General features: G+C 35.5%; 3 protein-coding genes and 1 pseudogene across 4 annotated transcripts; 1 reads left to right on the forward strand and 3 right to left on the reverse strand.

Moving 5' to 3' along the window:
* Positions 1-17,091: 17,091 nt before the first annotated feature.
* Positions 17,092-19,068, forward strand: LOC148563751 (uncharacterized). The gene is made up of 3 exons (XM_088486567.1): positions 17,092-17,157; positions 17,263-17,429; positions 18,957-19,068. Exons 1-3 carry the CDS (start codon positions 17,092-17,094, stop codon positions 19,066-19,068), a joined length of 345 nt encoding a protein of 114 aa, XP_088342693.1.
* A 5,219-nt stretch (positions 19,069-24,287) lies between these two features.
* Positions 24,288-26,983, reverse strand: LOC107640475 (uncharacterized). Its single transcript, XM_088486929.1, has 3 exons — positions 26,827-26,983; positions 26,019-26,386; positions 24,288-24,473 (listed from the first exon to the last, which is right to left on the reverse strand). The coding sequence occupies exons 1-3, from the start codon at positions 26,981-26,983 to the stop codon at positions 24,288-24,290; spliced, it is 711 nt and encodes a 236-aa protein (XP_088343055.1).
* Positions 26,984-32,766: 5,783 nt separating this feature from the next.
* On the reverse strand, positions 32,767-45,294 carry LOC107643467 (paired amphipathic helix protein Sin3-like 4). 2 transcript variants are annotated; one of them, XM_016347120.3, is made up of 24 exons: positions 44,953-45,294; positions 44,557-44,848; positions 43,951-44,109; positions 43,640-43,826; positions 43,443-43,541; positions 43,147-43,311; positions 42,326-42,650; positions 41,722-41,858; positions 40,101-40,176; positions 39,993-40,025; positions 39,572-39,843; positions 39,313-39,467; positions 38,363-38,490; positions 38,000-38,254; positions 36,324-37,025; positions 36,117-36,190; positions 35,059-35,688; positions 34,753-34,853; positions 34,530-34,668; positions 34,296-34,448; positions 34,033-34,196; positions 33,833-33,938; positions 33,579-33,723; positions 32,767-33,337 (listed from the first exon to the last, which is right to left on the reverse strand). In XM_016347120.3, exons 2-23 carry the CDS (start codon positions 44,628-44,630, stop codon positions 33,601-33,603), a joined length of 4,257 nt encoding a protein of 1,418 aa, XP_016202606.1. In that variant the 5' UTR covers positions 44,631-44,848; positions 44,953-45,294; the 3' UTR covers positions 32,767-33,337; positions 33,579-33,600. The 2 variants fall into 2 exon arrangements, with proteins under 2 accessions (XP_016202606.1, XP_016202609.1); XM_016347123.3 differs by having other exon boundaries at positions 42,374-42,650; positions 44,953-45,266.
* Positions 45,295-54,047: 8,753 nt separating this feature from the next.
* LOC107620780 (uncharacterized) lies at positions 54,048-56,393 on the reverse strand (annotated as a pseudogene).
* Positions 56,394-72,089: the final 15,696 nt, after the last annotated feature.

Genomic DNA, 72,089 nt, shown 5'->3' on the forward strand with positions numbered 1-72,089 from the left:
AATTAGTTCCCGATTTTGAATTCTAATTATTTTTCTAAGGTTTTCTACTGTTTTTAATTATTCTCGCACAGTACTGGATAGACTTAAACCGGTTCGGCCGATTATTCTGCCGTTTTACGGTCTGACGTGATTTTTCACAGAAATTATATTTTCTAACTCAGAAAAATCCTCTGAGTTCAACTATCATATTTAAATCTTAAAAAACACGGTTTTACTAGATTTTACAAAAAACAAAAGTTCTTGAAAGAGACAGGTTTGAATTATGAGTATAAACAATTTAAAAACAAGTGAAATTAGGTTATGTAAAATCAACGTTCAATAAAGATATTCGTTATTATTGTTATTTTAATATCCATTCTTTTGTGTAAAAAAATTGTATTTTTGGAGTTATTTCTCCAAACGTTACAACTTTAAAATAAGTACTTCTATAACTACAAATACAAAATAACTTATTTATAAGTTGCTATTAATAAAAATTCTTATATTTTAAGATTTTTTTTAAAAGAACTTATTTAAGAAGTTTACCCAAACTGGTAATTCCTCTAAGTCTAGGCACCCATTAAATAAAAATGGACTAAATATAATAATAAAATGAAGGTCAAAGGAAGTCCAAAACTAAAGTGACCTAGAGCTTGTTTAAGAAGTAACAAAAGCTGTTTTGTTTTTTTGTTTTGTTTTTTTTGTTTTGTTTTTTTTTTTTTTTACTTTTGAATTATAAAAAATCACATTACCTGTGTTTGATACCATTTTTTATAAAGGATTTTAACTTTTCGAGAAGTTAATCCAGAGCTTTTGAAAAAATAGAAAAATATGACTTCTCTCCTTTTTAGAAGTTATTTTATCACTTTCATTAAAAAAAAATTTTGACTTTAAAATAAAAGAGACTATTGTGCTACCTTCATTCTTGGCAATGTGAAAAATATTTTTTGTTTATGCTGGAAATACTAGAACCTTCACCACCATTTTCACGCAATGTTTCATCTACTAGAAGTAGTAGCCCTCCACCACCATTTTTACGCAATATTTCATCTGCTAGAAGTATTGACCCTCCACCACCATTCTCACACAATGTTTTATTTGAACCACCTGCTGCATATGTTCTTTCTAGTTTTTTTTAATCATTCTACCACTCTATTTTTATTATTAAATTTGTATTTAAATTTATTTTATAGTCGTTACAATAAGTTCTTGACCCCAAAAAAAGAGGAAGGAGTTCTAGTAAGAGTAACAAAAATAAAAAATAACAAAATATACATGACACACATTTCACAATTGTTTTCTATTTTTACCTATCATATCCTACACAATAAAATAGCATACACTAATTACACAATAATTTTTTTTGGCATTGCCATAAAGATTAGCGTGAATTAGAATTATATTAAATATTTTCACCACATACAAAAATACCCTTATTCCCTTGTAATAATTATAGGGTCATTCCCTTATTTTATCGTATCTTTCTACTTTTTTATGTATCTCTTCATATACGAAATGTTTGTTTGATTTCTTTTTTTATATTTTTTCTCAACAAATTCATGAAAGTGGCAAGTTCGGAAGAAAATTTAAAGATGATTAGAACGATCGAAATACTATTATATTCATGAAAATATGTAAAAAAGAGATGGTGGCTGAAAATAGACCTGGAACACATTTTAATAAAGTTGGTTGGACAAATTTAAAAACAAAATTTTTAAAAGAGACTGGTTAAAATTATAAGTATAAAAACTTTAAAAACAAGTGGGAGACTATGAAAAGAGAGTGTAGACTATGGACTAAACTAAAAAAAAGGAGATCGGTCTTGGTTGGGATCCTATTAAGAAGACCGTACAAACAAGTGATGATTGGTGAAATGCTAAGATTCAGGTATGTTACATTTTTTTAAACTATTTCAGAAATATCAATTTTACTGATAGATTTTTAATTGCTATTTTATCATCTCATAGGAAGATCCTTGATGTGGCAAAATTTAGAAAGAAAGGTCAAAAACATCTTGATAAAATGGAGTTCTTTTTTGAAAATGTTGTAGCTATTGATGTAGGTGTATGGACACCCTCTCAAGATATAAATGATAATTATAACGATAGAGATAATGACAAAGATAATGATGATGAGAAAGAAGGTTTAGAGAATGAGTTAAATGATAAATCAACACCTCCTAATATAATGAGACAAAAGAGAAGAAAGATTGAGAGGGGAGATAAAAGATTGGGAGTCTCTCAATTTTTAACTCAACTAGAATGTATAATTAATATGTTTGAAGAAGAAAAGACCAACGAAATAGCTCATAAAAATAACGTACCAAGTATATCAGCTTGTTTAGTTATTCTCAAACAATTGCCTAGGCTAGAAGTGGAGAGTGATATATTCTTTATAGCTACAAGACTAATGACAAAAATAGTTAAATAGAGAGATTTTTATGAGACTAGAAGACTCTGTCTTACAAGTTGGTTGGTTAAAGACTCATAATTTAGCAGATATGTCAAGTTCTTGAAATTTTTTAGCTAGAATATCTCTCTTTAATAAGTGTGTATTGTTCAAAACATAGTTTCCATGATTATGTTTTTGTATTGCTTTCTATGGTTGTTTGCCATTTTATATTTAAGATGTAAACTAATGTTTATTTAAAGATTGTGATTTTTTTACAGATGTGGTTAGTGTTTATTATTTGATATTAGTTTAAAATGTTTGTATAATCTAATATCTAACATCTCAATTGAAAGTTTGATATCAAATACAATATGTCAGATGAAAAATTTGAAAACAAACAAAAGGTCGTAGTCAAACGTAAGAAGAAGACGATGACTTTAATAATACTCGCAACTTGTGTTGATTATTTTCTAAAGTACATTGTGAAAAATTGATGAGCTGATAATTTATACACTTTTTGGCATTATTTTTACTTAGTTTTTAGTATGATTTAGTTGGTTTTTAGTATATTTTTATTAGTTTTTAACTAAAAATTATATTTCTAGACTTTACTATGAGTTTGTGTATTTTTCTTTGATTTCAGGTATTTTCTGGCTGAAATTGAGGGCGCTGAGCAAAAATCTGATTCAGGCTGAAAAAGGACTGCTGATGCTGTTGGATTCTGACCTCCATGCACTCAAAGTGGATTTTCTGGATCTACAGAACTTCAAATGGCGCGCTTTCAATTGCGTTGGAAAGTAGACATCCAGGGCTTTCCAGAAATATATAATAGTCCATACTTTGCTCAAGGATAGACAATGTAAACTGGCGTTCAACGCCAGTTCTATGTTGCAGTCTGGCGTCCAGCGCCAGAAACAAGTTACAAGTTGGAGTTCAACGCCAGAAACAGATTACAACCTGGCGTTGAACGCCCAAAACAGCCCAAGCACGTGAGAAGCTTTAGTCTCAGCCCCAGCACACACCAAGTGGGTCCCAGAAGTGGATTTCTGCACTATCTATCATAGTTTACTCATTTTCTGTATACCTAGGTTACTAGTTTAGTATTTAAACAACTTTTAGAGATTTATTTTGTATCTCATGACATTTTTAGATCTGAACTTTGTACTCTTTGACGGCATGAGTCTCTAAACTCCATTGTTGGGGGTGAGGAGCTCTGCAACGTCTTGATGAATTAATGCAATTATCTCTGTTTTCCATTCAAACACGCTTGTTCCTATCTAAGATGTTCATTCGCGCTTCACTATGAAGAAGGTGATGATCCGTGACACTAATCACCTCCATTCTACATCAGATTGAATGAGTATCTCTTAGATTTCTTAATCAGAATCTTCGTGGTATAAGCTAGAATTGATGGCGGCATTCATGAGAATCCGGAAAGTCTAAACCTTGTCTGTGGTATTCCGAGTAGGATTCAAGGATTGAATGGCTGTGACGAGCTTCAAACTCGCGATTGTTGGGCGTAGTGCAGACGCAAAAGAATCAAGGGATTCTATTTCGACATGATCGAGAACCAATAGATGATTAGCCGTGCTGTGACAGAGCATTTGGACCATTTTCACTGAGAGGACGGGAAGTAACCATTGACAACGGTGACACCTTACATACAGCTTGCCATGGAAGGAGCCTTGCGTGTGTGAAGAAGAAGACAAGGAGAAAGCAGAGATTCAGAAGAAAAAGCATCTCCAAAACTCCAACATATTCTCCATTATTGCATACCAAGTATTTATTTTATGTTCCCTTGTTCATTTGCAAGTCAACTGATAATTATAATTGGCCTTCTAACTGAGATTTATAAGATAACCAGAGATTGCTTCAAACCAACAATCTCCGTGGGATTCGACCCTTACTCACGTAAGGTATTACTTGGACGACCCAGTGCACTTGCTGGTTAGTGGTACGAATTGTGAAAAGTGTGATTCACAATTCGTGCACCAAGTTTTTGGCGCCGTTGCCGGGGATTGTTCGTGTTTGAATAACTGACGGTTTATTTTGTTGCTTAGATTAGGAAAAATTTTTCTTTTTGGTTTAGAGTCTCTTATTATTGTTTTTAGTTAAAAATTTTAGAATCCTTATTTTCTCTTTCAAAAAAAGAATAAAAAATATTTCTTTCATTCTTAGTTATTTAAAAAAAAAATACTTTTTCAAAACAAGTGTTACATTTACTGCCCAATTGGCTAGAGCGTTGGTCTAAGTTCGTGGCAATTTGGTATACTCTTTCCAAAATCTTCTTTTTTAAAAAAAATAATAATTTCTCTATTAAATTTTGTGCCAAACTTTAAGTTTGGTGTTTTCTTGTTGATTTCCTTTTGGTTTTTGAAAATTTTAGTTTGGTTTTCTAAAAATTTTAAGTTTGGTGTTCTTTCTTCATGTTCTTGTGTTCTTGTGAGTCTTCAAAGTGTTCTTGAGTTTTCCTTGTGTCTTGATCTTAAAATTTTTAAGTTTGGTGTTCCTTGGTGTTTTCCCTCCAAAATTTTCAAAAACAAGGAGCATTAGATCTAAAAATTTTAAATCTTGTGCTATCTTATTGTTTTTCTCTCTCTTCTTTAAATTCAAAAATATCTTTCCTCTCTATTTTAAAGCAAATTTTCGAAATTTACCTTTAAAATTCATATTTTTATTTCAAAATTTAAAACCTTTTTCAAAAATCATCATATCCTTTTCAAAACTTCCTAACCACTTTCTCTCTCCTCATTTTTTCGAAAATTTTCAACCATTTTTATTTATTTTATTTTAATTTATTTCATTTTTGAAATAAATAAATAAATAAATAAAAATAATTTTTTTTATCATCTCCCTTTCTCCATCATGGATCTAAGTGGAAATGAACAGTCCAGAAGAACTCTGGGGTCATATGCTAACCCCTCTACTGCTTCATATGGGAGTAGTATCTGCATACCCTCCATTGGAGTCAGTAGCTTTGAGTTGAATCCTCAGCTCATTATCATGGTGCAGCAAAGTTGCCAGTATTCCGGTCTTCCACAGGAAGAACCTATAGAGTTTCTGGCACAGTTTTTACAGATTGCTGACACAGTACATGATAAGGAAGTAGATCAGGATGTCTACAGATTATTACTGTTCCCATTTGCTGGAAAAGACCAAGCTAAGAGGTGGTTAAATAACCAACCTAAGGCCAGCATAAGGACATGGAAACAGCTGACAGAAAAATTCTTGAATCAATACTTTCCCCCAAAACGGATGACACAGCTAAGGCTGGACATCCAAGGCTTTAAACAAGGAGATAATGAATCTCTTTATGATGCCTGGGAGAGATACAGAGAGATGCTACGAAAATGCCCCTCTGAAATGTTTTCAGAGTGGGTTCAGTTAGACATCTTCTATTATGGGCTTGCAGAAAGAGCTCAGATGTCTCTAGATTACTCAGCTGGTGGATCTATCCACATGAGAAAGACAATTGAAGAAGCTCAAGAGCTCATTGATACAGTTGCCAGAAATCAGCATTTGTACCTAAGCAGTGACCCTTCCATGAAAGAAGAGGTTAAAACAGTAACTGCTGAACTCAGTCCTGTAAAACAAGCTGCTGAATTCAATCAGCAATTGGACTTTCTAACAAAGCAGTTAGCCGAATTCAAGGATAGACTACAAGAGACAAGGATGGCTAATATAAATATGGAAGAACAATTGAAGCAAACAAAGCAGCAGCTGTCAAAACAAATAATAGAAGAATGCCAAGCAGTTCAATTAAGAAGTGGGAAGACGTTAAATACCCCACCTCAAGGCAGCAAGAAGCCAAGAAATGAGCAAACCACCCAAAATCCACCTGAGGACAGTAAGAGCCCAGGGAAAAATAATTCTGGCGCTAAAACGCCAGAATTTGGGTGGAAGGCTGGCGCTGAACACCCAAACCATGCTCAGGACTGGCGTTCAATGCCAGAAAGAAGCAAGGATCTGGCGTTGAACGCCCAAAAGAAGCACAGTTCTGGTGTTCAGACGCCAGGAACAGATGAGGAGCTGGCGTCTAACGTCACTCCAGCTTCTAACTCTGGCACTCAATTGCCAGTAAGGGATCAGACACACACAAGTGCTGATGACAACCCATCTAAAAAGGCTTCTTCAACCACTTCTGTAGGAAATAAACTTACATCAACTAAGGTTGAGGAATATAAAGCCAAGATACCTTATCCTCAAAAACTCCGCAAAGAGGAGCAGGATAAGCAGTTTGCCCGCTTTGCAGACTATCTCAGGACTCTTGAAATAAAGATTCCGTTTGCAGAGGCACTTGAGCAAATACCCTCTTATGCCAAGTTCATGAAAGATATATTGAGTCATAAGAAGGATTGGAGAGAAACTGAAAGAGTTCTCCTCACTGAAGAATGCAGTGCAGTCATTCTGAAAAGCTTCCTAGAAAAGCTTAAAGATCCCGGGAGCTTTATGATACCATGCATATTAGAGGGTAACTGCACCAAGACAGCTCTATGTGATCTTGGGGCAAGCATCAACCTAATCCCTGCATCCACTATCAGAAAGCTTGGCTTGACTGAAGAGGTCAAACCAACCCGGATCTGTCTTCAACTTGCTGATGGCTCCATTAAATACCCATCAGGCATAATTGAGGACTTGATTGTCAAGGTTGGGCCATTTGCCTTCCCTACTGACTTTGTAGTGCTGGAAATGGAGGAGCACAAGAGTGCAACTCTTATTCTAGGAAGACCATTCCTAGCAACTGGACGAACCCTCATTGACGTCCAAAAAGGGGAGATAACCCTGAGAGTCAATGAGGATGAGTTTAAGTTGAATGTTGTCAAAGCTATGCAACATCCAGACACATCAGACGAATGCCTGGGCGTTGATATTATTGACTCCCTGGTGGAAGAGGTCCATATGACTGAGAGTCTCGAATCAGAGCTAGAGGACATTTTTAAAGATGTTCAGCCTGATCTGGAGAAACTAGAGGAAATAAAAGAACCTCTGAAAACTCCTCAGGAAGAGGAGAAACCTCCTAAAACCGAGCTCAAACCACTACCACCATCCCTGAAATATGCATTTCTGGGAGAAGGTGACACTTTTCCTGTAATCATAAGCTCTGCTTTAGGGCTACAGGAAGAGAAAGCACTAATTCAGGTGCTAAGGACACACAAGACAGCTCTTGGGTGGTCCATAAGTGATCTTAAGGGCATTAGCCCAGCCAGATGCATGCACAAGATCCTATTGGAGGATGATGCTAAGCCAGTGGTTCAACGACAGAGGCGGCTAAATCCCGCCATGAAGGAGGTGGTGCAGAAAGAGGTCACTAAGTTACTAGAGGCTGGGATTATCTATCCTATTTCTGATAGCCCCTGGGTGAGCCCTGTCCATGTTGTCCCTAAGAAGGGAGGAATGACAGTGGTTCATAATGAAAAGAATGAACTAGTTCCTACAAGAACAGTTACAGGATGGCGTATGTGTATTGACTACAGAAGGCTCAATACAGCCACCAGGAATGATCACTTCCCTTTACCATTCATAGACCAGATGCTAGAGAGACTAGCAGGTCATGAATACTACTGCTTTTTGGATGGCTATTCAGGTTACAACCAAATTGCAGTAGATCCTCAGGACCAAGAGAAAATAGCATTCACATGTCCTTCTGGAGTGTTTGCCTACAGAAGGATGCCTTTTGGTCTGTGTAATGTACCTGCAACCTTTCAGAGGTGCATGCTCTCTATTTTCTCTGATATGGTACAGAAGTTTCTGGAAGTCTTCATGGATGACTTTTCAGTATTTGGAGACTCATTCAGTTCCTGCCTTAACCATTTAGCACTTGTTCTGAAAAGATGCCAAGAGACCAACCTAGTTTTAAACTGGGAAAAATGTCACTTTATGGTGACTGAAGAGATTGTCCTTGGGCATAAAATTTCAAACAAGGGAATAGAGGTGGATCAAGCTAAAGTTGAAGTAATTGAAAAATTACCACCACCTGCCAATGTTAAGGCAATCAGAAGCTTTCTGGGGCATGCAGGATTCTATAGGAGGTTTATAAAGGATTTTTCAAAAATTGCAAAACCTCTGAGCAATCTGCTAGCTGCTGACACGCCATTTGTGTTTGACACAAAGTGTCTGCAGGCGTTTGAGACCCTGAAAGCTAAGCTGGTCACAGCACCAGTTATTTCTGCACCAGACTGGACATTACCATTCGAACTAATGTGTGATGCCAGTGACCATACCATTGGTGCAGTATTGGGACAGAGGCATAACAAGCTTCTGCATGTCATTTATTATGCTAGCAGTGTTTTAAATGATGCCCAGAAAAATTACACAAATACAGAAAAAGAATTACTTGCAGTGGTTTATGCCATTGACAAGTTTAGATCCTACTTAGTAGGATCAAAAGTGATTGTGTACACTGACCATGCTGCTCTTAAATATCTACTCACAAAGCAGGATTTAAAGCCCAGGCTCATAAGATGGGTGTTGCTTCTGCAAGAGTTTGATATAGAAATAAGAGACAGAAAAGGGACAGAGAATCAAGTAGCTGATCACCTGTCCCGGATAGAACCAGTAGCAGGAGCATCCCTCCCTCCTACTGAGATCTCTAAAACCTTTCCGGATGAGCAATTGTTTGCTATTCATGAAGCTCTGTGGTTTGCAGACATTGCAAACTATAAGACACAAGGTTCTCCTTCTGTAACCATGGAGAGGAAGCATGAAAAGGTTCTCTCACTGGCCACTGCAGAGTTAACCAAAGCCCCCACAGTCAAACTCTAAGTTTGGTGTTGGGAGGCCACAACCAAACTCTAAGTTTGGTGTTGAACCCCCACATTCAACTTCTAAGTTTGGTGTTGGGAGATCCCAACCTTGCTCTGATTATCTGTGAGGCTCCATGAGAGCTCACTGTCAAGCTATTGACATTAAAGAAGCGCTTGTTGGGAGGCAACCCAATGTTATTTAATTATATCTATTTATTTTCCATGGCTATTTTATGTTTTTTTTAGGTTGATGATCATGTGAAGTCACAAAAACAAATGGAAAATAAAAAACAGAATGAAAAACAGCATGAAAAACAGCACACCCTGGAGGAAGATCATTCTGGCGTTTAAACGCCAGAAACAAGCATCTGTCTGGCGTTTAACGCCAGAAACAAGCACCAAGCTGGCGTTTAATGCCAAAAACAAGCATCAGTCTGGCGTTAAACGCCAGAAACAGGCTACATTTAGGCGTTTAACGCCAGAAACAGGCAGCAGTCTGGCGTTAAACGCCAGGATTGCACAGTAAGGGCATTTTATACGCCTAATTGGAGCAGGGATGCTAAATCCTTGACCCCACTGGATCTGTGGACCCCACAGGATCCCCACTTACCTTACCATTCAAATTCAAACCATTCCCCTCCCAAACCCACCCATTCACACACTTCCATCTCCTCCATCTTCTCCACTTCTTTCTTCTTTTGCTCGAGGACGAGCAAACCTTTTAAGTTTGGTGTGGTAAAAGCATTGCTTTTGGTTTTCCATCATTCAGAGGTAGAGCAATTGACTGCAGGTCAAAGAGCTATGAGGAAAGAGCAACAAAGGCAAGGAAGAAACATAGAGGAGCTCAAGAGCACCATTGGTCCTTCAAGAAGACGAAGACGCCACCCTCATTAAGGTGGACCCATTCCTTAATCTCCTTGTTCTTATTTTCCTGTTTTTCATTTACTATGCTTCATGTTTAATTATGTTTGTGTCTTCACTATATGATCACTACTATCTAAGTGTCTATGTCTTAAAGATATGATTGTCCTATGAATCCATCACCTTTCTTAAATGAAAATTGTTTTCTGAAAAAGAAAAAGAAGTACATGAATTTCGAATTTTAAAATAGTTTAATTATTTTGATGTGGTGGCAATACTTTTTGTTTTCTGAATGAATGCTTGAACAGTGCATATGTCTTTTGAATTTGTTGTTTATGAATGTTAAAATTGTTGGCTCTTAAAAGAATGATGAAAAAGGAGAAATGTTATTTGATAATCTGAAAAATCATAAAAATGATTCTTGAAGCAAGAAAAAGCAGTGAAGAACAAAGCTTGCAGAAAAAAAATAGCGGAAAAAAAAAGAGAAAAAGCAAGCAGAAAAAGCCAAAAGCTCTTAAAACCAAAAGGCAAGAGCAAAAAGCCAGTAGCCCTTAAAACCAAAAGGCAAGGGTAAATAAAAAGGATCCCAAGGCTTTGAGCATCAGTGGATAGGAGGGCCTAAAGGAATAAAATCCTGGCCTAAGTGGCTAAACCAAGCTGTCCCTAACCATGTGCTTGTGGCGTGAAGGTGTCAAGTGAAAACTTGAGACTGAGCGGTTAAAGTCAAGGTCCAAAGCAAAAGAAGAGTGTGCTTAAGAACCCTGGACACCTCTAATTGGGGACTCTAGCAAAGCTGAGTCACAATCTGAAAAGGTTCACCCAGTTATATGTCTGTGGCATGTATGTATCCGGTGGTAATACTGGAAAACAGAGTGCTTAGGGCCACAGCCAAGACTCATAAAGTAGCTGTGTTCAAGAATCAACATACTGAACTAGGAGAATCAATAACACTATCTAAATTCTGAGTTCCTATAGATGCCAATCATTTTGAACTTCAAAGGATAAAGTGAGATGCCAAAACTGTTCAGAGGCAAAAAGCTAATAGCCCCGCTCATCTAATTAACACTGATCTTCATAGATGTCTTTGGAATTCATTGTATATTCTCTTCTTTTTATCCTACTTTGTTTTTAGTTGCTTGGGGACAAGCAACAATTTAAGTTTGGTGTTGTGATGAGCGGATAATTTATACGCTTTTTGGCATTGTTTTTACTTAGTTTTTAGTATGATTTAGTTGGTTTTTAGTATATTTTTATTAGTTTTTAACTAAAAATTATATTTCTGGACTTTACTATGAGTTTGTGTGTTTTTCTGTGATTTCAGGTATTTTCTGGCTGAAATTGAGAGAGCTGAGCAAAAATCTGATTCAGGCTGAAAAAGGACTGCTGATGCTGTTGGATTCTGACCTCCCTGCACTCAAAGTGGATTTTCTGGAGCTACAGAACTCCAAATGGCGCGCTCTCAATTGCGTTGGAAAGTAGACATTCAGGGCTTTCCAGAAATATATAATAGTCCATACTTTGCCCAAGGATAGACGATGTAAACTGGCGTTTAACGCCAGTTCCATGTTGCAGTCTGGCGTCCAGCGCCAGAAACAAGTTACAAGTTGGAGTTCAACGCCAGAAACAGGTTACAACATGGCGTTGAACGCCCAAAACAGCCCAAGCACGTGAGAAGCTTTAGTCTCAGCCCCAACACACACCAAGTGGGTCCCAGAAGTGGATTTCTGCACTATCTATCATAGTTTACTCATTTTCTGTAAACCTAGGTTACTAGTTTAGTATTTAAACAACTTTTAGAGATTTATTTTGTATCTCATGACATTTTTAGATCTGAACTTTGTACTCTTTGACGGCATGAGTCTCTAAACTCCATTGTTGGGGGTGAGGAGCTCTGCAGCGTCTTGATGAATTAATGCAATTATCTCTGTTTTCCATTCAAACACGCTTGTTCCTATCTAAGATGTTCATTCGCGCTTCACTATGAAGAAGGTGATGATCCGTGACACTCATCACCTTCCTCAATCCATGAACGTGTGCCTGACAACCACCTCCGTTCTACATCAGATTGAATGAGTATCTCTTAGATTTCTTAATCAGAATCTTTGTGGTATAAGCTAGAATTGATGGCGGCATTCATGAGAATCCGGAAAGTCTAAACCTTGTCTGTGGAATTCCGAGTAGGATTCAAGGATTGAATGGCTGTGATGAGCTTCAAACTCGCGATTGTTGGGCGTAGTGACAGACGCAAAAGAATCAAGGGATTCTATTCCGACATGATCGAGAACCAACAGATGATTAGCCGTGCTGTGACAGAGCATTTGGACCATTTTCACTGAGAGGACGGGAAGTAACCATTGACAACGGTGACACCTTACATACAGCTTGCCATGGAAGGAGCCTTGCGTGTGTGAAGAAGAAGACAGGGAGAAAGCAGAGATTCAGAAGACAAAGCATCTCCAAAACTCCAACATATTCTCCATTATTGCATACCAAGTATTTATTTTATGTTCCCTTGTTCATTTGCAAGTCAACTGATAATTATAATTGGCCTCCTAACTAAGATTTACAAGATAACCAGAGATTACTTCAAAACAACAATTTCTGTGGGATTCGACCCTTACTCACGTAAGGTATTACTTGGACGACCCAGTGTACTTGCTGGTTAGTGGTATGAATTGTGAAAAGTGTGATTCACAATTCGTGCACCAAAAATCCACGAAGAACTTCAAAGTTGACAAGAAGTAGTTGGGTAAACGAACTTTTAAATGGGCATCGTTGCTACCAGCAATTTAAGATGAAAAAGCATGTGTTCCTTCATCTCTGTGATGTTTTATAAAATACTTACAATCTGAAGACAACAAAAGGTATTGCAATTCATGAACAAATAGGTATATTTTTATATATCATTGGACAACCAAGTTCAATACGTAATGCAGAAGAGAGATTTCAACATTCAGGAGAAACCATTTCTAGACAATTTCATTATGTATTGGCGCTTGTATGGCTTTACACAAAACATCTCTAGGGTCTGACCCATATAGGAATCCCCTAATCAAACGCCCAACTAGCCTAGTCTTTTAACCTTATCTCTCGAAAAACAAAAGTGAGAGTCTAAAAGAAACACTAAACCGGAGAGATGCCAAAAGAAGATGCTGATGTCACTACCTAATCGCTCTCAAAAGTCAAGTCTACGATCTCTATATCCATCTCAAGATCCTCATCGTCCTTAGAAATCAAATCCACAATCTCTATCTCTTCGATGTCTTCATCGTCAGAAATAATGATAACCTCTGATGTACTATGGGGACTATCATCACTGCTGTTGCCTGCGGAAGCTGTATCACCGGGAGAAATCTGCTCAACAGCTGAGGGCTGACCAGACGCCACGATGGAAGTCCCGGTAGGTTCTACGGCGAAAGGCCAGAGGAGTGAGTAGAAAGCAACTCTATCGACATATCCAAACCTATTGGAGGAGACTCAGGGATGTAGCCATCGACGACAGGGACAGGCTCAGGCACTGCCTGACCATCCTGCTGTGTTGGAATAGGACCTCCATGCACGTGATCAAAAGGATAGTGGAAAAAATCGGGATGTAACCACAACAATGAAAAAGCATACGGTGCATTAGGATCAAAGATGGGTGAAGCTAGCGAGTGCTGAAAAGGATTATCTCTAACTAAGTACTTATGGACTCGAGGCTTTGCGGCCACCAAATAGAAGCTGTGAAAGACAGGATCGTTGTACACATAAGGCTGCTCGATCTCATAAAAAATGACACCTGTCTCCATCTGAAGGGGGTAGGAAGATAGGGGTACGAACTAGGGAGTTTTTAGTAGGGTGGGCGTGAAATAAGTTAATTTGTTTTTTATATAACGGTCACGATTCTCAAACTAACCAGACCACAACGAAACAACATAGAGCAACTAACAAACAAAAGCAAACAATAACGTAATATACAACTACAAGAACAAATTCGAAACACACAAGAGATATGCACAAACAAGTATGATGCATGTCTAGCCCTGGTGCAAGTAATGAGCTCATCCGTCGGTTTTTGACCCGTTCCCGACATTACATCCTTACAGAAATTGTCTCTCGTTGCCATTGCTTCGGGGTATAGTGCCTGGTACATTCTTGAGTTATAGTGCCCGCACGCTCTTGGGCTATAGTGCCAGTACCATTCTTCGGCAATCCGCCGGATAAATCGATGATAAGAAGAGTCATTGGTATAGCAATTCAAACCTCAATCATCTCATCACATAATCAAATACCTTTCAAGATATAATAAGTCTTTATCCAGAATACCATAATTTCTCTAAAATAATAAACTAAAACAGAGTGGGTCATGAGATTTAACTTTAGAATCACTTTTCCAAATATTTCATAGTTATGCTTAAATTCTATAAATACTTTTAAAAATATACATAAATTTGTCCACAAAAACAAAATACATAAATATGCTTAAACTTTGAAAAATAGCATATTCTGCAAGTTACTTTAATTAAATTGATGTACTTTAAAATCACTTTAAATAACTCTAAACTTCTATAAAAGAGACCCAGTCTTCACTGGTTACTTTGTAAATTATTCAAAATATTATACAAATTTTCAAATACCCGAAACTTATTAAAATAAGTATATTAGGTACGGTTCTTCCGTTTTCAAAATAAAACCTTTTTCGTTCAATTAGAGTCATATTTTTTCCCAAAATCGTCTTCCACTTAAAACCCTTTTATTTCAAACCAATTATTTTTCTTCAAAAACCAAACTCAATTAATTTCAATAAAATTTATATATTTATAAATAAATAATTTTATTCATTAAATCTTTCTCAAAAGTCAAGCCTCTGCTCCTTTTTACTCGAAATCTCCGTTCAAAAGATTCATTTAGTTGTAATTAATTCCCAATCAAAATCTGACCATCAGAATCCAGTTATATACTATTATATAACTCAAATCTCTGCCAATTATACAACAACATCATCTCAGTGCCTTATTTCTCAATATGGCCAAAACACAACAACAAATCCAGCAGCAATTCAGCTAAAACTTTACAGCCAACAAACACAGATTTGAGCAACAGATATCAACAGACAGCAATCCAACCACATATATCAATTAGTTCATAATTTTAATCGATTAAAGAGTCAAACCCTACCTCTGTGAAGCACAGAACATACACAAGATACCGGAGGTTCTTGGAAAAGCAAAAACAGAGCAAAAACGTCGAAAACTCGGTGGTTCCTCCCCTCCCTTGGTTCGGCCAAACTGGTTCCTGGAAGAGGCAGCTCCACTTCACGATTCCACTAAACAAAACACACGTCACCGTGTAGAGGATGAAGATACGGTCACTTCTATCATCAGAATTTTTGTGGGGGTTACGGATATCAAGAAATCAAGCTTGGAAAGTCTGAAAATCAACAAAAATCTTCCATTCTCCCATGCATGGCTTCGGCTGTTCTTGAAGGAGAGAGAGAGAGAATTTTGGGCTTTTATATCACTTGATTAGTGACTAAGTGTCACTTAATCAAAGGGGAGGAGGCATGCGTCACGACACGTGGTGCATTAAGTGTTGTGTATCACGATTTTAAATCGCTGAGCCAGCGAGGTTAATTTTTAAATATCTTGAAAAGTAATTAAGGTAATTAGACATGGTAAAAACTCAAATAATTATCTCAAGTGGTGGTATTTAATTAGAATAAAGATTGGATAAATTATTAATGTAAATGACATTAGTAAATTCAAGTTTTTTAAATCTTCCAGGCCCAATATCAAGTGACCGTCCTTGGTCAAATAAAATTAAATAATAACATAATTTTAATATTACATTATTATTAATTTTATTTAAAGATCGCAGAAAAGCTTATCATAGACGTTGCGCGAACAAAACGTAAAACTTGCATATGCGACTCTAACGAAAAAAATAGGATGTTACATTTCACTACCAAATAATAAAATAGTTCTAAATATGCTAATTGACATGTGGTTTAATAGCTAAATAATTTTTCGGTTTGGTGACTTACAAAGGTTTCTCTTAACAGAAAGATCCCAAGACCAATGAACTTGAAGTTTTATCGTTTGATTTTAATCTCTGTGAAGCTATTGCTACTTGGGAACAGGTAAGCAACTTACTATGTGTGTTCATGATCCTCTAAGTAATAATGAGTTAATGACACAACTTCCTTTTTGTAGGTTTTATTCTTGCATTCTAAAAGAAATTTATAGTGTTCTACTTTACATTTTGTTGATGTATGATGTGAACTGATTATACAGGTTCAGAATAGTACTATTATACTGACCAAGGAATTTATTGCTTCTTTACCAAATGGATGGGAAGACCATGCGTGGCGTATGATCAATAAAGGAATACTCCTGTAAGTAAACAATTGATTGCTATTTTACTAACTGTGCAATCTTGGTAACATATATTAATGAAGAACATTGACGGTTTAACTCAATCATTAAAAGTGAATTATAGTGTTACACTTTACACGTTGTGTTGTATAATAATATAAATTTGTGGAGTTTTTTTTTTTTTTAATTACTTCTATTTCAAAGTAAGCATAAATAACAACTTGATTTTTATGTTTTGTCCTCTTCTTCGATTTTTCATTATTATCTAATAGTAACAATCAAAATTGAGGATAGCTTTTTAAAATTTCTGAAGACATTGTAAAGCGATATTGCAAATTGAGCCGTGCAAAAAAGTGGTCATAACATAGAATTAAGTTGTGGAATGAGTTCTATGATCCATGCATGAGTAGACAAGCAATAATTGATAATGTTTCAGTTGGTATAGACAGAGATTAATAGGCATCTTTTGTTCAATATCAGTTTCTACTTTTTACAATGGTTTTAAATTTAATATTAATACGTGATCACTTTTCTAATCTTCATTTTTCTTTTTTGATAGGAGATGTGTAGGAGAAACATAAGAGTTAGCAACCAGCAAACAATTTCCCATATTGTTGGCTCAAAATCCATCTAAAAAAAGACATGAAATAATATGAAGCATAATTCAAGTTTTTGTTTTTACTAAATTATCATATGCTTCTTAACTTTATTTTATATTCTTTACATAGTTTTTAGAAACGGGACAAAAAATTAGCCGTGGAGAAATGTACATAGAAACTCATAAGAAGAAAGATGGATCGTTTGTGACTGATAAAGTAAGAGATATAGGGGTAAGTTGAACTTATTAGTCTATTTTAGTAAAAAGTGTAACTTCAGATTCCGACAAACCTTAATGTTATTTTGTTATATTTTCGTTGTTTAAATCTCAATTGTAGAAACAAATTGAACTAGTTATGACCCAAAATGAGAAAGATAAATATGGACCATCCACAAATGATGTTATTGGCAAAGTGTTTGGAGAAGAGCATTCTGGTAGGGTGCGATGCATAGGAATAGGAGCAACACATACTAATACTTTCAGAAATGCCAATCGTCCTAGCCAGTTAGCTAATTCTTCTACTTCAATGTCTTCTACAAATTACTCCCAAGCTGATTTTAAACATTTGGAGTCTAAATTTGATGGGACATTGATTGCACTGAAGACTTATTTCCTTTCTAAAGAAGGAAGAATTCCTGTTGAACTTACTAGTATATTTGACTAAGGAGCTCAGGTAAATTGCCTTTTCTTGTCGAGTTTATGTTACATTAATCATTTTGAAAATTATGATAAATGATAATTGTTAGGGATAAGTACTTTTTTCGTCCCCAAGGTCTGGGGTCGAAATCAAAATCGTCCCTGACTTTTTTTTCTTATTAAAATCATCCTCAACGTTCAAACATGCTTTAAAATCATCCTTTCTCAAATTTTTGGACCAAAATACCCTCATCATCATCATTCTCCTCTTCACCTTCCTCACCCCACCACCTCCACTGCCACCAACATTACCACCACAACCACCATCAACACCAACACCACCACCACCACCACCACCACCAACACAAATACCACCACCAATACCAACCAACACCAACACCAAGAACACCAAACAACAACAACAACACCATACCACCACAACCACCATCAACACCACCACCACCACCACCACCACCACCACCATCAAGCCCCTCACCGTAACTCCCCACCCCTCACCCCTCACCCCCTCACCCCACTCCCTCACCGTAACCCCCCACCCCCTTCCTCATGCCCCTCTCTTCATGGTCATCATCATCATCATCAACAGATTTCATCAACAACAACAAATTTTATCAAAATCCAGAAATTCAAATTTCAGCAACAACAAATTTCATCAAAAATCCAGTTCACAGAAGAAGAAGAAAAAGAAGAAGAAGAAGCGGTGATGCGGTGCGGTGTGGTGCGGCAGGACGGCAGGGCGGTGGTACGGCGGTATGGAGAAGAAGAAGAAGAAGAAGAAGAAGATGGTCGTGCGGTGGTGCGGTGCGGTGCGGTGCAGCAGACAGCAGGGCGGCGGTGCGGTGTGGTGCGGCAGGACGTCAAAGCAGCAGAAAAGGGCGGCGGTCCCCCTTCTCTCCCCCCCTCCTCCCCCTTTTTCTCGCGGCCTCCCCTTTTCTTTCTCTCCCCAGTCCCCACCCCCTTTTCTTCTTTTTTTTTATTTTATATTTATTTTATTTTATATTTTTTTAATAATGAAGGGTAATTTGGTAAAAAAAATAAAATTGAAGTAAAAAAGGACGATTTTATAACGTTTTGTAACGTTGAGGATGATTTTAATAAGAAAAAAAGGTCGGGGACGATTTTGATTTCGACCCCAGACCTTGGGGACGAAAAAAGTACTTATCCCTAATTGTTATATTGAGCTACTGTTCTAACATTGTTAGTCTCGTATATTCTAACCTCACACCCCACTCTTTTCAATTTATTGTTCAAGTTTTTGACACTTGAAAAGGTTAATGTCTTTTTTTTTTAATTTTTTTTCCTTTAAATTGTTATTATAGTGCCATAGATGTTGGCAATTTTTATGTTGACATTTTTGTTTTTAACTTATTTTAGGCTAATGATGTTAAGAATGAAACTATTACACCAACAACAGGAAGAACATCATCAGGTGGAAGCAATAAAAATCGTGAAAATATTGTTTAGTGTTGCTTTAAAGATTGATTAGTTGTTTATTGTTAAACATTTTTTAGGATATTATATTGCATTTTTTTACTAAACAAAAACTTATTCAAGTAGTGAACTTATTAGTGGTAGTTGTGAATTTATTCAATTTTAGCTTGTTTAATTTTTAGGATTAGATATATAAAGACAGTGGTGATTAAGATATTATGCATTTTATTATAATCCACTCTCAGAGTCTACCTCCGCTACAAAACCACCCTCTTCCTTTTCCTAGCCTTTGAGCAACCAGGTGGGGGAGAAAGCGGCCGTTGCACTGGCTCTCTTAGTTACGCTGCGCCCCGGTATGACCACGTCCGCTTTTTTCTGCCCACAACCCTTCCTCCTTTTTTCCCCATGGAAACTGGGGATCAAAAAGAACCAAATGCCAGTAAGCCCTCCACTCCAGTAGAACGACGTTGCTTTAGCTTTCGGGCGTCAAAGCGTAAATCTGTAGGTTTGGGCCAAAGAATCCCATTTGCTTTGGTTGCTAGTGAGTGAGGGAATCGAGGATGGGCTTATGACCTCGAAGCTCTGGCTTACTTCGCTTCGGGGCTATGATGAGGTGAAGGCACGTATTCGGATCTGACCCTAATGTCCAACTATAGGTCTTACCAAAAGTCCTGGAGCTCCGCTCGTTGCTTTGAAGCCTACTCTTGCTGGATTTCAAGCCGGAGTGCTTATCGATTTACAAAATCGTGAGAAAGAGGATGAAAGGAACGCTTATTGGTTTCGTTTCGTAGCCCCTCCTGCCGCAGTGCGCACTAAGTCAACCGACCTCAGGGGGACCCTCCTTAATGGAGCTCTATAGCCTTAGGGACGAGCTCCATGAGAGGGGAGTACAATCCCATGCTTTTCAAAGACACTTAGTCTAGTTTGCCAATCACTGTTCTTCCCTTTTCATTAGAATGATCAACATACCGGCTTGACCACTGAAAACACAGGTTCGAAGAAAGGAAGAAATTATTATTTATTTTAATGGTTATGAATTAGATTCATATTTTAAAAAATTGTACTTATATTAAATTTTGTCTTCTAATTAATATTTTATAAAATAAAAAACTATATATATGCATAATATAAATATTTTTGCAATTTTATATGTGCAGTACATTTTAAATTGCGGTGGTTTACTACACCAACAAAAGAAAAATTACCGCAATTTATTTTTTAAAATAGCGTCGATTTAAAAAAAACCTATAATGTATTGCAGGACACCTAACTGTGTTGGTTTACTAAACTGCTATAATGCAATTTGTGGGGGTTAAAAACCGACGCAAATCTAAAAAGAAACCTCGCAAATTACTGTGTTTTTTTGTAGTTTGTGCATATTTGTTTTGGTTTGCTAATTGCTAATTGCTAATTGCTAATTGTAATACTTGCCATACATGCTCTCTAATTGTATTTGTTTTGTTTTTATTATTATTTTTGATTGATCCTATCGATCTGAATACTGAACTGAGCAATTGTAATATTTAGGAGAAGAGATGATGATGTATTAGAAATTATTGAGACTAGAGGTAGTTACAGAGTTGAGATTTTAGCAAATTAACTATGTTGGGATTAGTTAAGACCCTAGGCTTGAATTTCTGTAAAGTTGGACATTAGAATTGCCTAGTGAGTTCATGTTTCTTTTTATAGTCTTTATTTGGAACTATTACTCTACCAAGAACCTTCGAGTTCTCACCCGTCATGGATTTTCTATTTTTTAGATGCAGGGCGTGATGCACCTCGTGAGTGTACAGAATTCTGTTAGTGAAGCGAAGAATACCTTTTGAGATTTATTTTGATTTTTGAATTCTCTCTGCCTTTGATATTTTATTGTATATTCTATATATTCCTCTTAGAGATTTATATTTAGAGAGACAGTATGTCTATTTTTGTATACTTTCTGGTTTTGTAATATTCTAGCCGACCTGTTGTTCGCGGGTAGACTAGTAATTATTATGTATCTTATTCCGAACTTATGTATATGTGTGAGTGTGTGTGCGTGTGTTTTGTTCTTGTATATCGACGCTTCTTGCATTAACGTGGTTTGATTGTGGATAACAGCTATTGATTTTGTTTATCTTTCCTTCACTGCTTCTTAGTTATATTGTTATTCCTCTAGTATTATGTATGTATCTTTTTTTAAGTGTCATAATGCCTCGCCACTATTGATTTCCTTCAACTATTATTATTGTTACTTGCTAACGGCTCTTGTCATGGAATTTAATTCGATTAATTCTAATTAGAAAATTATGTTTTTGGGTGTTTTCACGATTTTAAAGTAATTGTTTGAGAATAAATAATTACGTTTTAATTAAGATTATAATTGGAAAATAAAATAATTTTTTATTTTTTATTTTTGAAAAAAGTTTTAAACTTAAAAGGGGGGTTAAAGTTAGTTTGGAAATTTGGTTAAACAAAATGAGTTTTTTAATTGTGTTAATTTGTGAAGTTGGTTGGGGAATTAACTTGTTTGAATTGAATTAACAATGAAGAGTATAAATGAATAATTAAAGTTTTAAAAGCTAATTAATTATCAACTCAAGGGTTGGGAATAGGAAGTGTGAAATGAGATTTGAATGAAGCTAATATAAGAGTTGAAGGAGAGAGATAATTAAGGAAGATGTAATTAAGTTGTAAAAGAATTGTGAGATAAGAGCAAATGAACTTCAGCTATAATCTAACTTGAACTTGAGAATCTTGAAAGTTTGGTTTGTTAGCTCCTTAAAGTGACTAATTAAAGAAAAATATAATGAGATTGAATGAGAAAAAGATTGAGGTGGATTATCGGTGATGTGTTTGAGTTAGCTTGAGGTAGATTATAAATGATTATGTGTATGGGTTAGTTTATTTGCAGCATTAACCTCGAGCATAGGGTATTGTGTTAGACACCCCATATCCCACAAGCCATATGTAACGGCCCAAGTCTAACCTGGTGAATATTAAAGTATGCAGAATGGAAGGTAGAGTTGAGTTGATGGTTATGACAAAAATTATGTTGTTATGAGATCATTAATAAGGAATGAGTCTTGACTTGAGGCTTATGACAAAAGTAAGAATTTATGAGATTTATGATGAAAGTTATGATTGAGATTTATGCTAGCGATTATGATTAATGATGAATTTGATGATGATTATTGGTTGGCAAGACAGAGGTTTTATCCCGCTTACATGATTATGAAATATTTTTATGATTAATACGATGGTTTTGGGTGATGAGGATTACGATGAATTTGATTATGATGGTTTTGATTGATGATGATTATTGATTGGCAAGGACGTAGATTTGTCCTGCTTGCATTATTGATATTATGGGGATGGTGGTTCGTTCCGCCCACAATGAGGATAGTAGCTTTGTCCCGCTCACGGATAAACAAGTTGTGGTTGAGGATTCCCTCTCTTGTTTTATGATAGACAAGTGGGGTTGAGGATCCCCTCACTTATTACATCAGGAGATTGGATAAAAGGTTGAAGATTCTCTTCGATTCAATTTTTGATTGTGGTGTGAATGAGTTAGGTTAAGGATTTTCTATTGTTGCACTACAATCTCTCTCTGATTGTGAAGTGTAGTGGACACTATATCCCAGATAGTGTGGCCTCCAGTGAAAAGGTGACAGGGCACTCTCCCTCTGAGACTAGCTTATGATAAGCTTGGGATGTTCCTCCTAGGGATGTATGACAGAGAGATGATCTCCGGGTTAGCTACCGGATGTGTCGGGTCTCGTAGTATAAACGACACATGAGCTCACGACCAGTAGAACAGGCATGCATCATATGCATTTGTTTGATTTATTTGGGTGTGTATTTTATTGTTGTGTTGTGTTTATGTGATTTCTCTAACTATATGCTATTTGTTATGTGCTTTACATGTGTTTGCTTTTGTGTATGTGAATTGTTTGATTTGATTGTATTTGTTGGTGTACGGAGGTGATGGAGGTTGAAGCGGATTGATTTCAGATTGCCCTTAGACTCTGGTTTATGTGTTGGATGGATAAGAATAAATAATGGTAGTTTGTTAGGTAAAAGTCCTTAGGCATAACTTTGATTCCTAAAGAAAAGACCTAAAGATTTACTTTTATTTTTTCCAAAGCATATATAACTAAGAGACTTTTGGATATATAATGTTATACAACTAAGTGAAAATGATTTCAAAACAAATAAATAAAGAACGCAAGCTTTCATAAAGATAAACTTTTCTGAGATGTGTGTTGATCAGATGCATTTATTTTTATTAAATTTGTGGCATTCCCTTTTCCTACGGAGGACCTTCGGGTTAGGTTCTTACCCCCTACAATCTTATATTTTTTAGAAAATAGACGAGAAAGCCTTTGAAAAGTTTAATGAGCATTGGACGTGTAATAGTTTATTTTGAGGATTAATTTGTATCTAGTTATTATTTTTACTCACCTTTATTATTGGTTATGCTTTTATAAAGAGGGATAGGAATTTGTAATCATGATATATGTTTGTATATTATTTGTATAGACTATGGTTGTAAATAAAGAATGCTATTAATGATGTAAATGTATATATATGTGATTTGTTTTTAGAAGGAAATAAAATGTACAAAAAAAATTATACAGGCTTTAAAAGAAAAGTTTCTAAGGATTTCATGTAAAAGCTCCTACTAGCTATATATAGAAGTAGTCATAATATTCTCACTATCAGAGTGGCACAGTTGGAAGCGTGACATTCTAGTGGTGAAGGTATTACACTATCGATTAAGTTCTAGTGTTGTTTTTTAAATTTTAGTAAGAGCATTGGATTGTATTAGACATATGAACATATTGTAAAAACAATTATATGAATAAAATTAGATTGGCTGGTTTGTTGAACATTGAATTGTTGAACATTTTACTTTTATATAAAATGTTGTCATGGGTTTAATGAATGATATATTGGCTTCTGCCAAAGAATTTGAACTACATCGCTAATTAAGTCTTGTTACTAATAAATAAAATCAATGGAGCAGGACTTGAGAAATAAAACGCATCATCATCATCATAAATTCTTATCGCCAACACTTCATAAATTTTTATTACACCAACATTGCTAAATACATAATCATCAGTGGAGTAGGACTTGAGAAATAAAATCTTATTGCTAACAAATTCTTATCATACTTAGTTTTCCCCTTATATCTTCTATCCTAACCTCGACAAGAATTTAAAAGAGAAATTACATAAAGTAGTGAAATAAAATTTGTTTTTGACACTAATTGCTTAAAATATGAAAGTTTTAGTTCCTAAGATTAATCAAGAAATGGGTTGCATTAACAGTATCATAGAGTATTAGGCCAATTCTACCACCAAACCAACTCCCCATTTGGCTTCCCATTAGAAAACCAAGTCTGCCAAGCCTTTGTTCCCCAAAGAAGCCACCAACATATGAACCAAACAAAGAGCCACCTTCCCTAATTGCACCCTGATAGAGAGAGAATCACGATGGTTCGGAGATTTAGCAAAACAATTTCTACGTTGATAGCATAGTCCAAACCAACAAATAATCCTCTCAATCAAAGTTTAATTTTCAAATCAATGATTAACCAAGATTGAGAGTAATTCAACCTCGGGTCGTCTTCCCTTGGGATGCAATTGAAAGTGTTACGCTCTTGGTTGTGAGGACAAAAGGGATTTTTGGAATCAAAGAATAAAAAGATTAAAAGAACTAAGCAATAAAAGAACTAAGAAATGATCAAAATTGAAATCAATGCAATTAAGAAGGAAACAAGATCAAAACTAGTGAAAATGCTAAGATATGCATAAAAGAGCCTTGACTTGGGAATGAGGATCCAAGGAATCCTATCATCGCCATAACCACAACTATGGCAACTATGATGAGTCAATCTCGCTTAGTTAACCCCTAACATCGAGGAATAAGTCAAGCAAGCATAATTGACCTTAATCCATAAGTCCTAACTAACTTACCAAACTAGTTGATAAAAAGCTAGCGTCAATGGAAACAAGAGTCAACTAACTACCCAAGAATTACCACTAAATGTTGGACATTATGACTCTAGTATCCTAGGAACTCAAATCCCAAGCCAAGGTGTGAAAATCTACTCAAAACTCATAATTAGCATTTTCACAAACACCTTGAGGGCATAAAACCAAAACATGGAAAATTGCAAGGACAAGTAAGAGCTATAACCAAAATATTCACAATATCAACAATTAACATTCAATCAAACATAAAGGAAGCATAAAACATTAAATTCATCTATCAAAATTCCAAAAAACCAAAATTGCATATATAAACAAAGTATCTTGAACCATAAGAAAATAAAAGCAAAAGTGGTGGAATTAAAGAGAAGATTAAGGGTACTTACAATAAAGATTAACAAAATCCAAAATCAAAGCTTTCTATAAAATGCTACAATGGAGATGGAAATGAAACCCTAAGAGAGAAATTCTATACTACTCCTACTCCTACTCCTATGGAAGCTTCCTAATACTAATGAAAACTAAAACTAAACCTAATAAAACCTAATGCTTGCATATGTCTTCAATCCCCCTTGATATAGCACTTCTCATTCAGCATTGAGCCGTCAAAAACTGGGCCAAAGGCCCCCAAAATCGCGGATCACGTGTTTCATTAATGAAACCACGTGCAGGGACCTGTGCGTACGCACACTTTACTGCTTGTTCACCTATGCGCACGCACACTTGTTTATGTGTGCTTTTCCTTATTTTCTTCATGTGTTCTCCCTTGTACATGCTTTCTTCCACTTTTGCCTAGCCAAACTTGCCTAAATGACCTGAAATCACTCACAAAACATATCACGGCATCGAATGGCATGAAAGTGGAATTAAAATAACAAATTCAGGCACAAAAATGTATGTTTTCACATTTATGTCCAAATTAGGGAGAAATCACAAAAGTATGCTATTTTAGTGCCTAAGTGTGAGTTTATGTGATGAAATCCATCCAAATCAAACTAAAATATATCGGAAAATATGGACTCATCACGCCCTCTGCATCACTCCCACCATAATACACTACCTCATAGAAGTCCCATCCAACAGATATCATGGGACCTATTACGCACTGAGCCTTCTGCAAAGCCAACTTCGCTGCCTTTGCGCCTTCTTTTTCAGCATGCTTCTCTGCTAATGACTGTGCCATGCCCTGTGACTTTGTATCGGTTAGTGCAAATTTTATTTGCTTCGTCTTTGCTTTCTCAATATGTGCAGCTCTTAAGCTGTGAAAATACAGCTTCGTACTTTCCTTCACACTGCATGCTAGACTTTCATATCCCATGTCAAAGCAATTCCACATTGTAAAATTTTCACTCTTGGATGTTGCATTATTAGGAACAAGCTTCCCGCATTTCTCATCTTGAAAATATAATGAAATTAAAAACTATTATTTGAGATTGTTATAAATTAGAATGTTTCCATGTTGGAAAAACACTCCACGTCATCAATAATTTTTATACCTCATTTTAATAATTATTAAAATATGCATCTCTCTTAAGAAAAACTTAGAAAGAAATGAAAACAACCACATGCTAATTCATTGAGCCCTAAACATGTTATTCAGAATGTAAATCAAGCTTAGGAACAATCATAAAAACATAGAACAAATAATGTAAACATAGAAACCATACAAAACAATACAAAAACAAGTACAAGGCACGAGAAGAGAAGACCACCCATAAATCACGAAAATGCCTAAACCCATAAACGAGAAGAAAACTTCAAACACACAAGAGAAGAGAAGACAAGAGAGAGCATCAAAGAGGAGAAGAAGATACAGATGTGAATATGCAACTTACCTGTCCAATCTCTAGCTACCAAATATAATACTAAGTCCCAGTCTCCCAGTCTTGGTCTCAGTACCTCAAAACAAATGCTACCTAAGCGACTGGAGGCATGTATTAAAAGTCTATTAGGTCGTGTGTTTGTTGATAAGGTGTTTCCAATAGGAACCATTGACAATGCATTGAAGGCTATCTGGGGGAGGCTAGATGGATTTAGATCAATGAAGTTAGGATCAAACTAATTCCAACTCTTCTTTGAGAACGAGTTAGATGTCCTTAGAATTGAAAATGGATCTCCATGGCTCTATAAGGATTATGTTTTACATGTTCAAAAGTGGACATATGCTAACTCTCAAGACTACGAGGGAATTAGTTTTTTCCCATTTCTGGGGGATTCCAGAAAAATTCAAGACTGCTGAAGTTGGTTGTAAATTGAGTGAGAAAATTGGTGAGATTATTGATAATATCTTTTTCTCCATCAGAGAAAAAGAATCCAGAATCCTTAAATCTAGAGTTTTGATTAATAGTGAGAAAAATGTGAAAGACTCGATTCGGATGGCTGCTCTAGGAGGTAAGGTGCTGGAAATTTGATTGGGATATGAGCGTATTAAGATCTTCTGCACCTATTGTGCTCACCTTGGACATCATTCAAAGAATTATCAAATCTTCATGTCAAACTCTGCTTCAGGTGATATTAAAGTGGAAAGCATTGGCGACTGGGTCAAGACTGATTAGATAGGGAAAAGAATTGACAATGACGGTAGTGATAATGCCAGCAATTTTAGCAACCAATAATCTAAGCCTTCACAACCAAGGAAAAAACCTGCCTCTTCTTAGTTGTTTGAAAGCTTCTCTAAGCTGAATTTGAAGGATGAAAGGAACGAAGCCCCAACAAGGAGTGTAGAGTCCCCCAGCCGAATTTCAAAGTTAGCTTGGTAGTCAATGAAAAAATCTTGTTCTCCTATTATGTTAGAAGATATCATAGGCTTTATGAATAAAATCCAAGAAGATAATCAAATGACAGCAAAAAGTTAGCAGCAAAAAACTACATCTAAAACAGATGGCAAGATAGAGTCATAATTCGCTTAACCAATTAGGTGGGACAAAGCGAAGAGTCTCTAATAAAGAAAATGAGCTTGTGTACAAGATGCAAGTTGAACAAGAGCTAATTGCTGAAAAGAGGGTGGAGGATGCTAGCCGGTAAATGGCACCCAAAGACCCATTAAAGCATAGTTGTCAGAACCGAACCGGTGATCGAACCGGTTAGGTCACTGGGTCACTGGGTCACTGGTTCAACCGTTGGGTTACTGGTTGAACCGGTTGACCCGGTCTTATGTAAATAAAAAATAAAAAATAGTCAAAAGTTTAAAATTAAAATTTAAAATACATATTTTTACTAACATTTTAAAATATCAAATTATTTTAAAACAATATGGAATATGAACAATAAATATTTTATTATTTTTACTCTATCATAAATATTTTTATTTTGTTTTTATATTAAAATAACTATTATTTTTAAATTTTAATAATTTATTAATTAGTTTATATCTTTTATACTATTATATACTACAAGTATTTATTAAAAAATAATATTAATAGATATTAAATAATTATAAAAAAATAAGTGAGTTTATAATTATTGTTAAATAAAAATATAATTAATTTAAGAATGAGTGAGTTTATAATTAAAATTAAAATAAATTAAATAAAAGTAAACTTTTTGATGGAAGATATTTATATCTATTATAATTTGCATTAATTTAAATAGAAAACATAGTGGTCTGGTGGTTGGCGAGCCTTTTGGTTTCCTTGAGGGTAGGGGTTTGAACCTTACCTCAAGCATTTTGGAAATATTTTCTCCTAAACGGTTCGGTCGGACCGCCTCACCGAGTTTGACCGGTTCGCATCGGTTCAAACTAAGTTTGACCGGTTTGTACCGGTTCAATTTCTTACACGGTTCAAATACCGGACCGGACCGGTATAAGGTTCGGTTCACTGGTTTTCCAGTCGAACCGGCCGGTCCAGTCCGATTTTTACAACTATGCATTAGAGTGTTATCATGGAATTGACAGATTTTAAAGAGACCCCTTCACAACGTTAAAGGGATTGTTGAATCTCACTCTTTCGAGTTGGTTTTTCTTTACGAAACAAAAAACCAATCTCAACACATGGAAATGAAATTCAAGGCTTGTGGCTACTCTAATTGGCAAATTGTTGATCCTTTAAGTAATGCGGGTGGACTTGCGTTGGCATGCAAGGATGGTTTTGTTGTTCAGATTATCAGTTATTCTGAGTTCTATATTGCTGCCTTGAAAAAAGATGTTCCTTTCAACATTGAATGGAACTTTGTAGGTATTCATTTAAACTGCAATGATAGTATTCAGCTATCCTGGTTCCAAGAAATCTCTTTGGTGCTCTCCCAACTCCAAAGTAAATCAGTTATTGTTGGTGATTTCAGTTTTATTGTTGATCAAGGTAAGAAATTTGGTGGTAATTCTAGTTCTCATTTTTCTATTGTTACCTTTAATTACTTTATTGGAGATAACACATTGATTGATTTGGGAATGGTAGGTAGACCATTACTTGGAATAGCAAGCGTAGGAAAGGTGAACTAATTCAGAAAAGACTTAACAAAGTGCTTATTGATGAACCTTGGTTCCAATTATACTCTCAACCTACGGTCTTTGGACTATCAGGTTCTGATCACACCCCCTCCTTTTGGACACTAACTACCAATCAAAAATATCAAAGAGGAGATTAAAGTTTCAATCCTACTGGTGTGATGAAGAACAAATTAGTAACTTCATCTGCAAGGCCCAAAACTCAGATATAGAAGGTTCAGTGATGTTTAGATTATTTCAGAATATTAAACTGGTTAGACACCGATTGGTTCTCTAACAAAAGAATAGCTCTACTAATTCTAAAAAAGAGATTGTAGAAGTTACTGCTCTCCTAGAATAAAAATAGGCGTCTGGCATCATATATAGGAGGCACTGGATTACTTGAGCTTGAACAGCAACTTGAAAAAGTATTTTTGTACGAAAAACTTTACTGGAAAGACAAATCTAGAACCAAACGGCTGAAAGAAGGAGACCAAAATACTAACTTCTTCCATTAAAAATTTAAATCTAGAACCAGAAGAAATAAGATATGGCATATGCAGAGAGATAAAGCAACAACTAATGCTAATATTGTTAGGGTGACTGTGGGCTACTTTAAGAGTCGTCTTCCAATTAGGTGGATCATGAGCCTTTTGTCACAGACTTTGAGCCTAAGGTTACAGCTAACATGAACCGTAGGCTTAGAAGATCTGTTTCTATGGATAAAGTGGACTTTTAGTATCCACCGTCAGAGTACACGGGGAGAGGACGGTATAATGGTTGAACTTTTCAAATTCTACCGGGATATAGTGGGAGAAGACGTGTTCCAGACTGTAAGAAGTTTTTTATTAGAGGTGGAATTTTAAATAACTTTAACCACACCAATATCTGCCTAGTGCCAAAGGTACCAGATGCGAGCAATATGACTTAAGTAAGGCCTTTCAATTTGTCCTCTATTGTCTATAAAATCATTTCAAAGGTGCTAGTCCACAAACTCCAAGGGTGTATGGTCAAGATGATAACCCCTGCTCAGACTGCATTCCCAAAAGATAAGCGTGTTTCTGATAGCATTCTTATAGCACACGAATGTATGCACTACCTTAGCCACAAAAGCAGGCTTGGAATACGAAATGACGCTGAAACTTGATGTGAGTAAAGCCTACGACAGAGTGGAATGAAATTTTCTATGGTATATTATGAGGTAGTTGAGCTTTAAATCGACATTCATTCATTGGATTCCCCAATTGATGATAGCTGTTTCTTATTTTATTGTTATGAAAGGTCAACTCTATGATTTTTTAGACCAAATAGAGGCATCTGTCAAGGCGATCGTCTTTTGTGCAGACGGACTTTTCTTCTTGCTACACAAAACAGAGCAAAACAGTCTCATTTAAAAAATTCAGACAAACAGAAGATGTCCAATCATAAATTACTTGCCAGTTACTAATGGTTTTTATTTTGTTCGATAAAGTCTCAAAAGATAGTTGTGCCTCTTTTCTAGAATTATTAGATTCTTATGAGAGCTTCAGTTTTTCAGTAATAACACTGCAGGGTAGATTAAAACTTCTCTAGTAGCCCAACTGAATATTTCTCACATAGGTGCACAGAATAAATGGTTGGGCTTGCTTGTTGTTGTCAACCGCTTTAAAAAAGCCACCTTCGTCTCAATCCAAGATAAGGTTCTCAAAAAGACACGAGGATGAAAAAAGCGCTCGTCAGTTAATGGAGGAACATAGATATTACTACGAGCAGTTAGTGAAGCCATACCAATCTATACTTTGTGTTGTTTTAAACTTCCAAACAGTTTGCCAAACGAAATTCATTGTATACTAACCTAGTTTTAATGAGGGCAGCAAACTTCCAAAAGGTGAATGGTATGGATTAGCTAGGATGAGATAACTAGGTCTAACAAAGAAGGCGGGCTTCAAAAATGTCAGGGCTTAAAACATGACTTTTTTGGGTAAACAGTTCTGAAAAATGGCAACTTAACCTAACTTTCTTGTTTCTTAAATACTTAAAAGCGCATACTGCAGATTTAATTCTGTCCTCACAATAGGAATAAGAACTTTACCTTCTCAAAATTGGCAAAGTATTTTTACAAAAAAGGCGAATTGTAGAGAAAGACATTGGTTGGAAGGCAAGTTTTAACAATATCTAAACCTTCGTTGAACCATGACTCCCTCTTTCCTACTCCTTCAACGTTCCACCATTTGCGGCATTGCTATCAGATGGCAACCATTTGTTGTGGGTAAATGACATGTTTTTGTCAAACAAATAGTAACACTAAGCATTAATTCCAGACCTTTTTTCGTTTGAAAATTGTTTAGCAAATCCTCTCTATAATCCCAGAAAAAGGCAAAGACACAAGATGGTTGATGAACAGAGTAGAAACATATAACGTTGCATCAGCGTACAAGATTGCTACCATGCTTGCGTTAAATTCTGCCTAAACTTCATGCAATAGACACCAATTTCAAGCTAACCATAAAAGCTAAAAATGCCTCGCAAGTTTCTGCTTTTTGCATGAAAAATCTTGCACGATAAGCTTCATGTTCTGCTTCTTATCCTCCAATGATTTCCATCTACTCTGACAATTTACCCAATCTGTAATTCAACACCAGAATGCCAATCTACTCTTAATGGAGGAACTCGGTGTTACAAACTGGACAGGAAATAAACTCTCATAAAGCTCAGCTGGTTTTGATAGTAGCTTAGAATATGTAGAAAGAAAAGTGTCGGCGAACTTTTAAACATGTTAAGGAGTCTCCAGAAGAAATATTACCAACATCGTTTAAGTCAAACCAATTTTGCGTTACGTATAATACCCTAAAATCTTTTTCACTATTTACTTATCTATGTTATTTTGTTCTTATAATTTTGCCTGTTCGTAAGTATTTGAAAACCCTCCTTTTTTATTTCTCTTTTCTTGACTTTTAGACATATTGTGTTCGTTTTTCTGTTAATAAAATACCACCACTGTCTTTTGAAATAAAATTCTACATCGTAAGTCCCAATCAAGTTTATGTAAAATCGGTTTGTATTGTAGGTGGTTCTTTCATATATCTGGCTGTAACTGAATTTTTGCCACATGATTTATGACATTGCTAAAATAACTTGCACGTTAATATTGTTTACAAATATAATCTAATATCCTTTTGAATTTTACTTTTAGAATTTGTGTTTAACTCTTTAATGTCACATTCGATGCACAACAAATAACTGGTTTGCGTAAGAAAAATTGAAGGAAAGAGAAAGCGTCCTATCCTCAGCAGTGTCGCAAATAATAAGACTTTCAGAGTTGACTATAAGCATTCAAAGCACATATAAAGTAGGACCTGTGAGTTGCATCAGATTTCTGAAGAGTGGCTGTTAGACTGGCTTTGTTTACAAACACGGGATACCGAGGCAGGAATACTAAGACAAAATGATGTTTGACAAATAAGACATAGACATAGACATTACATCTAAAGACACTGAATTCGCAGCCTTAGTTACCCAAAAGCCTATGAAGATATAAATCGTTTCTTTCCACAATCAACAACCTCTACAAAGTTGTAGCAGCAAAATGGTTAAGAACAAAAAGGAAACCACTAAAAAAATGCAATTGAAATTATAAAAAAAAAACTATGGATGAATGGAATAAAAATGTGTTCTTACTACATCACAAATTATCGCTATTTACATTATTGAGTCATCGGCCATCAAATTACAGTATACTACAATCTCCCTCTTTCTCTTCCTCCTCTTCCTCCTCCTCCTTTCCACTACGCTCCAACCTGAGCCTTCCATTCTATAAGGTTTTATTGGGTTGCTCGTATAGTGAGTGTGAGAACACGAGAAAAATAATTTCAGTAAATCATATTTTGCTTTTCTCATCATGTTGTAATGTCATGTACGGCGGCTTTGCCGGCAACGATCGAAAGCTGCTAGTTAAAAGGACAACCGAAGAGAAACTATTAATTAGATCATGTTACTTCATACATCAACTAAAATTTTTACTTTTACGGAACAAAACTAACATTTTGAATTAAGATATGATATAGCTCTAAGAGAAAGATATCAACTAGGAGGTTTTTTCTCATGGACGTGAGCATTATGCATCTATCTGGAAACGAATAAGGTGTCGGTCTAGCACAACACATTTAGTAATATGAAATCACAAACCTTATCCAGCTGAAAATGGATGTCAGCATGTAAGGGAAAACAATTTGTGGAACCGTTGTACTCTTCTTGAACTAATGGTTAAAGACTTCGCCCTATTCTTTCTCTTCCGGAACAAAAAATCTTCCGTATCTAAAACATATGACACCTGACAACATGCAATGGATACCAAGGGAATGTATGAGTGGAACTTTGGAAACACAACCCAACAGAATGTGCAAAATAAGAACAATATTCAGAAGTAGAACTATTATTACCTTGGATGAACTGCAAGATATCTTACACTCAAGACCATTAATAACTTGTAGTCCTTCCACAGCCTCACTTGAAATGTCATCAGCACAGGCATATCTACGTTTGTTCCTACGGAAATGAATCAAGTAAAATAAATAAGTTTTGTTTAAAAATATATTACTTCAAGAATGGCACCAAACAATTCTTTGGGCTTGTCAAATACCTTCTCAAGAAAATTCCAGACTTTTCCTTTTTTTCAGAGACAACAGAAAAAAATTCGTTGTACAAATAGCCTGAAAAGTTGGGGTCCATTGACACGGCAGTTACTTCAGGCTTATCATGTCCATAGTCCATCAGTTGAAGAGACAATTTCTTAGGTCCAGGTGACTGCAATCCAATACATAAGATTACAGAACAGAAAATATTTTGAATTTAGTTCAGCAGCAAATCCAAGTAGAAAAAGAAAGAAAAAACAAAAATCATTACATATTCAATTCGGTATATGTTCTCTTCATGAAGAAGAACACGGGCATTTTCATGATAAACTGCGTCAACAAATCTTCCTGGTTTTCTTGATTTCTCATATGCATATAATTGGAGAAGCTTGTTATCCATCTCATCAGTGGCAACATTTTGAAGCTGAAATAAAAAGGAGAAATTTTCAGGGACAGAAAGTTAGAATAAAACAAAATAGATGAGAGAGCAATTCATGAGCTTGACCTGTTTAACAAGCTTATAAATCAGCTTGTCTAAAGTGAATAAGAGATATGACTGAGTTCCAATAATGGCTCGACAATCATCCTCGAATTTTGTATTATCAGATGAACCATCCAGCAAATTGTAGAGCGCATTCATGAACCTGTCGCATAAAAGAGTCCCTCAGTCTGCAAATATACTCGTATTTTAATTTTTAACTGAGTGCAAAATTTACAAAGCATATCACCTGTTGTATTGATCAGTAGAACCCGTATTATTTGAAGCCCCCCATTTCCTTTCAGCAGATGATGAGTTAATCTTTGCTGATTGTATCCTCTCATACAATGTCTGTCAGAAAAGCAACACGAAACTTGCTAAGTTGCTATATCAATATTTAATTACAGGCAGTTGTTTATACTATTAGAAACCATCATGACATCAACATAGGTTTAGAAACCTTGAGGGGAAAATGGGAAGTAGACATCTTCATATCTGAAGTCATGACAAAAAATGAATGAAAAATAACTATTTCCATAAAAAGACAATTTCGTACCTGATGAAGTCTAAACAGGACGTAAAAGGAATCATTTCCATAAAAAATTCGAGAAGTCCTTTCTTTCCCATGTAACGCTGGGGGAACATGCTTCGCCAGCGGCTTTACAGTTAATAGGAAGCGCTCTGAAAATGGCAAGGAGGTTCCATCTCCTTCAACATCATGGGCATCAGCCATTCCTTCAGCTTCACCTTCACTCTCAGCTTTGTTATCATTTTCCCCATCCTCGTGCTCTTCTCGAGATTCCTCACCATCAGCAGACTCGCTTCCAGAAACATCAACATTCTCAGAAGCATTCTCACTGTCCTCAGATGACCTGTGTGGACTTTCCTCACCTTCATCGTCAGCATCAACATCATTCTCTCCTCTAACTTCACCTAAAGCTTGTTCTCCATTTCTGTTTTGGTATTGCTGACTCGAACCGCCATCCTTCCCCTTATGGACTGCATCCAAACCAGTATCTCCATAAACAGCAAAGTTATCCTCTTCAAAGTCTCCATTTGGGGACAACTCGCCCTCTTCTCTTTCACTTTTTAACTGCCGAACTGATTCTTCTGGGTACCTGTGAACTTCGGTCCCTTCTGTGATGGTCCCATTTGTGGATGTACCTGGTCTGGTAGAATCACCACCCTAAGTCATGAAAATAAATAAATAAGAAAGTATTAATTACAAAACTTCAAACAATCGTTATCATGAATAATCCCAGAACACAAGTGCAAGAAAATGGTATCCCTAACACTATCTTCAGGAAAGCAAACAACTGCAATGTACAGAACGATCAAACATCAAACATACATATTCAAGAAATAACTTGCATAATAATTATATGCTATAAGTGAACAAGAAAGTGCCACATTATTAAGAAAGTTATGATGTTTCACCCGCATTATATGCTATAAGTATTTCATCATGTTTCAGTAGGTTGGCATCAACTGTACTTATCAGATACTGTAAATTATTATACTGATAGCAAATTTAAGTTGATCCGTAACATGAAGCTAGCAAAAACAAATTTTAAGTCGAGAGTAAGACAAGAAGCACAAAGGGTTGAGCCATACCTCTGATGAAGGTAAATCAACTCCACCTTCGCCAGATATATTACCAGGTCTAGACGGATTAGTGGCAATGATTCCTTCAAGGAAAAGGCTGTATCTTAGTTCCATTCATTATCAGAATGTGAAAGTGTAACATCAAATGACATTATCAAAAATAAAAGATGAAGTAAGAATTGAGAAAAATCACCATCCCAGAAGAAAGATACTAACCTGATGCATTATCCATGCTTGTTCTTCCATTACTTAGCTCCACTCCTAATGCTGGGGAAACATTAGCATTCACCAACCGCTCACTGGAGTGGTCTTGCTTATTGACTCCTGACATTTCATCAGGTGTGAATGAATTAGTATTAATTTTACCATGCTGTGTATTAGTGCCTGAAGTTTCAGTTTTATGCAGAGTGCGGTCTGGATCAAGACATTTATCATCTTTGGCACCACTGTCACCATTTGATTGCCATACTTTGCTAGAATTTGATTGATCTAATGGCATGCACTCATCCCCATTTCTAGAAGTGTTAATATGCTTAGGATTCACTACAATAGCACCAGCACCAGCACCAGCACTACCCTCACTCTCGGCAACACTTGCAGTGCCACTTTTGGCAGAATTATTCTTATCCTTGACAACATCTTCTGTATCCTCGGCACCCAGAGGCCGAGAAGGAACACACAGCATGGGTTCTAAAAATGTTGTCCAAACCTTCATAACTTTATCCAATTGTTCAGTTGTACACATTTCTCCACAAGAATATTTTACAAGCTGATACAGATCTTCATGAATATCAGAATCAGTGTACTCAAACTCAAGGTTTGGAAGAACAGGACGTCTATTTCCAGCAGCAATCGCAAGAAGAACATCATCTTCTTTGCGTTTCTTCTCACTGATTTCTTTGATTTCGGCCAGTAATGCTGTAAAAAGATTAGAAAAAGGAATGAGTCAGAAGAACAAAATGAATTCCTGCATCACGATAAGCTCATCAATGATTTACATTTTAGTTCTGCGAGGTGGTAGGCAAACATTGTTTTGTATTAGATGGGATGTTATTTATCAATGAGTCAAAAATTAATCCAGATGACTATGACTACACACATATTGTTATTGTGCATGACTTTATTCCCAACCTTAGAAAAACTACAAATAAATGTGAAAGGAGGGAGAAGCATAGAGTGCAGAAAACTTGTAGACAAGATAATGGAGAACTATGACACTTTTATTTATTAAATGCATGTAAAAATAATAAAAATGGAATTTGTCGATATGGTGAATTGTTTATAACTTAACCAAAAGGTCTTGTGTTTAAGGACTTGTTTGAGTGAGCTTCTAAAAAAAAATCTCTTTTCAAGTGATCTTTTTTTAAAAGATCTTTTAAAAAAATAAAAGTAATTTTATGTTTCACTATTTCATGTAAAAATATCTTTTTATCTAATAATTATGTTCTGGATACGACAATATTAAAAATATATATATACCTATTAAAAGAAATGTAAATTGTAGCTTCTAAAAAAAAATTATTTTTCTAGTACTTTTATTTTTACTATTAAAATTTTTCAAAACACACTAAAAAAAAAAATCTTTTCCTAACAACTTAATGGCACCCAAACAAGCTCCAAGTCTTTGATGCAGCCAAAAAAAAAAAAATGTTTTTATAGACTATATTTAATGAAGGGTATTTAGGGGGGAAAAGAGTTGGACACCAACCTTTCTCATATTCCCTTATATATAGTATAGAAGTATAGATATAGAGGTATAGAAGATATAAAGCGATGATACCTCACAGTATCAAAATAGTTGCAGCATAAAAAAGAATCTTCTAATTTATTTTGAACATTAAAAGCCTCATTGCCCTGTATTACTAGAAGTAAATGAACTGAAAAGTTGTTACCTTTAGTACTCAAGCTTTTTGTATCCTGTTGTTTAAAGTAGAAGCTACGGTGATCAAGAGATTTATGATAATTTTTGGCATATATTTCAGCCCAGACTTTATTAAAATCAGCACGACACCTTGCCCATTCATCTTGTTTCTGCTTCAAGCGGGTTAATATCACTGGCAAAGCCAGAGATGCATTTTTCCGTAACACATCCATCACATCTAGCCCATGGTCACCATATAATCGTTCAATGCACCTAAGATTTAAGGCTGAAAGTAATGCAAGAAAGTCCCCATCAGAATATGGAAAACATCAAATTACCTCATATTGCATCCGTGCCATATGAAAATATATTGATGAACAGAAAAGCCCTTAACCTGTTAAGTGCTCCTCAATACGAATTGGACTGTCTCCTTTGATTATATTATTATTGACCTTTTCTAACAGCTCTTCCACTCGCTTAGTAGTTGCATTTACAGACTCTAGCAACATATCAAGTTCAAATCTGCAAACATAGATTAAAATGATATCAATAAGTGATAGATAACTTAACGAAAACATTTTAAAAAAGAGGTAAAATGATATGGCAAACATGCTTATCATTGTGCAATTCAGAATCACGAATCACCCAATATGCTTCAATACCCCAAAAGAAAAAAGGGAAAAAAAACCCTCCAAACGCCAATTTTTAGGAAAGAAACAGAGGCAGCCGGGTGCATTTAGAACTTCTTAGTTATAACCAATATCTTGTTAAAACTAGATTGTTTGAACAAAATGCAAAAACAGGTAGAAGGGTGCATTTAGCACTGCTAAGTTCTAACCTCTTAGAACCAATATCTTCTTAAAACTATAAATTGTTTGAACAAAAATGCAAAAAAAAAAAAAAAAATCCACTAGCAGGATTCTACAATGTCTTCACATGGCAAACATAAGTGACCTTAAAAAGTTTTTTCATTCTTTCCTCAAACAGAGACATCAGTTTTTGCAGCTCCCTTTCATCTGCATCTTTTTTCTTTGTTGTCTTGGCTTATATGAGAGAAACTACACTGCTACTTTCTTAAGATTTTATGCATTTTGTAAGACTTCTATTTGTGACGATTGTGTTTTTGAAAACTTTGGAGATGAGTGATGATTATATGTTATTGGTCTTATGAAAGTTTATGGTATGGCATTAATTTTGCATGTATCCTTGAATCCTGGAATTCAATTCAATACAGTTTATGATTCACAATTCAATGATTAACCTTAGCAATTCAAGTTCTGAATTACAATTTGATAACCTTGATGCAAATACAACCAATCAAATAAGCATCACTGCAAGTCTGACCTGTCATCTTCACATCTGAACAAGCTCTCTTCATACTGATTTTTCCGCATATGTTTAAAGGAATAATCCTCACTTCCTGAAGTAACAGACACCCAGTGATCATTTAATACTTCTGCACCAAGTTCTGTTCTCTGGCTAGCTACAGGTATTGGGTACTGCATAAGCACAGGTAACACATATGAACAACGCAATCAGCAAGAGAATCACAGATATCACATTCAAGTAATATAAAACCGAGAGACAAGTAAATCAAGTATACATTTTTTGGCAAGAGACGATAGCTCGGAGTGCATTGATCACAGTTAGAAAGGTCCAGCTCATTTATAGGCTTTGACAAATACTTATCCTTGCTGGGATATATGGATATCTTAGGACCTGAAACATCCTTGTTGGCGGGGGCAGTGGATTTGTCCCTTTCTCGGAATTCACGATCCCTTTCTTTCATGCCATCATCCCTACAACGGTCTCGATCACGATCCCTGTCTTCAACCTTCACAGATTTTGGCCTTTGTCCGTCACTCCATAAGGACTCTGATGAAAACACACATACACACACACAAAATAAAAGGTGAGTTTTGTGCGAAAAGACAAAGCTAAGAAACTTAAACATGGTATCAGATTACAAAATATATAAGGAGAATCTGTCATAATAACAGAAAATTCCAAGCCATTTTACATACTTTTATTCATGACACCAGCAAGGAATCCACCATCTGCATCACAGAAACTGATTAGAAATATCTTGGAAGTGTACCAACATAGAAATATGAAATTAGTTTGAACATTACCATTCTTTTCAGATTGTATTAAAAATTCATTAAACCCCTCCATAAGATCTGGATATTTCCCCAGTAAATCACCAACCTTGAAGAATAAGTGACCATGAGTTAGCAATTATATTCCAGAGCATGTTATTTAATAAGATCTATAGGCAGCACTAAGAAATATAATGGAAGTAGGCCAAGATAAAGTGTATAATTAACTTCAAGGACATAAGTTCTTCCACCAAATTATTTAATTACAATCGCAACACCACATTATATGTAGTAGATTTTCCAGTGGAGAGGATATATATTCTATTACTTCTAGTTTTTTTAATTGAAAATTTCAGCTAAATCAAAATTTATCAAATTATTGAAGATGACATCATCAGCATTGAAAAGATTAGTAGTTCATGGTGCCTCAGCTGCAGGGTCATCTGTGAGGAATTTAGAACGGGATGCCACCAGACTTTGTCAAGAATAAATGACCAAAAACATAATACTGCTGGCCAATTATCACACTTCAGAAGAAACATAATTTATTCTAGACCATCTATTCCTGCCGTAATTGTTGTAATTGCTTCCTTCACAGCTCTAATTGTACTGAGTGCCAGGTGCCCCCTCACAGACAATACAAAATCCAAAAATCACCAAATCTTCTCAGTCTTTGATGGAGGAAGTTATCCTTTCCAGCTTTGCTGAAAGCAACTTGAACCTTTGTCCTTTACATCGAGTACAAAAATTGCTGGACTATCTACCATAAGCTCTCCCACAGGTAAGGTTATTAGGGAAGAACAAATGTGAATTGGAAGGAAGATCTCAAACAGGTTGAAAAATATGGTTCCGTCTGCAATTTGCATTGCTCAGATCTTCTTGTTTGTTTTGATAAAATGAACAAAGTGATTTGGTTACATGCAATCAAGCTCAAACACTTGGTGAAATCTTGTGGGTTCCTTTATTGATCAAGATGATACTGGGAAGATGATCACTTTAATAGGTGGTACAGAAAGCTGCTGCTTTGGCATAATGAAAAGGAAATTGGCTATTCTGTTGTTTCTGGTTTCTGATTTTATCCATATACTTGCTGCAAGTATGATTATGATGGCCTCTGCAGCATTTAAAGCATACTAGTATGCCAACACAATACCCCCATTTTAGCCATTTCATATTTCTCAAAACACACTTTAAGTCCTTCATTCCATTAGATCCTCCAAATGTACCATCCAAAATGATCCTCCTTCAATCTATTGCTTAATATAAGACATGACAGTATCGCATTGAGAAATTGGTCTTGCCTTAAATTACCTGAATGCCTATTCTCATTAGCTGACACCCTCATTCCTTGAAATTGGCCGCATTGGCTTGTAGGCTCCATAGAGCATAGGCTATTCTGGCCCAAACTAAACTCTGGCTGACCCAAATATAATCCAAATTGAATGCATGCAAATAAACTCAATTTTAAACACCAATGATATAGGAGGATATCCCTTTTTTTCCATATTTTAACATATTTTATTTAGGGAATAACGGTAAATGCCCACATCCAGCTAAACCAACAAAGCAAGATTAAATAAAAGACATGCATTTATAGAATCCGACAATGAAATCAGTAAACCGGATGACAAGAAAAATTAATAATAAGCCATACCAATGACTGCAATTCATGTCTGGTAATTATTTCCCTGCTGTAAATATGCAAACACTTCAAAAATTCTTGGTAGTCATCAGGATTTCGTAATTTCTCTTTGACCTTTTCACAGAAAGCAAGCTCCTGGCTATACATGCCTGAGATAATGAAATTTGACATAAGTAAAAAACTGCTAAAGGAAAATAAGATGTTAAAAGTTTTATGCAACAAAAGATAGAAGACAAACAAGAAGTTGAAATAAATTTATTTTTCCCTTATAACAAGGACAATTGATTATGAAATCATCTCATAAATGGAAAAATTTTAACACTTCTTCAATACAGATAACCCTATCAACAAGAGACACCATACTCTTCTTTTTTTATAAACTTTAGCAATATATGCAGTAGAATAGTGATGAGAAACATTTTGCATTAGTTGCTGTAATGAAGTTTCACTTTTGACGCCTTTTTCTTATTTTATCAATTTATTTATTTTCAACCAAACATAAAAGCATATGTTTCCACTGTTTAAATAATGTATATCATAGCATTGGTTGGAAAAGGTAACAAATATAACAAAAAAACCAGTAGATTCAGGATCAAAATGTTGACAACATACTCACTTTTCAGAGTATTTCTTTCATCACAAGTGGATGGCATAGGGCGCATACCAATATTTTCATCATCAAGCAATGGTTCAGCTCCAGAGTCTTCAGCCCTACGATCAGATTTCCGTTTATGGGAGAACCTTTCCCTATCTCGACCACCATCATGCTCATAATCTCTATCGTCTCTGTCACGTTCTCTCCTATCCTCTCTGCGTTCCTTATCCTTCTCTAGACGTCTCCTCTGATCCTTTTCTGCCCTCATCAAACCTCTGTCATTATCAGGGTCGGGACGGTCAACACTGAGGTCACGATCACCATGTGAGGTCATAGTCCTTTCTCTCTGGCACACAAGATAAGTAGAATGTAAGCTTGATAACCAAACATGCAATCAGTGGGACCAGAGTCACCAAGATAGTAAAAGACAAAAGGCTACTTTAAGGCTTCAGGGTTTTAATGCCTTGGAGAAAGATCAGCCAAAGACTTATAACTACGTGAGCATAACATCCTAAGTAAAAGTAACAACTGCAATGTTCAATTTACAAAACCCTAAACTGCTAGCCGTAAAATTCCTTATGACCCAGAAATAGTTACTTCTCAACAACATAATATTTTACCCAATGTAACATCATAGCAAGTTAGAGGGATGGATTTTTTAAACTTTCTACAGCTATCATTAAGTGCTACAGGTATGTTGCCTGAACAATAATACACTAGAAGCGTGCATCTCATGGAAGGGGCAATAATGCAGCCACCAAAAGGTGCTGAAACCTCCAGGCACCTTGACTTAGCATCTCATTTTATACTACCAAGAAGGACAGAAAAATATGGAGATAAACCTTCTCAACATGCATTTGCCGTACAGTTGGCATTGCAGAGCTCCTATCACGTAGCATAGAATTTCTAGCAGAAATATAATGAGCAGAGGCTGCTGAGGAAGTGTCCGGGAGAAAATGAGTAAACTCATCAAGAAGATCCGGATGCTCTTGGAAAAGTGCAGCAACCTGAAGAAGTCCAAAATATGATTGAAATGAACGTCAAACGAAATATTAAGACTAATATAAATGACATAGGAAGATAAATATAACAATTTTCCTAGCTATAACATAATAACACATGCATAGACAAAACAAACCTCCTGGTAGACCTCTGTTATAGACTTGCTTTCCTTTCTGTACATATTTAATATGTCCAGAAATGACTTGTAAACACGATCATCACCTTGAAACCGGGTCTGAATGAAAATGATGAATTAGATTCAACTAGAACTGCCCATTCTGTATTGAAACTGAGTCTGTATTAGAAAACCAATCAGGCCCAAGAACATTTTACCTTAATTTTGTTCACAAAATTAATCGCTTCTTCAAATTCAACAGGCTTCTTTGGGGCAGGTTGTTCATCCTCCAGTGGAAGTGTGATTTCATAACCCCTTGGCAAGAAGGTGTTGAATCCCAAAAGCAAGTCTCTGTGCCCTTTAAAGAGCTGTTTAACCCTTGCTATCACGCCTGCAGTATCAACTCTACAAGTATCAAAAGCAGACACAAGTCAGTTTCCACTGGCAAAAACAGTATCCCCCTCCCCCAATATAATACAAAAAGACATTCGGAGGAGCATGCCAACAATGTGGTACGACATGATCAAACCTTTGAGCCTTAAAATCTTTCATGACTTCCAAAAAGTCATCATACTTGTCCCTCTTATCCTGAAATATATCCTTTACTGCCTTGAGATATGCCAATGCATCATTTGTAGTCAGCTTCTGAGCAACAGCACCTCCATTCATCATCTGGGGTTGCCCGGACCTTCGTTCGAAAATATTCCAAAATACAATTAGACAATTGATAAACCAACGACACAGTATTCCCAATTTCTAGCACATGATCATACATGACAATCAAAACCTTAAGAAACTGAAAGTAATTTTTTTCCATGAAAAATACAAATTTACCCATTAAAAGAAGAATTTACTCAGGATTGCAGATAACAAATATCCGATCTCATTTTATTAGGTCAAAACATCAAAACCCAAAAAATTTACCAAAAAAGAGACAGCTTTGCTAAAGATTGATCATCTAGACTTCCCGGGTTACACACGAGGGCACTAGTAAAACTTTTCACCGCAGTAAAAACTCGGGAAGCTCCATTACTAAGTCGAAGATGCAATTACTTGATCAAAGCACAAACAAAAACACAAGTACAGTTCAAAACACAGGAAAAGTTGAAGATGAGAACGAAAACCAACAACTTACGCTTCTTCTCGAGAAGACACTATAGGCCGTTTAAGTTGAGGACTCGCGAAAATATCGTCCCTAGACCTCTTCATTCCTATTCAATAAACCATGAAATTGAAAAAACACCCAAACACAAGAGCACAGTCTCTTCAGCAATCAGCACCAAATCATGCTTCTGATACTTCGATTACAATTCAAATTCCTTCAACCCTGAGCTTCTCATTCCAGCACACACCGCAGATCTGCGGATTAACGTTGGAGCAAGAGAATTCCAACCTTCTCGAAGAGATCACCAAGGAGGAGCCAAATCCTACAATAGAATAGAAAAAGAATCAGAAAAAGCGAAAATTCGCATTAACTTCAATGCAAAGCAACGTAAGCGACGAATTCAAACGGAGGAAGCAGAGAATTTACACAGTGATCGTCGAGTCTCGAAGCAGCAGATAGAAAAAATCGAAAAAAAAAAATAAAAGAAGATAAATATCGGAAAAGCTTTGAGCGAATGAATGCTTCTTCTGAGCCTCGGTGATTCTTCGAGGAGTAAACTCGTTACGTTGGAGAAGGCTAAAAGGAAAAACGAAGGCTTTTGTTGAGCAGTGTTTTCCTCAGAGTTTGAAATTCGAAGTAGAGAATTTTATTTTCTCTCTTAAGATTTTCTGGGCAAACAAACAGAACTGAGAGAAGAGAAAAGAAAATAAACGAGAGAACGAAGAAAATAGAAACCAAACAAATAGAAGTTCACAATGTGATATATATAAAAGAAAAAACACGGGGAAAAAAATAAAAAGAAAACATAAGGGGTGTGGCGGTAGTAATATTTGACCTTCTTTATCCGGTTACCAATTCCTGTGTTTACCGCCTGTTAGCGGTTAATCGTTTTATCTATAATCTATAATATGAGATGAAAAATTAGGGCAAGACCTTTTGTGTTGGGCTGTATTAATAACGAACGTGTTTGGTTCTTCGACTTTTCACAAAGGGGTGATTTTGATTAGCAATTTGGCTATTTTGTGATTTTTTTAAATTTGTATTTGTTTGGTGTGGGATTTGTGACTTGTGAGGAGTAGTAGTAGTTATTGTTGGTGGTGTGGTGAACATAATATATATTTGCAAGATTTATTTCCAAGTTTTTATATAGATGGATGATGATGATGAAATTAGGTCTAACAGATAGTGAGAGAAAAAGAAGATATAGTTAATGTCATGTTCTCTTTTTTAACATCTTTTTGTCAATTGTGACTTTGAAGTTATCTTTGTAGGATTTATTACATATTTACATTTATAATTTGTAAACGATACAAGACAAATGATTATGGTTACGCAAATAAGAAACTTTGACTGAATGAATAATCTTTTATTTATTTATTTATTTATTTATTTATTATTATTATTATTATTATTATTATTATTATTATTATTATTATTATTATTGTTGTTGTTGTTTGATAAACTCTCAAGCGCCTCTTTTTGTCTGAAGTCTGAACACTCAAACGCATTTTTATGGGTTTTTTTATTTTTGGAGAAAACGCATTTTTATTTATGAGTTGGGATTGTGGTGTTAATGAATCGGAGTTTGTCATTGGGAATGGACTCTCTTGGCTGACGGAAGAGGAGTATCTTTTTTTTTTTGATATGGCTGAGACTGTGAGTGATATAATTTTTGTTTGTAACTGTTTATATTTTTGGTCCTAGTTTGTAACCCTTAAATCAATGGGGAAATTGTTTTTAAGGCTCAATATGGCTATATATATATATATTTTTTTTTTTGGTAAAATATGGCTATATATTTTAGGCCAGTAAACGCTTTACTAAAGAATTTTCAAGCCCAATTGATGCCATAACGCTAGGACCAGGCCAATCTACCAAATAATAGGGTAAAAAGCCCCTTTTGTAGTATTGAACGTTTCCAACTAAAAAAATAAATAAATATAAGTTTGGTTTGCGTTTTTATTTTGAGTCTTTTTTATTTTTTAAATTTTATGAAAAAAAATAAAAACAGTAAAAATAATAAAATTTTATTTTTTATTTTTATTTTTTTATTTTACTTTTTTTTTTTACAAAATTCAAAAATAAAAGAAACATAAAAAATTAAAATACAAACCAAATGTGCTGGCCAAAAACATGAAAAAACCAAATGTCAGTCATTCTAGTCTCTAGAACTCGGCTCTCTAGACATGTAAGTTGATTATTAAAAACATAGATACATCTATTTACTTACAACTATCTATTTACATCAATATACAACCCAGTTGTATCCTGCTACGTGTCGTCACTTCATGTTATTTTCTAAGGTTATTAGTTTATTAAAAAAATTATAAAATTAAATAAATGATCCATTTAAATTAGATGTCTTTGATATAATGTGATATTAATACAGTGGAACATACACTTTTATCAATTTCAAACCCTATGTCTCCTCTAGGATTGAATGTTTGAATAATTCTTCAAATAATAAGTGATCCTTAATTTTTTATTATACTTTTTTTTTTCCACGGTATTCTCTAACTTGACAGGTTAATGATTAATTCATTGCAAACACTACGAGAAAATAAATTTTCTGCCACGCTTTTAAAGTATGTCGAAAAGTATAAAAAAGCGTGCCGATAACTTTTCACCACGCTTTTTTAGCTATTGACACGCTTTTAAAAGGGCCACATCCGCAAGCGTGCCAGTTGCTCTATCGCCACGCTTTTGTGGATCTATCGGCACGCTTTCATCTCTTGCTACGCTTGAGAAGCGTACCGAAAAGTGTACATATCGCCACGCTTTTAGAAGCGTGCCCAGTGGAGTGATTTTGGCTACACTTTAAAAGCGTGCCGATAGGGAAAGATATGGCTACGCTTTTTAAGCGTGGCTGTTGATGATTACGAAAAGATATGGCTACGCTTAAAAAGCGTGCCAATAGCCAAAAATATGACTATAAGTTGGATCAAAATACTTATGGCTATACCTGTTTATGAATCTTCCTAATTAAACATTGCAAAATTGATATATAATTTTAAATCATAGTTTAAATGACTAATTTAAATAATGAAAATTTTTTTATATAATTTTAAATTAACCAATCCAACATACATAAATTTTCATCATATTTGTCAACAAAAAAATAAAATTTATTATTTGAAAAATACAACATACACATCATCAAAGCTACAATAAAAGAAAAAGTCAAAATTTATTATTTGACAAAAAAACTGTTCTTGTGTGAAAACCAAAGCAGCTTTGGCTCATTTACACCTTTCACAAGTTCTGATATAAGTGACCCCACACCTTCCTCATCAATGACCAAAACCACTGTTTCAGTTGCCTCCTTAGCTAAAACTTGAACCTCCTAGAATATAAAATAAATAAAATCAGATTATGCATTGAATCAGTTGAAATACATCCACAATCAATAGAAACACTCAATTCTTGAAAAATAGTATGTATGAATGATATTCTTAATGCAAGCTTCCCTATAAGGATGTAAGAATCCGCTTTCTTTTAGTGCATAATAATACACAGAGTCTTCTTACTATGCTAATCAATTCCAATTTATACCTCGAACGCAATGCTTCAAATGCATTTGCAAAATACATGAGATCATCAATACTGTTGATCTCAAATCCGACAACTAGACCACATGTATAAGCCATAGCTTGCTCTTTCCCGAGTAGTGCTATTCGAGACTCCAATAGTCGTTGCAGGGAGACCCTAAGCGATAGGAAAATTGAAAACTTAAGAACGAATTTTAAACTAGCAAAACAAAGAAGATTATTCAATTGAAGAGGTAGAAACTTACTTTGAGCTTTCTTCTTTGTTGTCAACGTCCTCAATTCTCCATTTAACTGAAACAAATAACAAACATAAATCAATAGAATTTTTAGAGACTATTAAGTAATTTTGACATACATACTGGGAGATAAATACCTTTGCAGAATCACTCAACCTCCTTGTAATTCCATTGGCTTGTGGCGTAGTTCCTATACAAAGGAATTTCAGTAAGACAACTACTTAATAAGTGCAGTTTCTTGGAATTCAATTATATTCTAAGAACAATTACTAATCAATTCTCAAAGAAATATCTGCAAAACATGCTTGAAATTGCAGCTCCTAGCCATACCCTCATCGGAAGATGCATTGGACATCGACGAAGAATTTGCTTGAAATGAACTTTCAATTTGCAGGATTTCTTTTTCAAGGCTGACGAACTTCTCCAGAATTGCAGGTGTGCTAAAAAAATTGCACATGTCTTAATAGGATGAAAAGATTGGAATGATGTGAATTGGATGAAGGATATGGGTCATGAATAGAGCAAAAAATGCACAACATGTAGTCATCATTCAACTATTCTCCAAATCTATAAAACCAAATAAACTAATTCCATGATTAATGTGATAGTCATCATTCAACTAGTTGGATTTTATTCATCAATCCTTGCTTAATTAACTAATAATTAAGAACATTTAGAAATTCCTAAGTCAATATGCATTTGAAAAACCATTCCCGATCATATCTAAAGCACTTAAGCACTTTCAATGCAAAGGTAATCGACTCATTGATTCATTGATTCAGGGGTTCTTCAAACTTAATTGGAAATAGGATAAGTACTCTATTGAAACCAAAGAACAAATGAAGAAAAAAAGGGGATCATTGGAAGACAAATTAGCCACGCTTTTCAAGCGTGCCGATATCCCTCGAAAAGCGTGGCAAAAAAAAGCATGGCCAAATTTCAAATAAGTGGCCATCCTCGTAAAAGCGTGTCGATTTCCCTAGCGTGGCAAAAAAAAGTATGGCCAAATTTCAAATCAATGGCCACCCTCGTAAAAGCGTGCCGATTTCCTTCAAAGCGTGGCAAAAAAAGCGTGGCCAAATCACAAATCAATGGCCACCCACGCAAAAGCGTGGCAAGAAAAAAGTGTGACGACAAGTCTTTTTTTTTTGTAGTGAGATTTGAGCTTTATTTAATAAGGATTTGTTGCTGGCCAATGAGTTAATGTATGTACTTAAGCAGAATTTAAACTTCAAACACTTACTTAAATGAACGAGTGAGTTGACCACTCGATCAACCCAAATTAGTTATACCTTGTCTATTCTATGCTTGTGAGTTTGGTGAATTTCATTAAATATATGTTGATTAGAGCTTCGCATGCAGTTTATATATATGATGATGTACTGTGATATTAATAGAGTGGAACACTATATTTTAATTTCAAAGCCTATGTCTCGGATTATTGAATGTTTGAATTCTTCAAATTTTTCGAATAAAAATATTAAATGTATATTAAAAATTAGTCATCATATATTATTTTATTTATTTTAATATAAATTTTATATTTTAATATATATTTTATAAGGATAATTGATTGTGTATACCAAACATAGTTGTTCTTCCATCCAATAATAAGTGATTCTTATTCTATATCTTGTATGTTCTAAGCTTCTGCTTGGTGAGTTTTATACTTTTATTAAATATACTAGAAGAAATTCCCGCATGCATATGCACAGGGTGAAAAAATAATTTTTTTTGTGACTGAAATAAACTAAACAAAGAAAAACAAAACAAACAGAACAAGGAACTGCTTAAATAGAGGGACAGTCCCGTTTAAGACTACTCTTAAATTCCTCCCAAAGTGAAAGAAGCTCCACATGTGAAAGTTGTAACTTCATCGCCATCTTTGCCATAGTATCTGCCACCGTGCTTGCATCTCTCATAATCAAACGAAAGTCAACACACCAATTCCAATGCATGATATCTCTTATTTTGAGCACCAATGGATCAATAAGCCCAAAACCATCTTGAGTAACAAGATTAAATGCTTCCACACAATCTGTCTCACAAATAACATCTCGTTGACCCACATCCCAAGCAAAGAGATATCCTCTCCAAATGGCAAACAATTCTCCTTGAAGAATACTATTACTCTCAATCATTCCCAAACACCCCCTTTGCCAACTCCCATTACAATCTCTAATAACACAAGCAAAACCAATACTATCACCCGAACCAAAATAACTAGCATCACAATTAATCTTAAAAGTACCAATGGATGGGGGATTCCAAAAACCATTTAGAGTAGAGGGAAGGGACATACGTTGTAATTCAAAAATATTCCTAAGCTCCTTTTCTGAATATAATGCCAGACAAATCACTTTTTCCGGAGGCCAAGTTTCATGAGGATTAAAGATGTCATTATTCCTTACTCGCCATATCCACCAAAGTCCCGAAAAGAACTAAAACGAATGCTCTCTGCTATGATACAAGAACCAGTTCTTCAAATCCAAAGGATGACAAGAAATATCCAACCTATGCCAGACAAGCTGAGATTTTGGACAATCCCGAATACAATGTAAAACCGATTCCTGGCTAGAAAGACATCTTGGACACCTATCTGATGACGACATCCCTCTTCTAAAGCGAAAACTTGCAGTAGGAAGAGCCTCCTTAAGACACAACCAAGCCAAAAACTTATGCTTTTCCGGAACAAGCTGACGCCAAAGCCAAAGCCAATTCTCCCGCTCCTCCCAACCAAATAGTTGCTTACACAACCACAAGTAACCATTGCGTGAGTCATAGACTTTGGCAGCAAACCCACATCAATACCAACCTACTTCCGGACCTGCTTGTTCATCTGGATTGTAAGAGAGAATATTACCTTTTAGATTTTGAGATAAAGGAGAATAAAGAGTATCCAAATGCCACCTACCAACCGACCAAATATCCTGTATCCGGAGATTCGAATCAGAAATGTGAACATAATCCATCTCATTAGATAACCATCCTTTTCTCCTCTAGCTAGAAAACCAAAAATTCTGGTTCAAATCTCCAATACACCAAGCAAACCCATCCTTCAACACTTCCCAAGCCTTGCAAAGACACCTCCAAATGGGAGAGTCTTTGTTCTTAGGATAACTAAAACAGTCATATAGAAATGATCGGTATTTGGCATCCAACAATTGGACCCATAGCTTGTTTGGCTGCTGGAAAAAAGTCCAAACTAGCTTCCCAAGAAGAGCAATATTTACACAATAAGGATCTCTAACCCCCAAACCTCCATATTTTTTTGGAGTAACCAGTACCTTCCAACTAACAAGATTCAATCCTCTTCCATCAACTTGTCCTTTCCAAAGAAAATTCCTCATCATAGACTCTAATTTACTAATGATTCCTTTGGGAAAAAATAGAGACCTGCATCTTGTACGTGGGAATAGCGGCTGCAACAGAATTAACCAAGCAGAGTCTACCAGCCCGATTGAGTAAATTCCCTTTCCAGCTTGCTAGCCTACTCCGAATCTTATCAAGGACACCATTGAAAGCTGAACGAGTCACCCTAGAATGGCTAAGGGTAACTCCAAGATACCTGCCCAAGTCCTGGACAAATCTGATAGAGGATACCCCAGTGAAAACCTCTTTCCTTGTTGCAGAGACATTCTTGGAGCAAAGCGCTTTAGACTTCTCCACATTAATCTTCATCCCAGATGCTTTGTAAAAAGTCTCTAAAACCAACATCACATTTTGCACTTGTCTCTTTGTAGCTTTACAGAATAGAAGCAAGTCATCTGCAAACATTAAGTGGGATATTCTTGGTCCCCCTCTAGAAATAGCAACCGGCTCCCACAAGCCCAAATCAACCTGATGACTAATAAAGCATGCCAATCGCTCCATACACAGCACAAAAAGATAGGGTGACATAGGGTTTCCTTGTCTAAGACCTCGACTAGGAGTAAAGCCATTCAGACGATTCCCATTCCAAAGAATAGATAAGGAAGAAGCAGTGACACAATTCATAATCAAATTAATTGTAGGAATAGGAAAACCAAAGCTCTTTAGGGTATGAGCTAAAAACCTCCAATCAACTCTGTCATAAGCTTTCTCCAGATCAATCTTAAAGGCCAGTGTGCCTTTCTTTGATTTAGTCTTCTTCATAAAATGGAGAACTTCTTGAGCAATAATGATGTTGTCAGGAGTTCCTCGTCCCGGAATAAATCCTCCTTGAAGCGGGCCAACAATCTCCGCAAGATAAGGACGAAGCCTATTAACAAGGACCTTCGTGATGATCTTGTAAACTACATTGCAGAGACTAATCGGTCTGAAATCTTTCATAGATACCGGTGATTCAACCTTTGGAATAAGAACCATTAAAGTCTCCAACATTCTCGGATCAAGAGTAACACCGGAGAATGCCTGCTTAACCATCTTCCAAACATCAAGACCAATGATCTCCCAATATTCTTTGAAGAAGAAAGCTTGAAACCCATCAGGACCCGGAGCTTTAAAAGAGTTCATGTGAAAAACAGCTGTTCTGACTTCCTCCATAGTAACTGGTGCCGTAAGATTATTGCAAGCTTCCACATTCAGAGAAGGAAGAGGCACATCACCAAGGCAACCCAAATCAACATCATCCAAATGATAGAATAAGCTTTTATAGAAAGACTCTGCTTCTTGACTCAGAACCTCTGGATCAGTTTCCCACACTCCATCCTTGAGAAAAAGGCCATGAATCTTATTATGCTTCCTTCACGCAAGAGTTTGAATATGAAAGAATCTTGTATTCCTATCCCCGAACCTTACCCACTGCTTTCTGGACTTTTGGAACCAGAAGAGCTCTTATTGCACTAGAGTATTATTATAATCATCAAGTAACTGTTGTTCTTTCTGACGCAAATAAATACTATCCACCATTTTCAAACGCTTTTGTAAATAATTAATCTGCTGCTCTAATTCACATTTCTTAACAAAAATGTTACCAAATACCTTCAAGTTAAACTCTAGTGAATTCTTCTGTACTTCCGAAAGCTTGCCATGAATCCCTCTATTACCAGACCACCATGACTGATTCACAATATCCCTATACCCAGGATGAGTAGCCCAAGCAGCAACAAATCGGAAAGGTTGATTCCCTTTAGGCTGAGGACGACCTTTACAACGCACCAGAATAGGGCAATAATCAGACTGAAGCCTATTTAAAACTTCTGCATAAGCCTCTGGAAAGATAGATAACCAACTACTATTTATACAGACTCGATCAAATTTTTTTCCACGTCAACATAATTTTTTACCCTTCTGTACCAAGAAAACCGCCTCCCAATAGTCTTCAGATCAAACAAACCACTATCCCCTAATGAAGTAGCAAACATGTCTGCTCTTTGATGAGAAAATTGACAGCCCTTAGATTCATGAGAAAATTTGACTTCATTAAAATCACCAAGAACAATCCAAGGTCCTTGAAAAACCATGGATTATGCAACAAGATAATCCCAAAGGAGAACCCTTTTATTAAATTGAGGACTGCCATAAATACCACTACACCTCCAAATTAAATTATCAAATTGAACCTCAACAGTAACACCCTGATCAAAAGCATCAATGAACTTACAACAAACACCCTTCATAGAGGATAGAAACCAAATACCTCCCTTATGCCCCTCTGCTTCTACTATACCAACAGACAGTGACGGATCCAGAAAATTTTTTCAGTGGGGGCAAAATAAAAATAATAAAATAATAATTCAAAATAATAACAAATAATTTAGAATTCCATTCTTCTAGGTTTCATATTTTGAAAAGATTGAATAATCTTTTCATTGTCAATACAATCAAATGTCTCTCTTTCTATGTATGTCACTAAACAATCATTTAAAAATTCATCTCCCATACGGTTACGAAGTCGACTCTTTATGATGTTCATAGCAGAAAAAGTTCTTTCAACTGATGCAGTTGCTACAGGCAAAACTAAAGCCAACTTTAAAAGAAGAAACACTAATGGATAAACAATATTCTTTCGAGTCTCAACCAACTTCTGAGAAAGAGCACCAATTCCATTTAAGTCCGAGAAATGATCATCAGAACGCACATCTAGTATGAAGTTCTCAAGTTGACTGTCAAGTGCCAAAAGTTGAGTGGAAGAAAATTCTAATGGATAAAATTGAGCTAACTGGATCAACTTCTCCTTATCAAATGCAAAAAATGAGTGTCTTGGATTCAAACAAGCTATGCAAATAAGCAATTCAGTATTCACCTCTGTAAAACGATTATTGAGTTCTTGAAGTTGTCTATCAACTACTTGATAGAATATCTCAACTTGAAAATGATGCAAATTTGATATCTTTTGAGCTTTGCGTCTTGATCTTCCTTGTGACACAAATATATCATCCATGATTGGAACAATAATATCATGTTTGTTACAAAACAGTGAGACTTCATCAAGTAAAAGAGACCAACCATCATCTCTTATATTTTGCAATCATTGCTTAGACACTTTGACTAATGCCATAGCATTTACAATATCTTGATCATTCCTTTGTAACGCCTGAGATAACTCATTAGTAACTCCCAAGATATTTTTCATCAAGTGCAAGTTGAAAATGAATTCAAAGGATTGAATGACATTCAATAAATGACATGCTTCAGCTCTTTGTTCTGAATTATTTCCATCTTCCTCAACATATTCAAGAACATTAACCACAGAAGGAAATAAAGAAATTAATCTAAGTATAGTTTCATAGTGTGAACCCCATCTAGTGTCTCCAGCTCTTTTTAAAGCTGTTTCTTGATTCAAACCATGCCCACTAGAAATTTCTCCACTCTTTAATGCTTCAATTGTCTTAGTCATCTGACTATCACGAAGCATATCTCTTCGTTTACACGAAGCTCCAACAACATTGCACAAATTGGTTAACAAATTAAAAAGCAAAGCAATTTCAACTTGTTTTTTTGCAACCGTTACAAGAGCTAACTGAAGTTGGTGGGCAAAGCAATGTACATAGAAAGCATAAGAATTTTCTTTCAATATCAAAGTTTTCAAACCATTAAATTCTCCTTGCATGTTACTTGCACCATCATATCCTTGTCCACATACTCTTGATAAACTTAAATTATATGTTTCTAATAATGACTCCAATGCTAATTTTAGAGATAAAGCATTAGTATTAGAAACATGAACAAGACCAAGAAAATGCTCCCTAACTTGTCCTTCTTTGTTCACATACCTTAAGCAAACTGACATTTGCTCCTTAATGGAAATGTCGCGGGCTTCATCAACCAATACAGCAAATAATTCATCACCAAGATCATCAACAATGACTTTTGTCGTTTCACTTGCAGCAGCTCTTACAATGTCTTTTTGGATTGAGGGTGCTATTAGTTTAAGATTTCCACGAGCATTTTTGAAAGCACGATCAATCTCTTCATTATGTTGCGCAAGAAAGTTTAGAAGTTCCAAAAAATTTCCTTGGTTAACAGAATCATCCGTCTCATCATTACCACGAAAGGCCAATCCTTGTCGCAAAAGAAATCTAATACAATCAATTGTTGCTGTCAAGTGAATTTGATAATTCTTTTTAGCTTGCTCAGATTGTTTTTCAATAGCAGCAGTGATGTGTTGTTTTGGTCTCATAAGTGCTTCACATTTTCTCCAAGCCTGATTATGAGCGCTATCATGAATCCCAACATGAATTTGTAGTCTCTCCTTTTTTTTCCAATTTGAAAAGCCATTAGTTACAAAAGCATCACCACCTTCAGTCTCGGGTTTCATAAGATAACAACAAAGACAAAAAACAGCATCTTTTGATATACTATACTCTAACCAGTTGCCATAGTCATCAAACCAATTAGGATTAAATCTTCGAAAGGAAGAACCATAAGCAGTTTGTGGAAAATCATGAGTCCTTGGTTGACAAGGACCTTTTTGCAAATATGCACATCTAACTTTGTCTCTGTCATTCGGGTGATAACTTGAAATCTTTGGTCGTTGTCCTGGATCTGCTATAAGACTCTCTACTTCGAATTCTAAAAACCTCCTTTTATTAGAAGAGGTCGATGAATTATTTTGAGATCCAATCTCCAATGACGAGGTTCTTTTGAAATACTTCTCCATTACTAATAAGATAAAATTATAAATCTAAGTTAATTAATTAATAAAAAAGTTCACAATTCTACACAAATTAAAAATTATAAATACAAAATTGATGTACATATGTCATTTAATTAAATTTCCAAGTTAATATTACTTATAAGCCTGCCTATAAATGCCATCTAAGTCAATAAGGTAATATTACTCATTGAGTCATTGTTCAACATTAGTAGAATAGTAGTCCAGACTCCAGCAACATAAATTGAGCATATAAACTTATTTCAAAGGTCCTGTAAACTTATTAGTCTTCATTTTTTCCCATCTTAAGCAAGTAGGATAAATTGAGCATATAAACTTATTTCAAAGGTCCTGTAAACTTATTAGTCTTCATTTTTTCCCATCTTAAGCAAGTAGGAAAGACCAAAAGACACAATTTTTATATATCGAAGAAGAAAAAAAAGGAGTACAAAAGGAGTACAGTGTAAATGAATAAAATTCAATCCCAATTCACAAATTAACAAATAAATTAATCCAAGAAGTGAATAAGTGAATTAACAAACAAATTAATCAAACTAAACTTGCAAAGTTGCAATTACATCAGAACAAATTCAATCACAAATTCACAATTAACAAACTAACTAAATCAATTATCAAACAAATTAATCCAATTAGCAAATAAGTGAATAAACAGAATTGCAGATTGCTGAATCATGATTCATGAATGTACCAAGAAATAGAATAATTCAAGATTGAATCTGAACAGCTGAACTCTGGGAACTAAGAAGCAAAAGTGCAGAACCCAATAGGCAGTAGCGGTGCGGGCTGGGCGTGCGGCGTTCAGCAGCAGCAGGACGAAGACGAAAGGTAGGCGTTCTCTACTGAAGTCTGAAGAGTGAAAACCAAAGAGAGAAGAGGAACTCAGATTCGCAGATTCGCAGTATTCAAAGAAGAAGAAGAAGAAGAAGAAGAAGAAGGAGGCACAAGGCAGAAGCCAGAAGGGGATGCGGTCATTCGGAGACGCGGCACGGCAGCAGTGAGCCAGTGACTCTGGACTCTGGAGACATGAGGGCGGAGACGTCAGCGAGGAGAGAACCGTGACACTGTCTGAAACGCGGAGTGGTGGGCTGGTGCCTGGTGGCATGCAACACGGCAACTGGCGGCTGGAGCTTGGAGGGAGGGCTGGAGGCTGGAGCAGATGAAAAGGATTGGGGAAAAAGAAGGGTTAGGGATTAGGGATTTAGTTTGAAGTGGGGTCTGGGTCCTGGGGTCAAAATTAATTATATACTGGGGGCAATTGAGACATTTCATTAAGAGCTACTAAGACATTTTTGGAATTTCACTGGGGGCAGTTGCCCCCACTCCCCAATGAATACATCCGTCCCTGCCAATAGAGTGATACCCCAACCTTTCCCAAAACAATTTTAAATGCTGAAAAGGGGAGTGAGTTTCAACCACAATAAAGAAAACAGGTCTAAATTTTCTAACAAGTTCCTTACAATGCACCCGGACTAACTTATTAGAAGCACCCCTAATATTCCAAACAATCATATTTAAACTATCCATAAATAATAGGGACATAATAAATAAGAACATAAACTCTAAACAGAATTACGAACCTCAATAGGTGGTTTGTCCTGCGGTACTGGCACACTCTGATCCTCAATAATTGCCACCTTCGGACCCCCTAACACTGCACCTGCCATACTTCCATCTACTAATGTTTTCTCCGTTGTACCACCATTTTTATCAACTGGCGAGTTTTGCAGGGAGGAAGGCCGAGGACGCTTCCATAGAGAAGTTCCACGACGTGCAGGAGTTCTGCGCGATGGAGATGGCGCAATTTCATGTTTTTCTTGCTTCCCCATCCTAATGCCAATTGATTTGTCTCCATCACCATGCAAATTGGGCCTTGGAACCCTTCTCGAACCATACTTGTGCTGCTTTCCATCTTGGTCCTTCAAATCTGATGACTAGCCCATTGTGAATTTTCCCTTACGCAGCACTTGTTGCCAGCCCTCTCCATCATCCATGCATGCCTCATTAACATGACCATCAGGCACGTGAGGAGCCAATGATTCCGTAACCACATCCTTCCCTTTAACAACTCCTAATTTCTCACCCAAATTACGAGAATTCTCACCCAAATCACGAGCTTCTGATTCAGCCTCTTTATGAAGCTCATGATTGTTGTGTGGCACTAGTGTCGGAGCTTCATTATTTTTTCCATCACCAAAGGAATTTCTGTTTCCTTCCAAGGACTCCTTCTCCATGCACAACGATTTATCATGCCCATACCGTGCACAAGTAGCACAAATCAATTGTAAACTCTCTGTTGAGTCTGCAGCAGAATTTTGACTTCTAATAGCTACAAAGTAATATGAAATTGAACACTACTCACAATAATGCACTCGCTATATAATTACTAAAGAGAAAAGGAAATAAAATAAAATAATAATAATAATATGAAAATAAGATGTGAATGTAGTTGTTATTGTTGATGATTATTGAATTGAAATTCTACAAACGTTTATATAGTGGTTATATGCTATAATTTCAACGGATAGAAATAAAATTTTCCTATAATAACTCTTAGCCTTCCTTTTCTTAGCCTTCCTTTTCTTTCTCTCTCCCTCACAATTCTCCACCTCGTTCACAATTTGAAATCTACGCAAATTTTGGACGATCAAAGAATGATATTCATTTTCGGTTGCATCATTTGACAATGACTGCCTAATATGGAACAATATTGAGCAATTTCAAACAGTGTTGGAACTTGCTTCCTGACACCACTTTAGTCAACATGTCAGCGGGATTTTCATCCGTGTGTACTTTTACAAGAGAAATGTCACCTTTCTCCATAACATCACGCACGAAGTGATATCTAGCATCAATATGCTTGGTACGAGCATGATGAACCTGATTTTTAGCCAAATGAATTGCACTTTGACTATCACAATTCAGATCCACGCAATCTTGCTTCAACCCCAAATCATCTAGAAGACCTCTTAGCCACAATGCTTCTTTCACCCCTTCTGCTACTGCCATGTACTCAGCTTCTGTAGTAGATAGTGCCACTGTAGCTTGTAACATCGATCGCCAACTAACTGGAGCACCTTGTATTTTATATACATAACCAGTCGTAGAACGTCTTCTATCTAGATCACCAACATAATCAGAATCAACAAAGCTGCTGATTTGACATGATTTTCCACTAAAGCATAAACCTGTGTCAATGGTGCCCTTCAAGTATCTTAATATCCACTTGACTACTTCCCAGTGTGCCTTACCCGGGTTTGCCATGAACCTGCTAACAACACTTACTGTCTGTGAAATATCTGGGCGTGTACATACCATAACATACATTAGGCTACCGACTGCACTAGCATAAGGTACATTTTCCATGTAAGCCTTATCCTCTGCTGTTGTGGGAGATTGTTTACCAGAGAGCCTAAAATGTGGAGCCAACGGCGTTACCACCGATTTAGCATTTTTCATTTCAAATCTTTCAATGACGTGCTCAATGTATCCTCTTTGGCTCAAGAACAATTTTTGGCTTGATCTCTCCCTTTTAATTTCCATGCCTAATATTTTTCGTGCAGCACCCAAGTCTTTTGTTTCAAATTCTTTACCAAGTTGAACCTTTAACATATCTATCTCTACCTTGCTCTTAGAGGCAATAAGCATGTCATCCACATACAATAGAAGATAGATATAATCACCTCCAGGAAGCTTACGAATGTATACACAACAATCATAATTACTTCTGGAAAAATATTGTTTTAACATAAAGGAGTCAAATCGCTTATACCATTGCCGAGGAGATTGTTTCAATCCATATAGCGATTTCCTCAAGCGACATACCTGACTTTCTTTACCCTCAACCTTGAAACCCTCAGGTTGATACATGTAGATTTCTTCCTCTAAGTCACCGTGCAAGAATGCAGTCTTCACGTCTAGTTGTTCCAACTCAAGATCACCATGAGTGACAAGAGTTAAAAGCACCCATATGGAAGTGTGTTTCACCATTGGAGAAAATATCTCATTATAATCAACACCTTCTTTCTGTGGAAATTCCTTTGCTACTAACCTAGTTTTGAATCTTGTACCATCTGACTTAGTAGGATCTTCTTTTCTTTTATACACCCACTTACAACCAATTGCAGTCTTTCCCACGGGTAATAGAACCATATCCCATGTCTTGTTCTTATGAAGAGATTGCATCTCTTCCTCCATAGCGACCAACTAACTCTCTCTATCTTTGTCTTTGATAGCATGTTTGAAGGTGACCGGCTCATCATCCTCCACTGAGAGTGCATAATTTACCAAGTTTAGCTGCCTATAATATCTCAAGGCTTGTCTGACCCAAACTTTTGAACAAATTTATAATTCCTCTTTGGCCTAGTAGATGCCAAAGAATCCTGCTGCTGCTGTTGTAATGCATGTGCATTTTCTCGCTGAATTTCCTCATGATCAAGTTCATCCTCTGCGTCATCTCGAGTAGCATTAGGATGCTCCACCTGAACATTATTAGAGTCTATTTGTTGGTATTTAGACTCTATATCCACCACTTGAGTATTTGAAGTTTTTCCAACATTACCATCATCTGGCACCACATCTTTAGACAAAGCTACCATAGATCGTTCATCAAAGGTAACATCCCTGCTTACAAACTTAGAATCATTTACACTCCAAAGGCGATAGCCTTGAACCCCTCTTGGATACCCCAAAAAGATTGCCTTCTTAGCTCTATCATCAAGCTTATTATCTTTGACATGATAATAGGTTGTGCATTCAAAGACTCTGAGTTTCTCGTAATCTGCATGTTCCCCTGACCATACCTTATAAGGTGCGTCTCCATCTAAAGAAGAATGTGGGGATCGATTCACTATGTAGCAAGCTGTAGCAACCGATTCTGCCCACCATTCTCTGCCTAACCCAGAATTAGAGCGCATACACCTTGCCTTCTCAAGTAGCGTACGATTCAGTCGTTCGGTGACTCCATTCTGTTGTGGTGTTTCTCTAACTGTCCAGTGTCTTGTAATGCCTTCTCGGTCACAGAACTCCTTGAAAGCCCCATCCGTGTACTCTGTGCCATTATCGATCGTAGAGTTTTCAGCTTCCTACCTGTTCGGTTTTCAACCATTGCTCTCCATCGCTTAAAAGTATCGAATACCTCATTCTTATGTTTGAGGAAGTAAATCCAAACATACTTGGAATAATCATCAACAAAAGTAACAAAATACCTGGAACCACCCTTGGAAGTAACTTTAGCCGGGCCCCAAACATCAGTATGCACGTAGTCTAACAACCCTCTGCTTTTATGCTTGCTTGTAGAAAACTTCACCCTATGTGCCTTTCCATACACACAATGCTCACAAAATTCCATTTGTGGTTTCTTCATATTCTTCAGCAAACCTTGTCCACAAAGTAATGATAGACCTTTCTCTGACATATGTCCAAGCCGCATGTGCCATATTCTCGTGCAATCTGTTTGATCTCTACTTCCACCGATTCCAACTGCTAACTCACCTATAACCGTTGTCCCCAAAAGAGAATAAAGATTACCGTGACGAACTCCTTTCATCACTACCAAGGAACCACGAACAACTTTCAGTACCCCATTTTTCACAACTATTTTGCAACCATTTTTCTCCAATAAACCTATGGAGATCAGATTTTTCCGCAAGTCTGAAATATGTCTCACATCCTTTAAGGTTCTTACGACACCATCATGCATCTTGATTCTTACAGTACCCAACCCCACAGTTTTACAAGCATGATCATTGCCCATTAAAACTGTGCCACCATTTATGCTTTCATAGGTAGTAAACCACTTCCTATTTGGACACATATGGTGAGAGGCTCCTGAATCAAGAATCCACTTATCGAAGATTTCATAAGATTGTTCTGTCACAGAGTAACAATCTTCCTCATCATTTGAGACGTAGCTTGCTTCTTGCTTTTCTTTTGGGTTGTCGTTGTTCTATTTCTTGAAAGCTATCTTCTTATTTGGACAATTTGCTTTGAAATGTCCAGCCTCACCACATTTAAAGCATGTTCTCTCTGCGTGAGGTCTAGATTTTGGCCTAGACTTTCCACGCTTATTACCTTTTCCTCTTTCATTAGTCTTCCTCTAGCCGCGAACAATCCTTGTGCTTGATCATTATACTCTCTTCCATTTGAAGATGACATTACACTTGTAGCAACCTTACGTAGATCATCCGCTAAAAGTGATGCCCTCATCTCATCCATGGTCAGAGTGTCACCCACCAGCATCAATGTCTGCACCAGATTTTCATAGGACTTCGGTAATGAAAGTAACAATATGAGTGCTTGGTCTTCATCATCAACCTTCACATCTATATCCTTTAAGTTTGATATGATCCTGTCAAACTTATTGATATATTCCCGGATTGAGGTGCCTTCCTCCATCTTGCATGTATACAATTTGAATTTTAAGTAGATCCTGTTAGTTAGAGTCTTCGTCATGAAGTTACTCTCTAACTTTAACCAAACGCCTGCTGCAGTTGCTTCTTCATTTACCAAAAAAGCAACATCCCTCTCAAGGCATAAGATTATTGCAGCCCGCGCCTCAAGATCTAATTCTTCCTAATCCTCATCTTTCATTTCCTCCGGCTTTTTCTCTTTTTCTGCCAGTGCCTTGTGTAATTTTTGTGATATAAGCAGATTTTTCATCTGCATCCTCCAATAGGAAAAATCATTTTTCCTATTGAACTTCTCGATTTCATATTTGCCTACTTTGACATTACTACTAGTAGAAGCCATTATATTCAAAATTGAATTTTACCACTCAAATAATGAATAATATAACATTGGCTCTTGATACCAATTGTTGAGTTTGCAGCGGAATTTTGACTTCTAATAGCTACAAAGTAATATGAAATTGAACACTACTCACAATAATGCACTCGCTATATAATTACTAAAGAGAAAAGGAAATAAAATAAAATAATAATAATAATAATATGAAAAGAAGATGTGAATGTAGTTGTTATTGTTGATGATTATTGAATTGAAATTCTACAAACGTTTATATAGTGATTATATGCTATAATTTCAACGGATAGAAATAAAACTTTCCTATAATAACTCTTAGCCTTCCTTTTCTTTCTCTCTCCCTCACACTCTCGTACTCCACTTCATGAGTCACACCCTCCACTATAATATGTTTGATTACATGCAACCCAAGATTAATTTGAACACAAGCTCGGGCATATTTTTCTCTTTCTGCAAGCTTAGTGGCCAAATCTACTTTCACCGGAACCACTATTGCAGAAGCAATTCGTAGCATTGCTTGTTCCTGGTAGCACCAAATTGGAAGTCCCGAGACTCGAATCCATACCAGTGTTGATCTAAAGAATTTTTCGCATGGCCTAAAATCCACATCCCATGGCTTTACTGCAACATAGTGACCGTCTATCAACCACGGGCCACCAAGAATGACTTTCTCACGATCCGCAGCAACATCAAATTTAACCAAAAAATACCCAAACCCCACATCCAACAAATCAAACCCTCCTTTGATGCGCCATACTATCCGAAGCTTATGCATGAGAGCCGTGTAGCCATAATGCTTATCCAACACCTTGATCACGATGGCTTCCTTATAAGGTTCAGCTAGACAGCTCTTTGCCTCCTTGGTAAAACTGACACTTGGTGGGCGAGAATCACCTGCTTACCTGTCACCGTCGCGATACCATCCCCAGATAAAAACCCTACTAATGCAAAGGCCTTAGACTTTTCTGCACCAATGACTTTATCTCTAAAAGAGACCTTGGATGGCTTTTCTAATCCCTCTCGAGAAGAACCCTCCTTAACACCGATTACACACCCACCCACGCTCTCCCCATTATCTCTCCCGATGAAATGGCCATCTTCCTCGCCGTGTTTCACTCTCAACCGCTCGCCCCGCTCTCTCATTCTCTCATTCTCCTTGAGTACGGAGTACGTACTCTTTCTCTGCTTGGATTTTTTATTTCCTAGTGAAAAAATAATTTGCATCTTATACATAAATTTTGGAGGAGGTTATTATTTGTTTAAAAAATCACTAAAAATAAAATATAGTTACTGATTATAAAGAAGGGTTGTAACTGATAGAAGGACTTAAAAAGGATAATAATAAAAATTATAATTTGAATAGTTTACTGTGAATGTAATTATTATTTTGATGCTAATGAGTAATAGCTCAAATGGCATAGACTCTCCATACTCAATTAAGAGGTTGCTAGTTCGAGTCTCCTATCTTTTCAAATTTTTAGCCAATGAGTAATAGCTCAAATGGCATAGTCTCCCCATATTCAATTAAGAAGTTGCAGGTTCGAGTCTCCTACCTTTGGTAAAAAAAAAAATTATTATTTTGATGAGTTAATAATTAAACTTAGCTTTTCATTTTAAATGAAATATAGCTCAATTTAATTTTGTAGTGATTGATCAACATTCTTTATAGATTTTGGAGTAAAAGTAGATTTCATAATTCTGTTTTATTTATTCTTTTATATTTGCACAAAAGTAGATCCGCACGAATGCACATTTAATTTGTTGATAATTGAACTTATTTGATAAGATTAAATATTGCATATATTAAAAATAATATTATAATTTACAAAGTAACTAAACTATTAGAAAAATACATCACTCGTCAAAAGTGATCATAATTTATACCAAGAGTCTAAGATCACATGTAAACTATAAACTTTATCATAATTTATTTTCATAGATTCAACTAGGGATGGCAATACTACTCGAACCCGCAGGTATTCATCCCGCTCCTACCCGCTCGGGACGGGTAATTACCCGTCCCGCACCGGAGCGGATTTTTAGCGAGGCAGGTTCTTGGGAGGGGTGGGGCGGGGTCGGGTTTAGGTAATACCTGCCCCACTATATATATAATATATATAATTTTAATATATAATATGTATAATATATGTAAAATAATTAGTAAATGATTAATAATATTGTATCATATTTAAATTTTTACTTTAATTTATGTTATGTATGTGATGATGGTTATATAAATTTTGAAATTTAATTTTATTTATTATATTTTAATAATTATAGAGGCGGGTAGGGATGGGACGGTACTCGCAGGGGCGGGTTAGGGTTCAACATTTTACTACCCGCGAATTCTATGCGGGTTGTTATACAGCGGAACAGAGTCGGGTAGAGCAAAAACCTGTCCCTACCCATTCTGTTGCCACCCGTACTTTCAACTACACCTAATTTTCAATTTACATTGTTAAACTAAATGCTCTTTAAGTGTGATATACATTGTTCAAGTATTACCTTAGGAAAACAAAAGTTAATTTTAATATGTAAGCTTGTTTGAATGATAAATAAACACCACAACTCATAATTACTAATGTTTGAATGCTCCTAATTACCTAAAAAATAATGTATTCAAAAACAGAAGTAAGTGAATTCCTTTTCCATATACTTTAGTTGCTAACCAAAAGAAGCAACAAAAATTCACAAATCCAAAAATTGGATGCCAAAAATAGAAAAATAATAGAATTAAAATTAACATACAATTAAAATTAGAATAAAAAATAAATAGATCCTTAACCTTTTTATTTACGGACATTTAAATCCTATTTTAGAAAATACATTTAACGTCCCAATCTTTCAAAATGCTTGATATTGTATCCTTTAGTAGATTTAAAATTAAAAAGTGTAACAAATTTTGCTGACAGAGAAAGAAATTGTTATGTCTATTACGATTCTTATGTAAAGGTATAGAAAAAAGGTCCAGAGACAAATACATTCCTGGAGAGTGGAGACTAAAACAACGCGATGCTAATCCCTTATAACATATATATATTTCATGGCAGTTTGTTGACCTTCCAAGTTCTCCTGCCATTAACGTTGGTTTTGAGTTCTAGTTCTCTGTAGATAATGATACTAAGAAACACGTCAGTTTTGTTAATGGAAGCGATATTGACAATAGCCCTGTTACATTCAGATGGAGAGAATCGAGTATTCTAAAGTTTAACTTGTTCCCTAGGACATATTATAATTTGGGCAATTTACCTAAATAAAATGGTTGGGAGAAATCTTTACTTAAATACAATAATTACAATTCCTTTACTTGCGTGTTCTGATTCATTATTATGTAAATCGTGGTAAGTTACCTCGTTTTAATTTTTACACCTAAACCGTGGCAGGTAAGCACAATTTACAAATGAGATAAAATGAGGATAAACTGCAGGGATTATCCATCATTTTATGCATGAATAACATGGGTGGAAACCGTGCTAGGTTCCTACAGTTTATGAGTAGTCTGTGTGATCATAAAACCGCCTAGGTTACCACGGTTTATGCGTAGAGTAATATAAATACACACCTATCACATTGACTAAACTTATTTATTTATGTAAAGTTTGTTTATGCACTCAACAAACTTGTTTACATTTTAATACGATTTGAATTGTATTAGTATATTTTTATAAATTTTAATCAATTTAATTTTATTTAAATAATTAGATTTTTAAATTATAAAATTTGTATTAGTTTGTAATTTAAAATTTAAATAGATATAATTTAAATTAATGATTTATAAAATTGTATGTATTCGTATTATTGTACTCATATGATTAATTATATTTATTCGAATTTTAAAAAATAACAGTGGTTAATTTTTTTTATTTAAATACATTCATATTATTTTTAAATTAAAAGAATATACTTATTTAAAATACTATTAGTACGTTTATTTAAATTTAAAAAATTTTAAAATAATAAGAGTATGTTTATTTAAAATATTAAAATTAAAAATTTTAAATAAACTTACTTATATTAATTTTAAATTTTATTTAAAATAATATAAATATGTTTATTTAAATTAAAAAATTAAAATAATAAGTGTACATTTATTTAAAAAATTTTAATTTAAAAATAATATAGGTGTATTTATTTGTTAGTTAAAAATTAACAACCATTATTTTTTTTAAATCGAATAAATAGAATTAATCATATGAGTACAATAATACGAATACATACAATTTTATGTATCATTAATTTAAATTATATCTATTTAAATTTTAAATTACAAACTAATACAAATTTTATAATTTAAAAATCTAATTATTTAAATAAAATTAAATTGATTAAAAATAAAAATATACTAATACAATTTAAATCCTATTAAAACGTAAACAAGTTTGTTGAGTCCATAAACAAACTTTACGTAAATAAATAAGTTTAGTTATTATGATAGGTGAATTTTGTGCAAACTTTATGAAAACACAATAAAAAAAATTAAATCCTAAAAAATAACATGATTTTTTTAGAATTAATTTTTTTTATATTTTATAATAGAAATAAAAAATCTGATTAACATTGAGTTGGTCCAATATTCTAGATAATTTTGTTTTTTTAGTGTAATTCGAATTGCATCTCTTATAATTCGAATGAGTGTAATTCGAACCACCCTGGGTCAACCTGCATGCATAATTCGAATCAGCTAGGTTCGAATTACGTACGAATTTTGGCTGCATATTTCAAATTGATCAACTTCGAATTACTGTTGGTTTGTAATTCGAATTAGTTTGATTCCAATTACATAAAAACACGCTTCTGGTTGATCCATATTACATTTTTTGCTTTAGTTGAATCATGTAATTTCTCCTCCATTCTGGTTTAATAGTGTGATTTGTCCTTATTATTTAGAAAAATCTCTTCCTCACTTGCCATTGTAAAATAATTCTCTTCAACAGCTTGAATCTCACTCATATATATAGAATTTTTCTCTTCATAAACCGTGGCAAGTAACAAAAGTTTTTGCATTTACATATCCCTTCATAAACCGTGGAAAGTAACAAGGTTTTATGATCAAAGTTCTCTCTTCATAAACTGTGCTTAGTTACCACTGTTTATGTTCATCTTGGTCACTTCATAAACCGTGCTTACCTGCCACATTTTATGTGTAAAAAGTAAAATGTGGTAACTTACCACAGTTTACATAATAATAAATCAAGACACGCAAATAAAGGAATTGTAATTATTGCATTTGAGTAAAGATTTCTCCCAACCATTTTATTTAGGTAAATTGCCCTTATAATTTACACGATCTAAAGCTCTTACAGCTTTTATTTCATGAGTTCCTCCAAGGTTCAGTTTCTCGTGACAGAATCAACTTCGAGCATCACTTGAAAATTTTGTTGATGGTCTAGTTAACATTATATTCATTAATTTTCTCTCTACTTTTCGTAAAGAGAATATTTTGGGTCATGGTAAGTTATCCTTATATAATATTTGGTAAGAAGTTGCTTTTGAAACTAATTAACCTTCACTTCTCTCTCTTAAGATTCCTTATCATTCTATAACTTAAATTTTAAGCAAAGAGTAATTTATACTTACAATCTCAAAAGAGAAATGCCCTCACGTCAAACTAGTTAGCTATATTTGTTATGTATTATTTAGGCCTAATGAATGACAAATAGATCACTCTGCTATGTATTATGTAGATTTTTAGCAAATCGTGATAATTCGATATCTAAAGAAATTAAGGAATTATAACTCGTGCAACTGGAATAAAGTTCAATAGCACTTAGTTAGAAAGATAAAGAGACTCAAGGAATGTTCTGACAGAGTAGATGAGTGATTAAGTTCTTAGTGGCTTATAATCAGAGTGGCACTGCGGAAACGCAGTGATTTTGATGACTCTAGAACTGTAGGGATGTGAGGAAGAAGTCTTGGGATATGAAAATGATTTGAGGATTGGCATAAGATCGAGGAATGGAGAGTGCGTGTAAATGGGCTTAGGTTGTAATGGGTTAACTCAGATGAAGGGATTGAGGAAATTGTTTAGTGTTCGAGATGGCGGAGAGGATTCGGGATTTCATTTGATTTAGATGGCACCTCTAAAGGATAAGAAAATATATAGTCGTTGAGAAAGAATTAGACGAAGCTAAGAGTGAAACAAATAGTATGACTTAGGCTTGGATTTGATTACGTTTATGATCTTGTAAATGAAAATGGAGAATATGAACTAATGTTGAATTGATATTGGTGAATAATAGAATGAATGATACAAGGTCAGTTGAACCTGAGGGAGCGCATGTGAAGATTTGAGAGCGAATTTTCGAGGACGAAAATTTCTATTAGGGGGTAGGATGTAAAACCTGAGAAATTAGTAAATGATTAGTCAATAAATTAATTATTAATCTAAGATATTAGAAAAAAAATTTATAGTTTAATAAAATAGAGCTAATTAAAACAAAAATTTTGACACTAATTTTAAAGAATTTTGCCCAAAATTGGGCCGAACAGTCCAGATTGAGTGAACCGGACCCGAACCGGGCCCAAGGCCCATTACATAAAAGGCAAAATTTCAGTTTCCTTCCCTTCAAACATTTCATTTCAAGCTGGGAACTGAAGGAGAGGAAGAAGAACGAAGGTGAGACCCAAACCCTCACCAAATCTTTAATTCCCCATAACTTTCTACTCCGAGCTCCGACGCCGCGCCGTTTGTGGCCACATGTTCACCGCGACGAGCTCTACAAGACGCATTCAACAATTTTAAAGGTAAGTCTCATTCTCACTCCATGCAGTTCAGCCCTTAATTTCGAAAATTAATGAGTGCATGTGTTGAGATTTGGTTAAATCTTGATGTTTAGGATCATATTGACCTTGAGAATATGCTGGGTCTTGCTTCAATCTTCCGTTGGTAAGGCGAGGAACGTTTAACCATTTTCAAATTATCTAATTAGTGAACCCTATGGTAATTTTAGTGTTATTTTGTGAAATTAGTTTGAATTGTGTATTGTGGAAACAAATTGGTGGAGTTGGAGACTTGATATTGGGTTTTGGGGAGCCGGAGACCCGTTTGGTGTGACCTTGGAAGCTTGGGTCTTGTGGAACGGTGGTCAATTGTGACGTTCCGGGTTTTATGAGGAATCAGCCAAGGTATGGTTTTAATTTCTCGTATTTAATATATGAGTAAAAGACAAATAGGTCCGTGACCTTTTTTTTCGCGGACATTTTCGTCTCTGACCATTGAAAAATACTTTTAAGTCCCTGACATCCTTAAAAGTTGGACAGATCAGTCCCTCCGTCCAAATACCTCCGTCAGACCCAACGGAAAGTGCTTGTCACGCGTACGCGTCGCCTGGCAGACTTCTCTCTCACGCGTACGCGTGTGTCACGCGTACGCATCGTCATGAATTCTCCACTTTGCATGCTTTTTTTCCATTTCTTTCAAGTCATTCTTGCCTTCAAAACTTTAAATCACTTAAACAAACATATCAAGGCATCGAATGGGAGAAAAGTAAATTAAATTTAGCAATTTAGGGTGTGTTTGGGATTCACGTTGGGAAGAGAGAAGTCTGTTTGAGTATCTTGAACGTCCCATTTTTATGTTTGGCAACTTTGTAAAACTCTGAACCTAGAATTGCTTTCACCTCTAAACATACGTTCATGTGAAGCAAAAAATTCTAGCTTCTGCGTTTACGTTGAGGAAGGTTGATTACAGTTGAGAAATTAGATGAGAAATTCATTCATTTTCTACCAACTCTACCCTTCATTTTCTTCTATAAAAAGGATGCAAGTTATCATATAATTTTTACAGTAATTCTTTGTCGTTCCAATTTTTTTTCCATCAAAATCTTTTAGATTTGTTTCAATCACGCTAAGGTAAATATTTTAATTTTTTTTATTATTTTTAGTACTCGCTTTCATATTTTGATTTTTATGTTTTTTATTGTATTTTTTTATTTATATGATAAATATTTTAATATTATTTTTTTAGTGTTCTAATGTTATATTTTTATTGCATTTTTTTATTCATATGACAACTATTGTTAATATAAATTCTTATTTTTATGATATTTTTATTATTTTTTGTTTATATAAATTCTTTTTTTATCCTTTATTATACTATATTTATGTTGTGTATAAATTTTTTTATTTTTTTATTTGATTTTATTTATATAAATTTTATTTACTTATTATAATTTTTTTTGTTCATATGATATATGTTGTTGGTTGTAAGTACTTTTTTCGTCCCTAAGGTCTGAGGTGAAAATCAAAATTGTCCCCGGCCTTTTTTTGTTATTAAAATCATCCCCAACATTACAAAACATTATAAAATCGTCCTTTTCTACTTCAATTATATTTTTTTGACCAAATTACCCTTCATTATCAATAAAAATAATATTAAAAAAAACAAAACCTTTTCTCTTCTCAAATTAAACGCAGCTTTATCTTCTTCACCATGATCATCAATCCAGCTCGCTCCTCCCCTCTCCGCCGGCAACGTCGCGGACCTCCGCGAGCCTAGAACTCACCGCGACCCTCTTCTTCACGGTAACCTAGCGCCACAACACTATCCTTCCCTGCCTCAGCCCACCGCCGCAACCCTTTCTCTTTTCTTCTTCCTCTCCTCTTTTCCCTTCTCATCTGTCCACTGACCCATGGCCGAACCACCACCAGCGACTACCTCAGCCGCCTCTAGCAGCTGTTGTCCTCACCACCGCCGCTAGTCACCGCCGCTGTAACATCCACCTCTCTCCTGATTTCTTTTTGCTTTGTTCTTCGTTACAGGTTCATGAACTAACCTACTTTCAGTTCCTCTAATTTTCGTTTAATTTAACTTAGGTTTAATTAGAATTTTAGTTTAATTTTTAATCAGTTCTAGTTGCTCAGTTAGTTTAGTTAGATTAGATTTTTTTGTTAATGGATACTAGGTTATTAGGATATGTTAGT

Source organism: Arachis ipaensis, chromosome B5 (assembly GCF_059453495.1).
Source record: "Arachis ipaensis isolate K30076 ecotype BB chromosome B5, ASM5945349v1, whole genome shotgun sequence".
Taxonomy (NCBI): domain Eukaryota; kingdom Viridiplantae; phylum Streptophyta; class Magnoliopsida; order Fabales; family Fabaceae; genus Arachis; species Arachis ipaensis.

What these genes read in the sequence shown, in the direction of transcription:
- LOC148563751 (XM_088486567.1), top strand. Translation starts at nt 17,092, where the DNA reads ATGTACATAGAAACTCATAAGAAGAAAGATGGATCGTTTGTGACTGAT. An exon ending in ATAAAGTAAGAGATATAGGG is followed by an intron (nt 17,158 to 17,262) that starts GTAAGTTGAACT and finishes TCTCAATTGTAG; the next exon opens with AAACAAATTGAACTAGTTAT. An exon ending in AATGCCAATCGTCCTAGCCA is followed by an intron (nt 17,430 to 18,956) that starts GTTAGCTAATTC and finishes AACTTATTTTAG; the next exon opens with GCTAATGATGTTAAGAATGA.
- LOC107640475 (XM_088486929.1), bottom strand. Translation starts at nt 26,983, where the DNA reads ATGGTTCCTATTGGAAACACCTTATCAACAAACACACGACCTAATAGA. An exon ending in GGTAGCTAGAGATTGGACAG is followed by an intron (nt 26,387 to 26,826) that starts GTAAGTTGCATA and finishes TATATTTTCAAG; the next exon opens with ATGAGAAATGCGGGAAGCTT. An exon ending in GTGGGAGTGATGCAGAGGGC is followed by an intron (nt 24,474 to 26,018) that starts GTGATGAGTCCA and finishes TCTCTCTATCAG; the next exon opens with GGTGCAATTAGGGAAGGTGG.
- LOC107643467 (XM_016347120.3), bottom strand. Translation starts at nt 44,630, where the DNA reads ATGAAGAGGTCTAGGGACGATATTTTCGCGAGTCCTCAACTTAAACGG. An exon ending in TGCTGGTGTCATGAATAAAA is followed by an intron (nt 39,844 to 39,992) that starts GTATGTAAAATG and finishes TGTTTTCATCAG; the next exon opens with AGTCCTTATGGAGTGACGGA. An exon ending in ATCGTCTCTTGCCAAAAAAT is followed by an intron (nt 39,468 to 39,571) that starts GTATACTTGATT and finishes GTGCTTATGCAG; the next exon opens with TACCCAATACCTGTAGCTAG.